The following is a 70,567-nucleotide window of genomic DNA, read 5'->3' as shown; positions in this document are numbered from 1 at the left end:
ATGACACGGAGCCCCACATCCCTCAAGACTGCGGGGTGGACAAGACAGGGACTGTGACAGGCCTCAATGAAAATAGAGAATTTCAAAAAAGCTCCACTGGCCTTTCCTCGGTCCCTTCTCAGCCCCACCCAGGGGTGGGGGGCCTCTGCTGCCCCCTTCCTGCAGGTCCAGGCTTGTGTCGAGGGCAGAGCAGGTCAGCTCTCCCCACTTTAGAGCAATTCGATGCCTTTTCCTCTCACTTTGGACGCTGGCCAACCCCCTGCCCAGTCCGCGGGACTCCAGATTCTTGGGCCCCAGGAATGCAAAGCCTCCTCCCGAGGCCTGTCCCCTGCTGGGACTCCCAAGAGTCCCCAGCCTGCTGGCCCTGGCTCTGCACTGTCCACTGCCCACGTCCCCTGCACAGCCAGGGGCCAGGAGCAGCCTGGGCCCGGGTGCCCCAGCTCCAGGGTCTCCAGTCCCCCTGGACCCCTCACCTTCTTCCCTCTCCCCTGTGCCAGGCCCCACAGCAGGTCCTCCTGAGGGCCTGGAGCCCAGCTGCCCCCGACCACCCCAGCTGCTCCTGGGCTTCAGGGTGGGTAGCTGGGCCGCAGTCAGTCTAGAGAGAGAGTCCAGAGAGGAGGGTTTCTGAGCCCCCCGCTGGAGGCCCCCATGGTTCATCTCCCCCTCCCCAGTTCTCCATTCCAGGAGGCAGCAGCTGGAGTCCAGCCCATGGAGAAATGTGAAGGTCACGGGCAGAGTCCTTGGGCAGGAAACCCCTGGCGTGTGGGCCAGCAGATGGACAGGCCGTGAGGGGTGGAGGGAGCCCGCAGCTCTGGGGCATGTGGAGCTGAGTTGTGTGGTGAGGCTGCTGCCCTGTGGGTGCCCAGGTGTGGCCTGGCTGGGGGGCAGCAGGAGGCCTGGACCTGAGCCTTCAGCTTATGGCCAGAGGCAGCTGGGGGCACTCAGCAGGGCCAAGAGGTGAATCGTGAGGAGCGGGATCCCTTCCTCCAGGGCCTAATGCCCCCCACGGCCACCCCACACAGCAGAGAAACCTGATCTGAGCCACAGGACAAGGGACACAGGTGCCCAGACCTCTCCAAACTCTGACCATATCATGAGCCACAGAACTTCAATAATGTTCAAAGAATGGAATGTGTGTGTGTGAGGTGTGTGGTGTGTGTGTGTGAAGTGTGTGAAGTATGTGGTGGGTGTGAGGTGTATGTGTGGTGTGTGAGGTGTGTGTGGTGTGTGTTTGTGTGTGAGGTGTGTGGTGTTTGTGAGGTGTATGTGGTGTGTGTGATGTGTGTGTGAGGTGTGGTGTGTGTTAGGCATGTGAAGTGTGTGTGGTGTGTGGTGTGTGAGGTGTGTGGTGTGTGAGGTGTGTGAAGTGTGTGTGAGGTGTGTGCGGTGAGTGTGAGGTGTGTGTGAGGTGTGTGAGGTGTGTGGTGTGTGAGGTGTGTGGTGTGTGAGGTGTGTGGTGTGTGAGGTATGTGGTGTGTGAGGTGTGTGGTGTGTGAGGTGCGTGTGAGGTGTGTGGTGTGTGTGTGGTGTGTGAGGTGTGTGAGGTGTGTGTGGTGTGTGAGGTGTGTGTGAGGTGTGTGTGGTGTGTGAGGTGTGGGTGTGTGAGGTGCGTGTGAGGTGCGTGTGAGGTGTGAGGTGTGTGAGGTGTGGTGTGTGTGCGCAGTGGGGTGCTGCACATGTGTTGTCTGTGTGTATTCCGTGGCACTGAGTTGTGCTCTGCTGAATGTTGGGTTGTGTGTCGTGGTGTGTGCTGAGGGTGTCTGTCCCTTGGCAGAGCCCGGCCATCAGGATCAAGGTGAGCAGAGCTGGGCCACACTGCCCTCTGGTGGCGGGTGGCAGTATTGGTGGTGACTGATCCCGCCTGGCCCCCGGCCCCCAGGCTGACATACAAGTGAAGACCCCAGCGTCCACCACAGAATCACCACGTCAAGATGGCAGAGGGCTGGTGGGACTGGTGCCCAGTGGAGGACATGTTGGGAGCACCCTGCCCTCCCTGGCATCCTGGGAAAGCCTTCCACAGCCGTGCCACGCTCGGGGACCCCGGAGCCACCTCACCTGGGAAGGTCACAGGGCTGAAGACCAAGCCGTGGGCTCCGTGGCCGTGTTTGTAAAGAGTGCAGTTCTGCCGCTGCAGCCTCCAGTGCCCACCCAGGAGGCCGGGCGCACTCACTGCCGGCCGGTGGGTCTGGCCGAGGCCCTGGACAGATGCGGACCGCTCTCCACCCTCCCCACTCCCATCCCACTACTCAGAGCTTCCCAGCCTGAGATGGAGGGCGGCCCCGCCAGGTCACAGAGGGCCTCCTGGGCCTTTCTAGCTGGGAGCTTCCTCTTGGCCCTCAGGAGAGGCCGGCTCAGGGGAAGGGTCTTCACCAGGACCAGGCGGAGGCCCTTCTCTGGGCTGCTGGACCAGGTGCATTCTCATGAAGGGAACGCCTCTTTCCCGGTGTTTATTTTGGTCTCCCTGCACAGGCCCCCACACCGACAATGCCAGGACCGCCCACGTCAGGCTGGGGTCACAGTCCCCCACAGCACCTCAGCAGCTCCCCATTGGAATGGGCACCAGGAGGCTCCAAGCCAGCGTGACTTAGGGCACGTGTCTGAGTGGAGAAGGGGGGTGTGGCACAGAGACCAAGCAGGCGGGGCCCCTGCTCCCAGGCGGTCACAGCAGCTGAGTGCAGAGTGTGACTCGGTGGGAGGAACTCGGGAGGGAGGCCCAGGCACACCTGGCCTGTGTGGGCTTCCTGTCTTCTGGTGCCTGAGGACACAGGTGTGGGAAGACAGTCTCGGGCCAGAACAGCAGCTAAGTGTCACATCTGCAAGGCACGAGGGCAGGAGGAACTTTAGGAAGACGGGAAAAGGTGAGCCTGATGGAAGGAGCCTGTCTGCCCTCAGCCTCTGGGCCAGTGTGCAGGGGCCTGTGGCAAACTGCAGTGTGTCCCCAGAGCCACCCGTAAGGAGGGATCAGAGTGCAAGGTGAATGCCGCTACCCCAGGGCGGAAGAGAGGCATTTCAGTGCTGGGGATTGAACCCGGGGCTTGCACATTCAGGCAAGTGCTTTACCTCTGAGCTCACCCCCAGCCAAGAAAGCGTATTAGGTAGAAATGGGCAGGTCGCGGTGCGGCCACCAGAGCTGAAGAGCCAGAAATGAACCACATCTGGAGGCACCAGTGCCAGCAGGGCTGAGTCTGGGCTGTGCTTGCAGACCCACGGTTCTGGGGAAGGCCTTCTTGCCATTTCTGGGCTAAGCTCACTGGGAGACTGACTTCGTTACTCTCTAGTCACCTTGGGACGTCCCACGACCCACCACACTGAGCAAGTAGTGAGGCAGACTGAGGTGACTCACATGGTCAGGAGCATGCCAAGAACAAGTGTTGGAGCTCGGACTCAGGCCCAAGTGTTAAGTATCCTGAAGGTTGAGCTTTAACCACCACCTCGCATTGACCCATGCCAACTGCAGCCCAAACCACAACGCACTCCGTCACCTCCTTCGCCACCATGGCTGCCTCTGCCTCCACCATCCCCACTACCACCACCACCACCGTCAACACCACCATCATGGTCTCCACCTCCATCACCATCACTACCTCCATCAGTACCATCACCACCATCACCACCACCATCACCACCTTTACTATATCACCACCACCGTCACCATCGATGCTGAGAGCCATTAGCCAAGTAGGTATGACAATTTCCTTGCCAGCGTACCCATGTTGCTTAGAGGAAGGACTCGTGGTAAAATGGACTTGCCTTGGACATTTTGCAGTGACATTGCATGTAAGGTGACCTTGCTCAAGGACCAGGGCGGATCCGGGTTTAGGGTGGATCAGGGTTTAGGGCTCTCCTTGGGTTTAGGGCGGTTCCAGGTTTAAGGTGTACCCTGCTGGGAATAGGGCGTATCCTGCTGCCTCAGGCGTGCCCGCTCCTGGAGTTCCCATTGAGTTCTCCCGGGATTCAGAGAGTATTTGGGATTTTGCCCAGAACGTGGAACTTGGCCGAGAACGTGGATTTCCCCAGAACGTGTTTGTAGAGTGCCGGTGTGAGTTCAAAAATAAAGAATTGCTGTTTGAATCTACAAAGCTGTGAGTGGCTCGTGATTTTGTGCCCAGCCAGACTGCGGCACATCACCACTACCATCATCACCATCTCCACCTCCATCATCACCAGCCCACCACCTTCACTACATCACCATCACCACCATTATCACCACCACCAGGGCCCAGTGGAGTGGTAGGGAGGGGTGGGCTGGCCTGTGAGCACAGAGCCTCTGGGCTCACCTCCCAGGAGCCAGGGCTCCTCAGGAAGCTGACAGCAGGTTCCTTCAGGACCCAGCCAGGGGCACAGCCCCAGCTGGTCTAGCCCCAGCAGGGAGGCAGAAGCCATGCCCCACCTTAGCCCATATGGGCAACGGCCTCTGCCCTGGCTCTAAAGTGGCCCTTGGTGGGTCTCTCACCAGGTTGCAAGGTCTCTGAAGCCCGTGCCCCAGCACCTAGCTCAGGACAGGGGTCAGCAGGCCATGGAGAGTGTTGTAGATTCCTTTATTGGGTGCAGGTGTGTGTGTAGGGAGTGTCCAGGGCTTGGGGGACAAGCGGTGGTCAGCCTAGTCTGGGATCAGCTTGGGCCCCTCTAAGGGCGTGAGGCTGACGGTGTGGCAGGGTTTCTGCACATGGTGCCCAGGGGGCTTAACCTCAGGTGTGAATACAGGAGCCCACAAGGAGTGTCTAGCACTGATTCTGCTTTAGAGCGGAGTGCTCCAGGGGTCAGGTGAACCCGACCTTCTCAACTGCACATTCCTGCTGGGAAGGTCCTGCCCTGGGCAGCCTGGCCTGGAAGCCCCAGGGCCCTGTGTGCTGGATGCAGCTGGAGCTGAAGTCGGGCAGGGCCCAGCAGGTCTGAGGGCTCTGGCACCTGCTCCAGCTCCAGGCTCCCTGCGGTCCCACTTCCTGCTGGAGACAGCCTCACTCCATCCACGTTGACCAGGGACATGGTCGCTGCTATCCCCTGGCCAGACAGCAACGATAAAGCATCCAATGCATCCTGTGTTTCCACAAACTTAACATGAGCTACAGCAGGTGGTGAGTCTGGCCCTGGGGGCTGCCCTGGGCCCTGTACCCCCTTTGCACTCACACCACCCCTCACGGGTGGCCAGAGCAGTCACAGCAAGAGAAGCGTCAGCTTTAAAGCCTTCTCTGTGTGTGGTGCCGGAGGTTGAGCTCAGGGGCGTTCCACCACTGAGCCATGCCCCAGCCTTTATTTTGAAATGGGGCCTCATTAAGTTGCTGAGATCACAGGCGTGTGCTACCATACCCTGCTTCAGTGCCTTTTAATACTATCTTGAGAGTGGTCAGGAGGACCAGTCCACTCGCTACAGCCCAGGACTGCCGGCACTTGATGGGGGAGGTCACCACAGGAGTGACCACACCCACCTGGGACGACATGGTGGGCTCTGCACACCACCCTGCCCTGTTTGTTGCAAAATAAATGCAGGAACCATCATACTGTTTTTTTGCTGCTACAGCTTAAGCTAGCTGCCTGCAGAAATTACCTGGACTGTGATTTAATTAATCTATTGAGCTTTGAACTTACCTGGACTGTGATTTACCTGGACTATGTGTTACTTATATGCATTGTGAACTATCTGTTGATGCAGCAACTTGTGGTAGTACCGGGTATCTTTGCTGATGGTGTCATCTGTGGTACAGTTTTTCCAAGGGCTTCTTACTTGGAGCCATCAATTGGCTTGGTATCGTGGCATTTTGTATCCTCTCCTTCTGCTTGTAGCAGGTTATCCACAAGTATGGCTAAATAATGCTGGGCTGGTAGTCAAAGGCAGGTAAGATCCAATTACAATGGTACCAACCTAAGACAGAAGGCTGACGATTTGAGGTCAGACCATCCAATGATGGGTAAGGACCATATGTAGTATTGGACAACCTAAAACAGGCATGGTCCCTAAGCCACATACTTGTTATTTAAATTAAACAAAAGGGGGAGAAGTTAGGGTCCGAAAACAAGTCAAGATGGTGCCTGGCATTTTGCCAGAGGGAGTGGTTTGTGAAGTAATGCCAGGGAGCCATTAAGATAATGGAGATTCCTTAATGACTGACTGATCTGTCTAGATTATGTCAATTAAGTTAAGCTGTGTGTAATTAAGATGATGAGGATTCCTTATTGGTTGACTGCTGTATCTAGTTTATGTTAATTAAGTTAAGCTGTGTGTAATTAGTTGGGTATATATGCTTCTCTGTCCCGTAATAAAGTGGCTCCTGCTCCTGCTGTATCAACTTTCACAAGTTGCTCACCACCCCCGGGTTCGTTTGCCCAGCCAGACTGCGGCACCCATGTTTATAGCAGCACAATTCACCCTAGCCAAACCATAGAGCCAGCTTTGTGTCCATTAATGGCAAAGAAAAGGTGGTGTGTATATATGCACAATGGAGATTTATTCAGCCATAAAGAAAGATGAAGTCATGTCATTTGCAGAAAAATGGGTGGAACCCAGAAGGTTATTTTAGGTGAAACAAAAATGCACAAAGAACAAGAGGCCCAGGGTGAGGGCGGGTGATTATCTTGGTGTGTTTGCTTCTCCTGGCTGGGGCTGGACTCTGAGCTCCAGGCCAGAGCTCACGGGGGCGGGGGGGGGGGGGCAGGTCATTGGCACTTAGAGGAGGGGTCTGGCCACAACCTTGACCCTGACCCAGCGCAGTCCAAGGAAGGGTCAGGATGTGGTGAGGCTGTGTCCCCCTGCAGATTCCTGGCCATACCCTGCCCAGGCCTTGGGAGCTGAACTGTTGGGAACATACCCTTCCTGCTCTCCCCCAGGTGCTGGTCACAGGGCATCCACTTCTGCCTGGGACACAGGTCAGCCCCTAGCCTGGCCCATTGGTGCTCCAACCTCTGGTGCCGTTGGCTTCCTGAAACTTGGGCTCACTGCTCCCCGACAGTCACCAGTGTATGATGCCTTTCCCTCTCTGCCTTGATATCAGCCTTGCACTTCTGGATGTTTCCAGGGTGACGAGGCGAACTCGAGGGATAGCATTGTGGTGAGGTCCAAGCCAGTGTCCTCCACTCTCAGCAGCTGCTTTCTGCATCATCTTCTCAAGCAGTTTTTTTTTAAATACTTAGGGATCAGTTTAATTAGAACAGAAGTATATAAGCCAAGAGCATCAGGGAAAGGTATGTATGAGGAGGAAGTCTGAGAAGTCGGCCCGGCCCAGGGTTGTGATCATTCCCCCCTGGGGCCACACAGGAATGAGCAGAACGTGTCTACCAGAGAAAACTGTGCACGTTTTTTGCATCTGAGGCTTTTATTGAGAGCCAGTCCCATCGAGGTATCATGCTACATGACAGTCATAGTCCCTGGAACTCAGGATCCCGATGGTGGAGGTAGACGCGCATCAAGTGTGCCCACGTATGTGCAGAGCATTCCTGACAGGCTCAAAGGATGTGGCCATGGCTCCAGGTGTACAAGGCATGATCATCCACCATGGACATCAGAACTCTGAGGGCCATGTTCCCAGGGCTTGGCCAAGGGCAGTCACAGCTCCAGGTTCCCTTGAAGACATGCAAGGACTGAACAGCAAGACCTGCTCAGGACACACCTCCTCACACTCCACAGGCACTATTTAAACTCAGCAGAGCCCCATCAGGTGGGGGTTGTGTGGGTGGACTCGGAATGGATCAAGATCACAGGCAGTCTTACTGAACGGGTCTGGACTGTGGTGGGTTCATGTTCACTTATCCTGCCCTGTCTTCTCACCACCAGCTATCGGGGTGCTGAGGATTTACATATGCATCAGAGTATTAAGAGATAATACATGCACACAATACAGCATTGTGGGCCAGCTACTCAAAAGGTTGTGATCCCAGCTACTCAGAAGGTTGAGGCAGGAGGATCACAAATTTGAGGCCAGCCTAGGCAACTTAATGAGACACTGTCTCAAAATAAAGAAAAATATTTTAAGTAGCAGCTCAGTGGCAGAACACTTGCCTGCCATGTGTGAACCCCTTTGTTCAATATCCCCCCACCCTCCCACCCCACCCCCACAAGAAAAGCATTGTGGGAGCTACAGACTTGAATTTCCTACAGGTATTACCTGTTTTAAAAAGAAAATTGAAAAAGGAATAAGTTGCAAATTATTCTGGGTTTAAAAAGCCTGACTTTAAAAAAATTTGCAAATAGAAGCAAAAGTTGTGATCAAATTTTAAATTATCATGACAAAATTTTAGATATATGCGAAAGTAGGGTGAGTAATATACTGACCTCCCATATAATTATTATTCAGGTTAAACAATTATCACTCCATAGCCAATCTTGTTTCAATTAGATTCTTAAAAAATCCATTATCCATTTGTATCTTAAAAGATAATAACTTTTTAAAGTGAACAAATACTACCGTTATTTCATCTTCAACATAACCTTGAGAATACCTTATGTTTCAGTTAGCTTTTGTGTCACTGTCACTAGGAGATCTGACAGGAACACCTTAGAGGAAGAAAAGTCTATTTTGTCTCACTGTTTCAGAGGTTAGTTCTCTGACCAGCTGGCTCCTGGCTCTGGGCCCCCAGTGAGGCGGAACATGGAGGCAGAAGGGTGTGGCAGTCACCCCCTACGCATGCCCCAGGGACCTGCCTCCCCCAGGGCTTCCCACCTACCTACAGTTACTGCCTAATTCATCCATCCAGTGGGTTACCTGCCTGATTGGGTCACAACTCTCGCCATCTGATGATTTCTTGCTGAAAACTTTTGCATTGTCTCATACTCAAGCTGTTGGGGGATATCTCATATCTAAACCATAACATTCGGCCCTGGCCCCCCAAAACTCATGCCAACTTCACAACACAAAGCACATTCAGTCTATTTCCAAGAGTCCCCACGACCTGAACAGCCCCACCATTACCCAAAAGTCCAAGTCCTAACCCTCTTTTGAGATTCAAGGCAAACTTTTCCCCTGCAAATCCATACTTCATCCAGTCGACGCACCAGGGCAGTTATCAGGAGCCCTGCACTTTGGGGAACACCCCTTGCTGGTGGACAAAGAAGTAGCCTCCGGGAGGCAGCCTGCTGGAGGCCCGAAGATGTGTGTCAGCTGATAACCAGAAGAGCTGGTGTTACCGGCCAGTTTCTGACAATTGAAGCAGGAGGAAGTTAGTTTTTGCGGCTGTTTGTGGAGTGGGCTCAGTGACAGACCTGCTGACGGTCTGCCTTTCACAGCCATTGACCCCGCACCTGGGGTTTCCTTGGAAACCACGAAGAGGCACTTGGCAGATGAGAAGGGGGAGGCTTTCCCAAGCAATCCCCCAGCCCGCACCCAGCCAGGGTCTGCTCAGGGCTGGGCGGGTGCCTTCTGGCCCCCCTGACTCCGCAGGCTGCCCAGCCTTGTGAGGGCAGAGGGGTGGGTGCAGAGCTAGGGCCTGGGGAGGGGGGCTGAGGCTCCTGACAGAGACAGCGGAGGGTGTTGGGTGGGTGGGTGGGGTTCCCTGTGGGATTGTAAGGGTCCGGTGAACGTCGGAGGAAGAGACCACCAGGAGACCATCTCATGCAATAGCAGAAGGGGTTTATTGAAGATCCAGCTAGCTGGGGCTCCATGCTCACTCAACAAGGGAGAGCGGCCAAGAGCCCCGAGCAGGGGTTAAGCAGTGCTTAAGTACACTTTTTGGGGAGGGCGGGAGCTTTGCATACATCACAGTCTCCTTTAACAAATCACCATACACCGCGGGAAAATCAAACACCAATTCTTAGACATGATTAGTACATTCATTGGCGAGAACGGGTCGGGCGGGGGTGATAGGTCAGTCATAAAGCGGGGTGCACATTCAAACTGATTGGTTCAGGCCCTGAGATGCCCACGTGCTAAGCTGCACAGGGTCCCAGGTTGTTAGACAACTAGGTGGTCAGGGGAGATTATCTAATGGGCAGTCCCAGGAATTGTCCTAACAGCTACAGGAATTTCAGGCTTTGGGTGCAGCATAGGAGCTTAACAGTGCCTGGTCCTTTACATTTTAACTCAGGCTTTGCAGCTTAGAAACTTTACCCTTTCAGGATGAGATTGGGGGAAGTTTGGGGAAGCCAGCTCCTCTAAGGTCTCTTGTGGGAAGTGGGTAAAACATTTCAACCGTAAAGCTAACCCTTGCTGGGAGTAGGCAGCAGGGCTGCAGATGGACGTGCAGCTCAGAGATGCTGACCGCCTCACCCGGCAGCTGCACCAGATGTGGAGTTGGCTCCTCAGAGGGCTGTCATGAGGACACGTGCCATGGTGGCCTTACTCCGCCAGGCGGACACTGCGTCTTCACATCACTGTGGTGGGCCTGTGGGGGTAAGCCTGGCCCTCCCCCAGGCTGGGGCCCACGATGATGGGCACTCCTGTTAGCCGTTTCCCGCTTGCTGAGCCCCCGGAGGCCTGCACACCTCTCCTGGCTGCCTCTGTGCACTGGGTGCACGTGAGGACAGAACCGAGTGGCTGCGGCTCTAACCTGGGCTTCCTTCCAGGCTCTGCTCGTTCTCGTTACTGGTTTCTTCTTCTTTTCTTTTCTTTTTAAAAAAGAGAGAGAATTTTTGAATATTTATTTATTTTTTAGTTCTCGGCGGACACACATCTTTGTTTGTATGTGGGGCTGAGGATCGAACCCGGGCCGCACGCATGCCAGGCGAGCGTGCTACCGCTTGAGCCACATCCCCAGCCCTAGATTTTAATTTAATTTCTCAAAAACTTCCTTGACTGTCTTTCCTACGGGGGGTTTCTCATTAAACATTAACAATTTACGTTCCACAGCTGAATCATTTAGAGCAAACAGATTCATTCTTTAGAAGTCGTTGCATTCGTTGGGAAAGTCACGTTTTTTCCTTCCTACTTAATGGTCATATGAGAAGTCGCAACTATACTTATTAAAGGAATACAGAAACAGACCAGCCCATTCCAGAAACAGACTGCGCTCCTCCAGGGGATGGACGCCTGGCGCCGTCCACCTCAGTAGGGCCTTGCCTTTGCCTGCGTCGGGGGGGGGGGGGGGGGGGGGGGGGCGCAGCAGGGAGCGGTGGCCCAGAACTTGCATCCTCCTGCTTCTGCCTCCCGAGTTGCCGGGATCACAGGCGCCCAGCAAGCTGACGCAGGTGCCAGAGTGAGACCCGATGAGTCAGCGAGGAAGGTGCTGCACACACGGCAGCCTGGAGCCCGCCAGGGCAGCGGTGGGGAGTCCGCTTCGGCAGCGCCAGCAAAGGCTTTCAGGCCCTAGCAACTGCGACGTGGCAGCCCTCAGGACCCCTCTGCTTCTGACCACCGAACCCATGGAACTGGCCAAAAGGGCAGGACACCCCCAGGATCCATGGAGGAGGGACCTGCTTGGGGAGGGTGGGCTCAGAACCAAGTGGGCAGGCTGCCACTCACAAGACCTTGGCAGCCCTCGCGTCACAGGGCAGAGGGCATGAATTCACGAGCCACATGAGATCGGAGGCTGGGATCGGAGGCTGGGAGCACAGGCGGAGGAGTCTGGGTTCTCAAGACTGCGACTGCAATGGGAATGTTCTCCTAAACCTTCTCTCCTAGCAGCAAGAGTGAGAGGGAAGCCGGACTCTGGCGAGGAGCCCGCCAGGACCAAGGCCCCTGTGTTGGTCCAGGAGTCATGTCACCCAGCTGCAGAGGCACTCTGAGCCAAGTACTTACCGAAAGGGGCCCAGAAGGCCAGTCTTTGGACAAATGGAAGAAGCCAGCAGAAATGCTTAAGAGGCACGAACATGGCGGAGCCAGGCCCCCTCCAGGCCCAGATGCTGGAGTTCTTGGTGTCAGGCACTCATTTATTTGTTTTTATTAGAGTGTTATAGTTATATGTAGTAGCTGGGTTTATTCCAACAAAATCCTACATGCACTGACACCGCCCCAGCCATTCCAGTTCCTGTTCCTTCTCCCTCCCTGCCCTTGTCCACTCCGCTGATCCCCCCTTTGCTTATCCATTTTCCAAGCTTTCATTGGTGCTTTCTACACACACATAAAGGTGAAATTCCCTGTGGTATTTTTATATCTGCACATAAGGTGGTTTTGTTACATTCCTTCCATATTTCCTCCCTTTCTCTATCTTCCTTCTTCTACTCCACTGATCTTCCCTATATCTTTATGATATCTAATCCCTTCCCCCATTGACTTCTTTCCCTTATCTTGCTTTAGTTTCCACATGAGAGATAACATCTGAGCCTTTATTTTCTTGGCTGTCTAGTTTCACTTAGCATGATGCTCTCTGGTTCCATTCATTTACCAGCAAATGCCACTCATTCTTCTTTATGGCTGAGTAATATTCCATTGTGTAGATATACCACATTTTATTGAGCCACTCATCTATCGATAGGCATCTGGGCTGTAAGTTGGCTACTGTGAATGGTGCTACTATAAATACTGATGTAGCTCATCCCTGTAGTGTGCTGATTTTAGTTCTTTGGATAAATACCAAGGAGTGGGACAGCTGGGTCCTATAGTCCTTTCAGATGTACTCCCCCCGCATCCTTCCAGCATTCATCATCATTTGTGCTCTTGATAATTGCCATTTGGGGTCAAGTATTGCAAAGACAAATGCATTTCTACGTTTAATGGAGTGAGAAGGCCCACAAAATACGACTGATAAGCAGTGGTCTGTGAGGACAGCCTAGAGAAGGGCGAGGAGCAGGGGGGCAGCTGGAGTCGGGAAGCAGAGGGATGGGGTGAGCAGAGCTCCTGGAGAGATGCAGAGCAGTGGGAGAGCGGCTCAGAGGACAGAGGCAGATGAGGCTGGCGCCTAAGGGCACAGGGCAGCCAGACTGAAGGCCAGTGCTTCACTAGCAACGCAGGGAGCCGGCTGACCGCGGAACAGCCCTCAGCACAGGAGACTGCCGCAATGCAAGGCTGCAGTGGTGCTGAGCTGATAGGGTGCTCGGCTCCCACCAGGGACTTCCACGGGTGGAGGCCACCTCTCCCTGCCCCAGTGCTGCTGGCCAAGCCTCAGGCACAGACTGTGCGGGCTGCCAGATGGGCTGGGAAACACACGTGTCTGTGCTTGGGAAGAAGACACAGGGACTGTGCAGGCAGCTGACAGTTTCTGCCGCATCTGTCTTCATGATGCTTACACAGAAACACTAACTGGTCACCAACAGAACCCAGAGAACAGCTGGAATATGGAGGTGCATGCCTAGTCACCAGGACTGGAATGGAGTGTGGAGGAGCAGGACCCGCAGACCCAGGAGAAGGGCAGCCGGACTCAGGGGCGGGGGCTGGCCCAGACTTGCCCACAGAGTCTTGCGGGGAGGACTGGCATGCTCCGAGCTTGTGGTCCACGTTACTCCACAGGGAACCGTGGAGAGGTCCTCCATTGCCCAACCAGCACGTCCGGGCCTTAGGCTGTGACGCCACCCCTGTGTCCTCCATTCACGATGGCCTGCCCTTGACCAGGGAGAGGACACAACCCTTTGGGGCCACCTAGAGAACCCTCTGCCTGCCTGTTGCTCCCTCTGGAAACTGGCTGTGCTGTGTCCAGCAGCTCCGAGTTAGGGAACATCCCTGACTGGGCTTCTCTTCTCCCTGCGGAGGCTCCAGGGAACCTGGCAAAACCCGGAGGACAGAGAAGGAATTCCAATGGCCACAGGGAACACAGGGGCCTTAGGAACCCCACTTTCGCTCTTCATTGTACCGAGAGGATGGAGACAGGAAGTTATTTCTGGGACTGCTCCTTGGTTTGGGGGCTGGGAATTGGAAAGCCAGAGATCAGAGCCGTCAACATCTTAGCCCTGCCTGAAATTCCCTCAGGGCAGAGGCTGACTTCATACTGACCGAGTCCCAGGACTCTGGGGGGTAGGCTCAGAAGGCCTGTCAAAAACACCCACGGTAGGCTCAGAAGGCCTGTCAAAAACACCCACGGTCCCAGACCCCAAGGACCCCAGAGCAGACTGGGATCCACGGAGAGTTTGGATCTGGGGAGGGCGCAGGGGCAGGGACAGGACTGCCAGGGAGGACAGGCTGATGGCATCCCCACACGAAGGACATGCTGTGAAGCCAGCCTGCAAGGCTCTGCTCAAGGTTGGCTCTGATGTCACCAGAGGCCAAGACGCACAGGAGACACCTCCCTGTGACACGGGTAAGTCAGCTGCGGATTGCAACACACGGCTTTCAGCTGACGTTTCCTCAGGAAGCTCGGCGATTATAATAAAAAGAATAAAAAGAAAGAGATAACAACCACATCCTGGCCCTCCCCTGCTGACACCCACAGGGCCTTCCCCTTTGGCTCCAGAGCCTGCACCTGGGCTCCACCTGGACAGCCCACCCAGCCCACACCACTCCCCAGTGCTGCAGGGCCTGCTCTCCCGACCTTCCTTGGGAAGCCTTCCCCCTCCAGACTCCCCTGGTGGCTGCCTCCAGATCCTGCTGAAATTCACCTCCCCAGCAGACTCACCCCCTCAGCCCCAGGGGTCCTGTCTACAGGCATAAGCCAAGAACCAGGCAGGCATCAGATTCCCACGGTGTGTGCACTCCATGACGGGCTCTGCTGGGCATCCTAGATCCTGTGTGGCTCTGGGAGTGCCTCCTCTTGGGTCCACGAAGCCCTGAGTTCACGCAGCTGGCTGGGCCTCAGAATAAAGCAGAACCCCTTGCTCAGGGTCAACCTCGGGCAGAGGGGCAGTTCAGACCCTGCCTGCACCTGGTTGGGGTTCTGGGGGCAGGTCCGTCCTGCATGTGTGTGCCCAGAGCCCCACTCCGCAGGGCAGGCGGGAGCCACTGCTGAAGTCCTCTGCCCTGGCCGAGCTGGTCCCAGGGAGCTGGAGGAGAGATGAGAGGCAGTGCTGATGCAGGTGGGCTGTTCTCCTGGGGACTGCTGTTGGAATCCACAGGCAGCCATGTTTGTCGAGGCCTGACCCAAAGAGAACAGGAGAGGAGAGAGGCAGAGAGGAAGGCATTGTCTTAGTCAGCTTTCCTGCTGCTGTGACTAAAGGACCCGACCAGAACAACCACGGGGGAGAAAAGTTTAACTGGGGGCTCGTAGTTTAGAGGTCTCACTCCATAGACGGCAGACTCCATTCCTCGGGGCTCATGACAGAAGAGCGTGGCAGAGGGAAGCAGCTCACGATGATCAGGAGGCGCAGAGAGAGGTCTCCTCTTGCCAGGTACAAATACATACCCCAAAGCCACGCCCCAGGACCCACCTCCAGCCACACCCTGACACTTCAATTTCCACTGAGTGAATTCCCCCAAGAGGGTTAATTCACAGGTTGTGTTAAGGCTGTCACAACCCAACCTTCTCCTCTGAACCCTCTTGCGTTGTCTCACACGTGAGCTTTTAGGGGACCCCCACATCCAAACCACAGCAGGAATGGAGGAAGAAAAGAAAGCAAGCTGGGAAGTTGTGCAGAGGGGTTCTCCTGCTCATGCCACAGCATGCGCAAAGTGCTCATGAGCACAGATGACAAGTGGCTCACAAGAGTCGCTGCCAGAACCACAGCCTTGCACAAAGGCCGCCACAAAGCACTTCTGTGAGGACATCTGCCCAGAAACTTTCATCTTGGCTGATGCCACCTGTGTTGTTGGTCCTTGTGGACAAGGATGATTGCTTAAACATATCTTGCGCAATCCTTCCATTTTGCCTTTAAAACTTCCCCTTGCCTTGACCTCCCTGAAGACGCTCCAGATTTCCCGTGTCACCCACATTCCCATAGCAAAGCTCTGCCAGTCTCCAGTGCACATATGGATCTTTGAAGAACCGCGCTTGCAGGTTATTTTTGTTGACATCCCTGCTGTGCAGAGAGGATCCTCAAGCAAGAACAGCTTTGCAAGGAGCTGGTAACTGCTGGAACTGGGTGCAGTGCAGACCTCAAGCCTTCGGTGCCCTCTCTGCCTAGGGCTCGCCCCTCCCTGCCTCAGCGAGTCTTCTTTTGCCGTGGGGCCTCCTTTTTAGTAGGGGCTTCCGCTGAGTGATCTGGGGTCTGTCTCACCTAAGGCCCCCATAAATAAGGACCTCACATCCCTCTTGGGCCAACAGGACACTTTTTCACAGGCCCTTTCTGTTGCAAGCATCAGTGTCTCTCTCTCTTCTTGAGTATGTTCACAGAATTCACCTTCTGTCTCTGTGGTCTCCATGTCTTTCTGGTGTGCTCTCTTTTTGTTCTGTGTGCCAATTTAATGTCTCCTTTTATCTGCATGGCTAATCTAAGATTTTTATGAGCACTGTGATTCAGGCTTCACTCTGGTTTGGTAACATACGTTTGCAAATGATTTGGCTTTCATTCTTCTCCTGCGTGTTTCTACGATTCTTCCAAGAGCCAAAGTGAAGATTCTGAACAAAAAGCTTTTGGGGTGGTCCCCACCCCATCTGAGAGACTCTTTCTCCAGAAATAAGACTGTTGTGAGAAGTTGGCCACAGGCAGGAAGGACGAGACCAGGACTCCTGCCAACCTCAAGAGAATCTCCCTGTGGTGAGGAGCAAGGCTTCTCTGCTCTTGAGAGACCAGGGGACGAGATCAGATCCCTAAATTCTACCAGAGGCCAGGAGAATCCCCTCCGGGGACTCCTGCTGTCTCCGTCATGGCTGTTCACAATTGCATTCTCAACTGCAGCCACACACTTAAACAGTCTGAACGGGACATTCAAGCGTTGGCAAGTCTCACTTGCTGTCTCTGGGCTTTATCTTTTCTGCTTTGAATCTGGCTGACCCTTTTGCTAATATTAAGATACAATTTGGAAAGGCCCATTGAAAAGCTTTCCTGATGGCATTCCATCCAAGATAGGAGAGAGAAAAAGTTTTTTTGCTTTAGTTGTGGGCAAATTATGGCAGCTCCATGGTGACCGAGACCCCCAGGACTCATCTCTCTTAAATCATAGGCTCAGCTTCCCTGACTCAGGACGACTCAGACCCATGAAACAGTTGTGCCTTTACATTTTTTTTTTAACCATGCTATGCCCTGGTCAAAATCTTGAGCTCAGAGCCATAATAAAAGATACCTGTGGCCGTGCAAGAATTTCCTTGTCTACCATGTGGGCTAGGAAGAGCCATAAATTGCATATAATTTTAAAGAAGTGATTCTTAAAAATATTTGTATGCCTGAGTTAACTAGTTAAACAAACCTAAACCAACAACAAGAGAAACATTTCTTAATAAATTTAAGGTCAATTCTAAGGCCACTTTTCTAGCTAGTCCTAGATAAATGCAAACATCTGAAGAAGTTAGCTCTAATCTCACTTGAAAACAGGAAAGGATATGTTTGTTGGTTTGTGTTGTGTTTATTCCTTCTCGAGTCAGGGTCTCCTGTGCTGCCCAGAATGGTCTTCAGTTTTTGAGCTCAAGAGATCTTCCTACCTCAGCCTCCCAATACAGGAATTTAAAAGAGGCTTTAAAAAACCTACTTGCCATCCTTAGGTAGCTAGTCAGCCATGAATGGGTAGCAGGGAAAAGAGAAGGAAGAGCTACTAAGAACCTAGGCAGCCTCACTAGACATATGACCAACCTGGAAGATAGATAGGGGTTTGGAATGTCCACATCTCCCCTGAGCAGCCCGAAGCAGCTACAGAAGATGAAGCCTCCAGCTCCTCAGGGACCCTAAAAGGATTTGGGGATCACATTTCTCAGGAGGCACTGAGGCAGGAGGTAGGGCTGAGAGGATGGCGGAACGTCCCGAGGTGTGGGCTGGGTCAGAGCACAGTGTGCCAGCGTGCCTGCTGGCATCTCCTCTGGCGGTGTAGACTTCTGTGCTGGCTCAGGAGGACCACCCAGGTTGCCATAGCAACTCCACCACAGGCTCTGGGAAGGGTCCTCATCACAGAATTCCCAGCACAAGGTGTGTATCTTAATCAGGTGAAAAAATGTGACTGATGGGAACAAATGGGCTGTGTCTCCAGTCAGGTGCCTGGAAGGGATACGCGGCCACCCACTGGGCCCGGCTCTGCCCAGGGAGTGTACTTCTGCTTTCAATAAATCTACACTCTGACTGCTTTTTCTGTGTGTCTTGCTCAGTTCTTTGTTCAAGATGCCAAGATCCTCAGCACCACATAAAAAATAAAATAAAGATATTGTGTCCACCCATAACTAAAATAAATAAATAAATATTTAAAAAATAAAGATGCCAAGAAACTTCCACTTGAAACATTAGCATTTTCAACCATCTGCTATTTTCTTTGGCTAGTCTCTGGCCTAGAACAAGGGAATAGATACCAAATTAAATTAAATTACTTACATTTAAGAATATTGAGAATGTGACTTAAATAATAATTATGAATCTTTAGAATTTAGTTCAAACTCAGTCTTGATATTTTTAGTGCATAGGCTCACTTGCAAATTTTCAACTCTGTTGAACAATTGATGTTTTGGACAAACCATAAATATTGAATATAGATGTTAAGAATTACACACATCAAAATATAACATTTTTTAAACTTTATTTTATTTATTTTTATTTTTTTCATTTAGTTGGACAAAATGCCTTTATTTAACTTATTTATTTTTATGTGGTGAAGATTGAACCCAGTGCCTTCCACATGCTAGGTGAGCATTCTACCGCTGAGCCACAACCCTAGCCCCATAACATATCTGAATTGTGAAAATTCTAAGATTTCTAGTTCTGAATTAAGATTTCTTTGTAACAACAAAATGGATTTATGCTACATATTCAAGAATGCAATTAATCCAAGAATCATGGGCTTAATTTTTACAAAGAAAAAGGTAAGCCCTTCCATTTTTATTGTACTTTTGGCTTTCAGTCGACATTCGGTAACCATTCATTCTGTTTGGAAAAGCCTTTATTAATGAGCTTTTATAGCAAAACAAATTATGTTTTTCTACCTTACTTAGTACTTTAGTAGCTATCTTTATAGATCCCTCATGCACATAAAAAGCAGTGAACGTCATATCTTAAATGTCTCTAGAGATCAATATCCCAATTGGTTCACAGGCCAGAAAAAAAGTCCTATGATTTTAAAAGATATCCTTATTACCAACAAGTTCAAATTAACTTTATTTGTCAGAGATTTACTAAAGTCATGTGAATCAAAAGGCATTTGAACTAACTTAAAAAGTTTTCTGTTATGTGAAACTTATCTATGAGCTAATTTGGTACCATGCAAGCAAACTCCATAAGTATATAAATATAAATGTGCACATGAGAAATTTCAACACTTAGATTTATCATTTATCAGTTTTAAAAGCCAGATTGTCATAGATAAATGGATAGAGAAAATGTGGTCTATGTACACATTCGAGTTTTATTCAGGCCATAATGGAAAAATTGTGTCTTTTGCAGGAAAATGGATGGAACTAGAAAGCATTGTTATGTGAACTAAGTCAAACTCAGAAAGTCATATCCACATATGAGAGAAAACTAGAGAGGAAAAAAAAGGAGAAGCGGGAAGGATCTATGAAAATCAAAAGGAGACCAGGAGATTAGAGGAAGGGGACTGGGGAAGAGGGAGGGGGAAATGAGGAAGGTCATTGACCAAATTATATTGTTAAATTATATGCATGTACAAATATGTAACAATGAATTGCATTATTATGTATAATTACAATAAATCAATTAAAATTAAAAAATAAAAATAGCCATACTGTTATGTGATATAGGCTTAAGCAATCTTTAAGTCTTAAATTTTCATTCTAAGTTGAGATCAGGTAGAAAATTAACATCTTAGGGACTCAGACCAGCAAACTTTGAATAACTTTTTTTTTTTAAACCAGAGATAGAAAAAGCTCAGATAGATGAGAAAATCAAAAGCCTTTAATTACACAAAACAATATATAATTTAAGCATGTGGAATTAAAAAGTGAATTCACCAGAGGGGTGAGGGGAAGCATGAGCTCAAAATAAAGCAAGCACAGATAGACTCTGATAGAGGTTTATTTGATGAATCAAAGCAAGGACTGTCCTTGAGAGATGTTTCAGATAAATAAAATGAATTTAAAAAAATCCCCCAAACCCTAAGGGATGATGGGCTAGATCAAGGTGGGAGTAAACAGGTCCTATGTGCACTTCCAAGATGACCTGCTCCCCCTTCCTTCTAACCTAGGAATGTGATATGTTCTTCCGAAATGGGATTTCCTATCTTAGTAGGAAAATCTAATAACACATCTATCAGTTTCAGCTTGTTAATTGTCAAATCAGCAAACATAAAACAATTGCATTAAATCTGAATGGATTTTTAGGTATACAGGCCATGTTGTCATCTTTTTCCAAATTCAAACACAAACAAATAAAATGAGTCAACATAATTCCCAGGAAAACTTTGTACTCAGAATTTCACTTTGTTGATGATTACAAATAGCAAATGGCTATTCAAGTTCCAAATGGCTTATTTAAGACTCATATGATGGCATACCTCCTTGTACCACCTCTAAAGGTGCCAAGCCTTAAACAGCAGATATGAAATTCCTAGTGTGCACCTTAACGGGACAGCCTGGCTGTACTCAACAGTCCAGACCCAAGCCTTTTTTCTTACCAACAAAACATTCTTAGGTAGTTGAGGCTATGACAGAAAAGAATGGGGGGAAATGCTGAGATTTAAAATGTCTGTGGGCACATACTAAGATTTTCCTTGAAATTCCAACTGCAGGTTTGACTAGTGCATCAAGTCAAACTATGACCAAAATGCCCAATAAGAACAATTTACAAAGAGAAAAGTTTATTTTAGCTTATGGTTTCAGAGGCTTTGTCCATGGGTGGCTGGCTCTGGTGCTCTGGGCATGAGGTGAGGCAGAACATCAGGGTAGAAGGCATGGTGCAGGAAGGAAGCTCAGGGCATGCTAGCCAGGAATGAGAGAAGGAGAGGAGAAAAGGAGAGAAGGGAAGGAGGGAGGGGGGGAGAAAAAGAGAGGGAGGGAGAAAAAGAGAGGGAGGGAGGGAGGGAGAAAGAGAGAGGGAGGGAGTGTTGTGTATGTCATGGAAAAAATATAAACCCCAAAGTCATGCACCCAGTGACCTACTTCCTCCAGCCACACCATACCTGTATATTGTTACCACCCAGTTGATTCAGTGGATTAATCCACTGATCAGGTTATAGTCTTATAATTTAATCATTTCACTTCTGAACATTTTTGCATTGTCTCACACATGAGCTTTTGGGGGACACCTCATATCCAAACTATAATATTTTCCCAAGGCCCCCAAATTCTCATGCCCAGTCCCTCAGTGCAAAATACATATAGGCCAGTTTCAAGAGGCCCCACAGTCTTAACAGTCTGGCATTACCCAGAAGTTCAAATCTTATCTGAGGCTCAAAGCAAACTCTTGCCTATGATCCTCCATAAACATCAAAAACAAGTTACATATATCTAATCTATAAAGGCATAGAGAACACATTTCTGTTCTAAAAGGGAGAAATAAGAGCATAGAAAGAAGAAAGAGGACCAAAACAAGACCAAAATTGAGCTGGGCAAACAAACCCTGCAGCTCCATGTACAACCTCTGGGGCACATGGCACCATGTTCTCTCCAAAGGGCTTTGTAGCTGTGCCTCTAAGACCTGGCTGGCTGCAGTCCACCCGCTTCTCTCTTGGTGAGTCTCTACTTGATTTTGGCAGATTTCCTCTGCAGGCATTCCAGTTACTGTCATGTCTTGCAGGTCTCCCCTGAAGTTTTGGCTTCCTCCTCACATCTTCATGCACGGCCCTTTCGGGGAATTTCTACAGGGATTCTGACCCTGCTACACTTTGCTTAGCCTTCAAAGCCACCTTTGAAATCTACATGGAAGCCTCCATGACTCCCAAACTCCAGCATTCTGCATTCCTGAAAAGCCTGGTTGATGCCAAGGTCTGCCACAATCATGGGCAGTATCCAAGACTCCAGAGACCACAGCTGCAGCAGCCTCCGAGAGCTGGGGTGGTTATGCATGGTGAAACAACCTGTGAAAGCATGGTGCCCCATGGCCTTTTCTCAAAAATTTATTTTTACACCCTTGAGACTGAGATGGGTGTGGTCTTGCCAATTCCAAACATGCCCTCAAACCATCTTTCCTATTTTCTCTCTATAAAGTACTTAGCATCTTTTAATGGCTGCAATCTTTTCAACAACCTCCACTGGCTCCATTTTATATGCATTTTTCTGGCCCTTGCAAGTGTTTCAAATCTCTCCCCTCTGATTTCTGCTCCTGATTATCACAGTTAACTTGGCTAAAAGTTGCAATGTCCATGCGACTGCCTGAATGTTGTGCTGCCTTAAAATTTCCTTCACCAGGTTATTTAGTGCATCACCTTTAAATTCAATTTCCTAAAAAGTCTCAGGACCTGGTCAAAACAGAAAATTTATTTGCCAGAATAAATTTCCACTAGTCCAATTTCCATGAGAGTTCTTCCTTCCCTCTGATGCTGCCTGAGCCCAGTCTTTATTGTCCACAGGCATTCTGGTCTTCTGAGTTCCCACAAAAATCACTCACTAAGCTCTGATTACAACATTCTAAGTCTCCTCTATCCTGCATTTCCAAATTTTCCAAACTTCTCCCACAAATCAGTTTCTAATGCTTCTGAACCACATGATCAGGTTAACCACAACAATAACCCCACTTGTGGATCAATTACTTTATTAGTTTTTTAGTTTTTTTTTGCCAAAATAACCTTTTTCTCCTTATTGGTTGATTATAAGCCAGTGGCCAGGAAAGGACAGGTGTGTGGGGTGAGGTCAGGGAGCTCAGCCAAGGCAGAGAAAGGGGGAGGTTGGGGGCAGGCCACTCCTTTGGCAGAAAACTCCACAAGCCAGCTCTCCCACCTCTCTGCATGAGGCTCAGACAAAATCCCAGGAACTCAAGGGAAACTGAGGCAGGTCTCGTCCTCTAATATGCCCATGAGTGGGATCTGGGGAAACAGTGTCCACTCACAACTCACTGCTGCTTAAGGAAGAGAGACAGGGGTGGGGGGTTGGGGCTGCTTCAGGCTTTGCCCACCTGACCAGAGCTATTCCTTGTGGGGAGGCACTCAGTGACTGAGGAGCAGGGGCTGCGAGAGAAGGCCTCAAGGTCTCCACCAAGAATTCCTTGACCCTGGAGAAGGGGTCTTTGGGTTGAGAAGTCAGGGGTCCTGAATGTGGGCAATAATAGGGGTCCTGAACTCCTTCACACTCCACAAACCAAAATAATTACTCAGAGACCAATCAGCTCTGTCATCAGGGCAAGAATTTTTACTTCCATGTGCAGAAGCAATCAAAACCAAAGCAGGCACGTGGAACAGACCATCTGGTCCGCCTTCATCCCTGATGCACAGGTGCAAGATTACTGCCCATAGGTAGGAGCTGACCGCAGCAGAACAGCAATTAAGAAGGTCCTTAACAGGCACTCACTGGTTGGCTACTTCACTGTTTGCTGTTGGGGTATTTAAAGAACCATATCTTCATCACCCACCTGCCTTGCTCCCATGGCCGGGGCCCAGGGTGGAGCCCCTGAGCCTGCAGTCAGTCTCTGGCGATCAGAACCCCCCTCCAACCCGTCTGCCCATACTCCTGCCAGCTACTTGGACTTTCCCTCCAGTGCCATGCTCCACATGCCCACCATGTCCCAGTTGAAGCTAAATACTGAATTTCCCCATGTGGAGAAGGGCGGGTCCTGGGTCAGGACGCTGAGCCAGAGGTGCCAGGTCAAGGCTCCCGCATCCGGGGAGGGTGGCTAGAGCTGAGCCCCTTTTTGGGGACCAATAATCTCAAGAGAGCATCTGCAGGTGAGGAGGCAAAGCCAGGGAGCCCTGAAGAGGATATCGAAGAAGGCAGAGCCCAGGCTGGCCTTCCAGACGTTCCACCCAGTGAACAGCCAGGAACACCAGGACAGAAGCCTGAGAAGTGACCTCGCGGGAAGGCTGAGGAGGATCCCGGAACCAACACGTTCCAGGCCATGCCCGGAGAGGTTAGGGGGCTGCGACTTCCGGTAGGAAGCTCCCCGAGTGGCACAGCTGCTTGCGCCAAAGTTCCCAAGGCAGCCTAGACTTCTGAGGCAAGGTTCCTGAAGAGGTGGCCGACTTCTGGGGGAAGGTTCACAGAGGGAGACCCGACTTCCGGGCGAAACGTTCCTGACCTGGTGTGGTTTCCAGCCGGAAGAGCCGAGTAGGGGCCCACTTAGGGGAGGAAAGTTCCAGAAGTTGGGCGGCGTGCGCAGTAAGGTTCCTGGGTGGGGCGGAGGCTTCCTCCTGGAAGGTTCCAGAGGTGGGCCAGACATCTGCTGCGGCTTCCAGGGGGGAGACGGCTTCGGCAGGGCCAATTAGCCCTGTGGAGTGTTCCAGAAGGGCAGCGTGCCTTCTGACTGGAGGGTGCCAGGCGCGGAGCGACAGGCCCGCGGCCCTCACGAGGGCTGAGCGGCCGCGCGCCTCTGGCCCCAGGCCGCCTGCCCTTAGACCACGGTGCTACCGACCCTCGTCCCCGACCCTGCCCCACCGGACCTTCTCCGGCTCTCGGGGCGGGAACCTCTTCCCCAGACCCTCCCCTCTGGGCACCCTCCTCCCTGGGCCCTTCGCCCCCCTCACACCCTGCCAGGGAGCCCTTCCCCTCATGACCTCCCTCCTCTCTGGGGTCCAGCCCCGTCCCACGCCCCTCTTCCCAGCAGACTCCCCCATGGGACTCCTCCTTCCTGGGCCCTCTGGGCTCCACACCCTCTTCCCAGAGCCCTTCCTCTCCAGACGTGCCCCCTCATGACACCTCACCTGGACCCTCCTCCCTCGTAGCACCCCTTGACCCATGGACCCTTCTCCCCCACTCCTCTCATCAGACCCCCTACCCCAGTAGGGGTTCTGGCCTTCAAGAACCCCTGTCTTGGTCCCCAGAATTCTCCTGCTGGCCCACACTGTCCGCTCCCAAGGTCGCGTCCTATCTCCTGTAGGACCCCCCCCCCCCGTCCTCTCCCGGACCCCATCCAGGCTCCTGGGTTCCTTCCGACCCTCCAGGCCTGGCGACCCTCCTCTCAGAGACCCCTGACATACCCAGGGCCCTGGACCCACACCGGGGTCCACACTCTAGTCCTGTGGACCTGTGGTCCCCTAGACCCCTTTGAGCAGATGCTCTCAGTGTTCCAATGTGTCACCTCAGAGACACTTTAGTCCGAGACCCTCCTTCAGGATTGAGCCCACCTTCTCATGGCTTCTCCCTCTCACCCCTTCTCTACTTAGTCTCACCCCTTTGTCCTTTAGTCCCTTCCCTTAGTGGGCAAAGGCCCCCTCCTCCTGGAGCCCCACCCACAGGACCTTCTGTTCCTGACCTTGGCCTCCTCTCCTGTGGCCCAAATCATCCTGGATCTCCAAAAGCCTGGACTTCTCAGTGGCCACCCTGATCTTTCCCCTTTCCCTTCCTGGCTCATGATTTGAGTCCACTGATGACTGTTCAAGTGGACACTGGACCAGGTTCCCCACCTGCCCTCGCCCACAAGCATGCCTCTGAGCCTGCTCTTCCCTCTGGGCCCTTCAGGCTGCTGAGGCTAGCTCTGAGTCTCTCCTGCTTTCACCACCAGCCTGTGCACAGCAGGCATGCCTTCCACTGGGCATGATCTGGGGCCACCTATTATTTGAAGTGTCCCCTTCAATTCCAAGCAGGAGGAAGTCCTAGTTCTCCTTTGGTGAGCAACTTCTGGCTTCCTGAAGCTGAAGTCAGAAAGTGGACTCAGGGTTCCACAGTCGCTTTCTGCTGTCACCAGCCTGCCTTTTGACCTCTGTAATCCTTTGGGCCTGGAAGCTGGCCCCAGCCACTCCTCTCCATTCTGAAGCCTCCTCTGCTTGGGCTCTGGCTGACTTTGGGGGTCCTTGTAAAGGAGTCAGATCTCAAGATTTCCCGTAGCGGGTCTCCTGGGAGTGCTGCCCCTCACTCCTGCTGGGTCGCGGTCTCCATCTGGCCTTCGCTTTTGAAGTCTGTTTGCCCTTGCAGACTCTGGCATGCTTGCTCAGCACTTGCCGGTCTGTGTGGGAAGGTCAGCCACCACTTGAATTATTGCTGTTTGAGACGCTGACTTGCCTTTCCTTTTCTCCCGCGGCCCCTCACGTTTTCCGGTAGTTTTCGGTGGTTTGTGTGTGATGTGTCTGAGATTGGGTTTCCTTGGACTTCCTCTGCTGTGGATCCGCTGGCCCTTTTTAAGTTTGTGGGGTGATGCTTTTCACTGCTATTGAGACATTTCGGTACCAGTGGTCCTTCAAACGCTTGCTCCCTCCATGTGTGTCTTCTTGTGCAAATCCAGTTGCGTGTGTGCTACACAGCTGACTCACATGGATGCAGCTCCTCTTTCAGCTGCTATGCACTTTGGCCTTTTTCTCTTTCTGGGCAGCGTGTGGACATTTTCCATAGGCCTGTATCACGTTTGTTGTTTCCTCTTGCTGAGTCCAGTTGGCTGTTAATGGCGTCCAGGTGAATTCTAAAATTTCAAATATTTTGCTTCTCTTGGTTTAGGAATATCCATTTGATTCTTCTGATAGGTTCCAGGTCTGTGGGGAGGAGGGCCTGTGAGGAAGGCGGGAGGGGGGAGACTCCTGTGGTGGTTGATGCTGGGGGCGTGGAGTGGAGCAGGGAGCTGGCTTCTCGCTGACTGGCTGTGGGTCTCTTCACTTTCAGGTCCAAGCTTCTGCCCTATATGATGCTCCCCTTGTTCCTGCTCCTCTTTGTGGGGCTCCCACGTGTGGAATCCAATTTTACCAACGTGACCAAAGTTGTTCCAGCTACTTGTAAGTATCATCTCTTCTGAGACATGGAGGGCATATGGATTCTCCTAGAGTTGCCCGGGGTCCCAGGAGGACGTGGCAGGAATTTGGCCATCTGAGCTAGCTGTGGTGTGCATTGTCAGTGTTGTTGGGGAGAATTGAGGGCCAATTGGGCTGTGTTCGTGTGCAGGGGAGAGAAAGGAGGAAGGATGGCTTCCCTCAAAGAGCAGCTGACCAGGAGACCTGAGGGGAAGCTTGGAGGTGACCCTGCCCATTAGGGACAGCAAGAGAGGACAGCAGTGTCCAAGGAAATCCAGGAACATGCTGGCTTCTTAGGGGAGCGTCCAGACTTCCTTGGAGAGGCAGGCCCCTCTGCAGAGCTCATGGTCCCCGCATGTCTTCCTGAGAAGAGGGAAAGCTCCTAGGTTGGCCTGGCTTCCTTCCTGGGAGCAGGTCTTGGCCAGACTGGGACTGCACTGAGACCAAGCTGTGCAGGCTCAGGCAAGTCTTTGGGAGAGAGGGCAGGGCCAGCTACTGCATGGGGGAAGACGAGATGGTAATGGGTGGAAGGATACGTTGGGGCAGGAGCCCAATGCTTGCTCTCCCTCCCTCAGGGACCTTCAATGTGCAGTGCCATGAATGTGTGGCTGAAAACACGTTTGATTGCCCGAATCTCAGGACGTGCTTATACGACCATAGACGCTGTATGACCGTAGCGGCACGTAAGTTTCCCTGTGCTCTTTTCACACCTGTGTTCCATCGTCTTATTTGAGCTGTTTCGGGAGTGGAGTCTGTATGGTTTTCTTTCTGCACCCTGACCTACTTCCTTCTCCTGGTATCTCCCCACCCTGAGGACTTATTCCCAGGTCCTGCCATGCCTCACGTAGGGCACTGTGCACCAGCTTGTGCAGTCATCTGTGGAGAGGGGGAGCAGAGTCCACACCTGCCGTGTCTTCAACGGTAGGAATGTTGCTGGACCTACAGGTCTCTTGCTTGGGTCTCCTTGCTCATGTATGTAGATACCTCAGTGTAGCCTGGTTGATCGTCATTTGAATTCTGGTCATGTGCTGGGTGTGGGACGGGTGGGGGAGTTGTCCAGCTGTCCAAGTCCGAGCAGCAGATGTGCTGACCCCTCAGGGCCACGCCGGTAACACTGTCACACACAGAATGTGTCAGGGCAAAGCTGGCCCCCCAACGTGCTCTTACTTCTTCCTTGCAGGCCTCTAGTGCTGTGAGGCAGGTGTGCGTCTCCCCAGGGCGTTACTGTGAAGACCCATGTGGCCTGAGGCTCAGGGACCCAGAGGCAGGCAGTCTGTGAGGTTGTGACAGACAGCTGGAGGTCTTGTCTGGGCCCTGTTCAGGACCCTTCCTCTAGTTGCTGTCTCCCCACCTGAGTTTGTTTCTGTAGCTTCAGGTGCCTTTCTGTTTCCCGAGCTGGGTGTAAAGACCTCCAGACTGCCCCTTCTTCACTGGACTGAGTGCCCTCACACTGTGGTGATCTGCTGAGAATCTGGCTTTGTCACCGTGGTGGGCCACTGGTGGGGACCTTGATGGGTTATGTGTTGTCATTTTTCAACTATTGTTGCAAGTGAGACTGGCTGATGCTTTCTGAGGATCTGCATCCCGGTGTGGCTGCATTAGAGCTGGCAAAGGGAGAAACCTGAATGACATTTGTAAGGGTGGAGTGAAGCAGGGACCAGTAGTCTGCGCAGGCATGGTGGCCTTCTACAGCACTTGACCTGGTTTGAGTCAACTTTCTGTCATTGTAGCCTATACCTCACATAATCATAAGGACGCAGGTTTGTTTGGGCTCACAGGTTTATAGGTTTCAGTCTATCACTGTTTGAGCCTGGGGCTGAGCCTCATGGAGCAGGTGGAGGACCAAAACTGCTCACGTCATTGCCAGGAAGTTCATTGTGTGCATGTGCACACAAACATACACACACACACACCATAAAACTAACCATCCACCACCACCACAACAACAATAAAACAAAAAACAAAAACCTAGGAGAAGGAGAAGCCTGTGGCCCCATCAGCCCTTAAAGGGCATGCCCTCTGTGACCTGAAGCACTCCCAGTAGGCCCGACTGCTGAAAGGTTCCCCAGCTTTCCCATTGCACCATGGTGGGGAACAATCCCTTAACACATGGACCTTTGGGAGCCACGTACATTCTAAACTAGAGCAACAGTGGACTGCATCCTCCTTTAGATCTATCCACCTTTCCCATCCACCTTCCCCTGTGCTGGGTCTTTTTTTTTTTTTAATGAGTTTTATTTTGACTCAGGCATTATTAACACAATTAGACATAGCAATGCATTGTTGCTTTTTAAAAATATCTTTATTTATTTATTTTTAAGTGGAGCTGAAGATTAAACCCAGTACCTCACATATGTGAGGCGAGCGCTCTACCACTGAGCCACAACCCCAGTCCCTGTGCTGGGTCTTTTAACCAGTAGCTTCATGGCTCTTGCAAGTACACCAGTGAAGCAGTTTACACATCTCTGCAGGAGACCTCTTGGTATGGGCCTGATAGGGAGGACAGAGGTGTATGGCTTTTGTTATTTTCCTGAGAAGTCTGACTTTCCCACCTGCCTCAGTGGCAGGTGGCTTGGCTCTGGATGGTTTCTCTGATCTTCAGTCGTTTCTCACTTCCTGCTGTCATCTTGGGAACTGTGACAGCTCTGTTTGACATCTGTCCCCATGCTTGTTTAGGGGTTACCCTTATCTAAGTGAACCCGATGGACACTAGGACACAGAATCCTGTGTGAGAGGTTGGTGAGATCTGGGAGTGCATTCTCTCTTCAGGTTATTTGTTGATTTCAGGGGCTTTGTAAGACCAAAAGCAAAAATCACTATATGGGAAAATTTGATTGTCAGAGACTGAGCCTCCACCCACACCATACTTTGGAAGGACACGTAGGTGAATGGAACAGAAGAGAGAACCCAGAAACAGTCCCATACAAATATGCTCAACAGATTTTTGACAAAGGTGCAGAATTCATCAGAAGGGGAATAGTGGCCTCATCACCTGTAGGTTAAAGGCACCTTGACCTAAAATCTTACACTAAACGTAACCCCAAATGAACCATGGGCATCGGTGTAAAAGGCTAAACTCTAAAACATTCAGAGAGAAAATCTTCAGTATCTAGGGTAAGGCAGAGTTTGTAAACTTGATACCAAAGTGTGATCTTTGAAAAGCCACCACCGGGACATTGGCCCTAAACCAATTAGTGTTTTATCATATTATTCACTTTTAAACAGTGCATTATAGTACACATAGTAGTGCAATTTATTTTCACATATTTGTACATGCATAAAATGTAGGGATTTCATCAGTTGCATTCCCCAGAACACTCCTTTACTCTTCTCACTCTCTACTGATCCATTTTTTTCTACTCTCCTGTTCAACCTTCGATTTTTATGAGATCCTTTCTCATATTTTTTTTTTCTTTTTTCTATCTATCTTCCACAAATGAGAGAAAACATAGGATCCTTGACTTTCTGAGTTTGGCTTATTTTGCATAATGCTCTCAAGTTCCATCCATTTTCCTGCAAAATTTTTCTTTATGGCTGAATATATCTCCCTTGTGTGTATATATATACCACATTCATCATTCATTCATTGGTGGACACCTAGGCTGGTTCCATAGTTTGGCTGTTGTGTGAATTGTGCTGCTATAAACACAGGCTTGCATGTATCACTATAGTATGCTGACTTTAATGCTTCAGAACAAATATCAAGGAGCGATATAGCTGTGTTGTGTGGTGCTTTCATTCCTAGACTTTTTAAAGACCTCTGTACTGATTTCCATAGTAGTTGTACTTTTCACCACACTATCACTTATTGTTGTTTGTATTCTTGATGACTGCCATTCTGACTGGAGTGAGAGGAAGTCTCAGTGTAGTTTTGATTTGCATGCCCCTATTTGCTAGAGATGTTGAGAATTTTTTCATGTTTATTGGCCTTTTGTATTTCTTCTTTGGAGAAGTGTCTGTTTAATTCATTTTCCCACTCATTGATTGGGCTGTTTTTCTCTTGTGAGGTTTTTTGAGTTCTTTACATATTCTAGATATTAACTCTCTGTCAGAAGAGGAGTCAGCCAAGGTTTCTCCTATTCTGTAGATTCTTTCTTCATGCTCTAGTTGCCTTTGCTGTGCAAAAGCTTTCGAATTTGATACCATCCCATTTATTAATCCTGGGTATTCCTTCTAGCTTTAGGAGTCCTATTGAGGAAGTCCAAGCCTGCATCCACCTATACAGGTGTGTTGATCTTATGTTCTCTTCTAGGAGTTGCGTGGTTTGGGGTCTGATTCCTAGGTCTGTGATCCATTTTGAGTTGACTTCTGTGCAGGGTGAGCAATAGGGATCCATTCTCATTCTTCTACATATGTATGACCAGTTTTATCAGCACCATTTGAGAAAAGTCTCCAATCTGTTTTAGGCACCTTTGTGAAGGGTCAGATGATGATATCTGTGTGGGTTTGTCTGTGTCTTCTGTTCTGTTGTTCTGTGTGTCTGTTTTTATGCCAGTACCATGCTGTTTTTGTTACTATAGCTCTTTAGTATAATTTGAAGTCAGATATTTGATGCCTCTAGCCTGGATCTTATTGCTCAGAATTGCTTTGGCTACTCTGAGTCTTTTATTCTTCTAAAGGAATTTTATGACTTTTCACCCCTAGTTCTGTGAAGAAAGTCATTATATTTTGAAGGGAATTGCACTGAATGTGTAGAATGTTTTCAATAATATGGCCACTTTAACAATATTACTGCTGCCTATTCATGAACACTCAAGTCTTTCCATCTTCTAAAGTTTTACTCAGTTTCTTTCTTCAGTGTTCCATATTTTTTTTTGAGAGAGAGAGAGAGAATTTTTGAATATTGTTTTTTAGTTTTCAGTGGACACAATGTCTTTATTTTATTTTTATGTGGTTCTGAGGATCGAACCCAGCGCCCTGTGCATGCCAGGCGAGCGCCCTACCGCTTAAGCCACATCCCCAGCCCAGTGTTCCATATTTTTATTGTAGAGGTCTTTCACCTCTTTAGTTAGGTTATTCCTAGGTATTTTATTTTTTGTGACTACTGCTGATGGAATTGTTTTCTTGGTCTGTCTCAGTAGGTTCATTATTGGATTATAGAAAAGTCATTGATTTTTTAACTTATGCTCTCTGTTTTAAAGTAAATATTTTTATTAATTTTTGTTCAGATTCTTTTTAGTTATATAAAACATTGGGATACATAATCACAAACACCTGGAATATAATTTGCTCTAATTCAGTCCTCAGCACTTCCTTCCTCCACCTCCCTCCTCCCTCCTCCTCCCTCCTGCTCCCCTGATTTTTGTATGCTGATATTGTATTGTGCTCCTTTGCTGAATTGATCAGCTCTAAATGTCTTCAGGTGGAGATTTTTGGGTCTTCCAAATATAGGATCATGTCATCAGCAAACAGAGGTAATTTGACTTCTTCTTTTCCTATTTGTATCCCTTTAATTTCTTTCTCTTGCCTGATTGCTCTGGCTGAAGTTTCAAGGACTATGTTGCATAGGATGGTGAGAGTGGACATCCTTGTCTTGTTCCTGATTTTATAGGAAATGCTTTCAGTTATTCTCCATTCAGTGTTCTGTTGGCTTTAGGTTTTCCTTATATAGGTTTTGTGAAAACAACAAGATTTCTTCTATCCGTGGTCTCATCAGTTCTTCTTTAACATATACACATGTTAAGTTTTCTTTGAGAGCATCATGTGATTTTTGTCCTTAATTCTATTTAGATGATTAATTACACATATTGATTTGCATATGAGGGACCAAACTTTCATTGCTGGGACGAAACCAACTTGATCATGGTCATTTTTTTTCTTTTGTTAATTAGAGCTTTATGACTATACATAGTAGTTGAATTCATCCTGACAAACTCATACATGCATGAAAATTGATTTCAATTCATTAGCCCCTGTTTTCCTTCCCATCCTTCCCTGCTTCTTCCTCTGCTCTACTAGATTCCTTTTGCTTGTCTATTAATTTGTATTTAATTGGTTCTTTCTGTAATCTTATTATTTCCTCCCCCTTTTAAAATTTTACTCTAACTTCCACATATGAGAGAAAACATCAACCTTTGAGTTTCTGAGCTTGGCTAATTTCATTTAACAGTCTCCATTTCCACCCATAAATGGAGACTGTTAAATGAAATTAGCCAAGCTCAGAAAAATTCATTCTTTTTAACAGCTAAGTAGAACTCCATGGAGACTGTTAAATGAAATTAGCCAAGCTCAAAAAATTTTATTCTTTTTAACAGCTGAGTAGAACTCCATTATGTGTGTGTATACATGCATGTGCACACACACACAATTTCTTATTCCATTGCTCTATTGACGAGCGTCACAAATTTAGCTGTTGTGAATTGTGCTGCTATAAACATTGATGTGGCTGTGTCACTGTAGTATGTCGGTTTTAGATCTTTCTGAGAGAATACCCAGGAGGGGAATAGCTGGGTCCTATGGTGGTTCCATCCCTAGGTTTTGGAGGGATCTCCAAACTGCTTTGCAGAGTGTTTGCATTAGTCCGTAGTCCCACCAACAATGGGCAAGTGTTCCTTTCTCTCACCACGTAGCCAGTATTTATTGTTGTTTGTATTTTTGATCCTTGCCATTCTGCTTGGAGTGAGATGGAATCTTAATGTAGTTTTGATTTGCATTTCCCTGATTGCTAGACATGTTGACATATTTTCATGTGTTTATTGATTTCTGTTTAGTTCTTTTGCCCATTTATTGATTGGGTTATTTGCTTTTTTAGTGCTAAGGTTTTTTAGTTCTTTGTATATTCTGTATATTAATCCCCTATCAGAGGAGTAGCTGGCCAAGATTTTCTCCCATTCTATAGGCTCTCTCTTCATGCTCTTGTTTCCTTAGCTGTGCAAAAGATTTTTAGTTTAAGGCTATTCCACTTATTGATTGTTGATTTTACTTCTTGTGCTTTTGGGGGTCTTAAGAAGTCTGTGCCACCACTGATATGATGGCATGTTGACCCTGTGTTTTCTTCTAGCAGTTGTAAGATTTCTGATATAATTCCCAAGTCTTTGACCCATTTCAATTTGAGTTTTGTGCAGGGTGAAAGAGGTTTAACTTCATTTTCCTGTGTTTAGCTCTCCAGTTATCCCAGCACCTTTTGTTAAAAGGCTATCTTTTCTCCAAGATATGTTTTTGGTACCTTTGTCAAATATCAGATGGGTATAGATTTGTACTACAGTTCTGTAATACAATTTCAGATCAAGAATTGTGATGCCTCCTGCTTCACTTTTCTTGCTTAGTATTGCTTTGGCCATTCTGGGTCTCTTATTCTTCCAAACAAATTTAAGAGTTGTTTTTTTCTAATTCTGAAAAAAGAATGTATTTTGTCAGAAATTGCATTGAATCTGTGTATTGCTTTTGGTAGTATGGCCATTTTGATAATACTAATTCTGCCTATCCAAGAACATGGGATGTCATTCCATTTTCTAAGGTCATTTTCAATTTTTTTCTTTGGTGTTCTGTAATGTTGATTACAGAGCTCTTTTACCTCCTCTGTTGAGTTTTTTTTTTGAGATAGCTGTGAATTGGATAGTTTTCCTGATTTCTTCCTTGATTGAATCATTGTTGGAGTATAGGAAAGCTATTGATTTATGGGTGTTGATCTTCTCTCTTGTTACTTTGCTAAATTCATTTGTAAGCTCTAGAAGTTTTCTCTTGGATTTTTTTTTTTTTTTGGATCTTCTACATATAGGATCATATCATCAGCAAACAAGAGAGTTTGATTTCTTCTTTTCCTATTTGAATCTCATTAATTTTCCTTTTCTTGCCTGATTGCTCTGGCTAATATTTAAGGACTGTATTGAATAGGAGTGGTAAGAGTGTACAGCCCTGCCTTATTCCTGAATCTAGTAGAAATGCTTTTAGTTTTTCTCCATTTAGTATGATATTGGGTTTGTCATAAATGGCCTTTACAATGTTGAGGTAAGTTCCTCTGATCTCTAGCTTCTCCAGCATTTTTAACACGAGTGAGTATTGAATCCATTCATATCACAGGCCTTTTTTGCATCTATAGAGATGATCATGCAATTTTTGTTCTTAATTCTGTTTGATGAATCACATTACTGTTTCGCCTATGATGAATCAACTTTGCATTCCTGGAATGAAACCCACATCATCATGGTGTATTAGTTTCTTCATGCTAATATTTTATTTAGGGTTTTTGCATCTAAGTTCATCAGGGATATTGGTCTATAGTTTTTTTCCTTGATGTGTCTTTGTCTGGTTTTGGTAACAGGGTTATCCAACCTTGATAAAACGTATTTGGGAATGTTCCCTCTCTTTCTTTTTCCTGAAATAATTTGAGAAAGACATGTTAGTTCTTCTATAAAGATCTGGTAAAACTCAGCTGAGAAACTATCAGATCCAGGCTATCAGATCCTTTTGGAAGGTTTCTAATTGCTATTTCAATCTCATTACTTAATATTGTTTTATCTAGCATTTATGTATCTTCCTGGCAGGTCATATGTGTCTAAAAATATGTCCATGTCTTCCAGATTTTCCAGTTTATTGAAGTGTAAATTTTCAAAATAGAATCTGATAACCCTCTGGATTTCAAAGGGTTCTCAAATACCTCCCTTTTCATCTCTCATCTTGATTTGCTTCTTAACTTTTCTTTTGGTTAATTTGGTTAAGGGTTTGCCAATTTTATCATTTCAAAGAACTAACTCTTCATTACATTGATCCTGTGTATTTTTTTGGTTATTCTCAATTTCATTGATATTTTTTCTGATGATCTTAATTTTTACCTATCTTCTACTGGTTTAGGGGTTAGTTTGCTCTTCTTTTTCTAAGCTGGGGCATAAGCTTATTTATTTGGGGTCTCTCTGATTTTTTAATGTAGACATTCATTGCTATAAATTTGCCTCTTAGAACTGCTTTCATATTGTCACAGAAATTTTGATATGTTGTGCCTTTGTTCTCATTTATTTCTAAGAATTTCTTGATTTCTATTATCATTTCTTCTTTGGTACACTCTTCATTTAAGAGAGTATTGTTCAATTTCCATGAGTTTAACAACGTGGTTTCTATTTTTCTTCCTGTTGATTTTCAGTTTCATTCCATTATGATCTGATAGCATACATGGGTATATCATTTTTTTATATTTGCTAAGATTTGATTTGTGGCTTAGAATATGATCTGTTTTGGAAAAAGTTCCATGCAGAGCTGAGAAGGTAAATTCAGCTGTTTCAGGGTGGAATATTCTGTAGATGTCCATTAGGTCCATTTGATTCATAGTACTATTTAGGTTGAAGATATCTTTGCTGACTTTTTGTTTTGATGGCCTGTCTGTTGATAATGAGTATATTTAAATCCCCAGTATTATTGTTTTGGGGCTCTATGTGGAATTTAATATCATGAAGTATATTTTCCATGTATCTGGGTGCATTGACATTTGGGTAGTAAATGTTTACTCTGGTAATATCTTCTTGTTGGATTGTTCCCTTTACTAGGATGTAATGTCCTTTGTCTCTTCTGATTAATATTTTTTTGGTACTGGGAATTGAATCCAGGGGCCCTTAACCACTGAGCCATATCCATAACTTTTTAAAAAATATTTTGTCTTGAGACAGGGTCTTGCTGAGTTGCTTAGGGCCTCACTAAGATGCTGAGGCTGGCTTTGAACTTGCAGTCCTCCTGCCTCAGTCTTCCAAGTCTCTGGGATTACAGGCATGTGCCACCATGCCATGCTTCTTCTAATTAATTTTTGCTTGAAATCTACTTTTTAAGATATTAGAATAGGTATTCCTGCTTGATTCATTGGACCAGATGCCTGGAATATTTTTTGCCATCCTTTTACCTTCTGCATGTAGGTGTCTCATTTGGGTCTCTTATAAATAGCATATATAGCTGAATTTTTTTTTTGATCCATTGTGCTATTCTGTGTCTTTTATTGGGGAGTTGAGGCCACTGGCATTCAGTGTTAGTATGGATATATGTTTGTGGTTTCCTGCCATTTTTTTTTGCTATATTTTTATCGTGTCTTACTTCTTAATGGATCATTATTCTATTGATCTTCCCCTGTTTGTGGGATTTGGGGATTGTTTTTTCATTCCTCTGTGTGAAATTTATCTTTGAGTATTCTTTGTAGTGATGGTTTGGTGTTCATGAATTCTTTTAGTTTATTTTTGTTGTGGAATGTTTTTTTAAAATTTCCCCCTTGAATTTGAAACTGAGTTTTGCTGGGTATACTAACCTTGGATGACAGTTGTTTTCATTTAGGATTTGGAATATCTCATTCCAGGCTCTCCTTAATATTAGGATCTAAGTAGAGAAATCAGAAGTGAGTCTTGTTGGTTTGCCTCTAAATGTGACCTGTTGTTTTTCCCTTGGAGCCTTTAATATTCTTTCCTTGTTTTCTATGTTAGGCATTTTTATTATGATATGTCTCAGCAAGCTTCTCATTGGGTAGGTCGCTTTGGGGTCCTGTAAGCCTTGTATGTAGATGTCTATCTCATTTCTGTTTTCTGTAACTATCTCCTTGAAAATGTTCTTTATGCCTTTAGTTTGTATCTCCATGTTCTTTTCTATCCCAGTGATTCTCAGATTTGTTCTTTTAAGGTTATCCCAGACTCTTGTATTCTGATCATGCTCTATAATTTTTTCTCCTTTGCTGCTTTCTGAGTATTCCAGATCATCTAGCCTGTCTTCAGTGCCTGAAGTTCTGTCTTCAAGAGCAGAGGTTCTATTTTTTATATCATCTAGTCTGTTATGGATACTTTCAAGTGAGTTTGTCATTTGATTGATCTTGTCTTTAATTTCTAGGAGTTCTGCTTGGTTTCTTTCAGTTTTTCTATTTATTAAAACAGTCTTTCATCTCCTGTAATCACTCTCTTAATTTCTTCCTTAGATGTTCTTTGTTCATCAGTTTTTTTATAATCTTTCTCTGGGTTTTTGTCTACCTCACTCTCAGTGGATTCCTTTGTTGAGGGATCGTGGATTTTGGGGGGAGATATTTTTGCCTGTTTTTTCATGTTTTCAGAGGTATTGGTCTTGCACGTCAATTGAAGTGGTTTCTTCTACTTTATTTTTTAGGGCACAGTTTTCAGTTGCTAAAGTGTCCTAGGGTGATCTGGATTAAGATCTCCTCATAGGTATAGTGTCCACAGCCTTTGTGTTATTTTACTCTTTTTCTGTCGTAGCAATGGATATCCATAGGTGGGACCTGAGAGCCCACCCTAAGCTGTTTCCACTTGGGGCTCATTTGTAAGTTGCGTTTTTGTCTCTTCTGTTCTTTGTATTAAAGTATTGCTGAAGATTGAATGTCATTAATTTGTGTGTGGAGCAAGGGCACTGTCTTTGGGTTGAGTTTAGTGCAGCAGCAGAGTTTTTTTAAAATTTTTATTTATTTATTTATTTTTTAGTCATACATGACAGTAGAATGCATTTTGATATACAATACATACATGGAATATACATACATCAATCATATTGTCTATTCTATTCTGCCAGCAGCAGAGTTTCTACCCTGTGAATTTGTAGTGTCCCTGCAGGTTTCCAGTACCTCACAGATTAGGGGAAAACAAATAATAGCAACAATCAATGCAAATAATATACAGAATTAAATTAAATACTTGGTTCCTGCTATGACATCTACAATGTTAATTGACACAGACACACACACACACACACACACACACAAAAAAAAAAAAACCCTCAGAAATGTAGGGTCAGCAGTTGCCATTAATAAAAACAATAAGTAACCATTCATTATATCTGGCATTAAATCAAACAGTAGGTGTCAAGTATGGCATCCACAGCAGTAATAATTGCAACGATATTAATGGTTGGGGCAGATGGTATATAAACCAATTAGTTCTAAAAGATGATAAGAATACAGTTAATTAAGAGAAAAGAAAATTTTATGGGAAGTTAGAAAAGAGTTTATAGTTTCAAAAAGTGAACAGAGAAAATGCAAAAGAGGTGTAGGTATGATAGTTCTTAAAGGAGAAGGAGGAAAAAATAGAAGTAAAAAAATGAAACGAAGAGTGAAAGAGAGAACAATAGAATTTGGCTGTTAGCAGAAGAAAAGAGAAACGAGAGAAACAGACAAATTAAAATCAATACAAAACAGTACCAAAATATACTAATCAAAACCCCCAATCCTCAAAAGACAAAGCAAGGAAAAATAACTACATTTAAAAAATGCTACAAATGAGCGAAAAAGAAACAAATATGTATAGTGTACATGTCCATGAATCAAATCAGCACAAAACACACACACATACACAAAAGGGAAAAAGATTCATAATGAAAAATTAAGGAATTTCTTCAGCATAGTCAGTGAGCATATATGTTCACTGTGTCCAACTGTCTTTCTTTCCTTCTTCTTGAGCTGTCTACTAAGCACGAGAATTAAGGGCCAAGGGTTGTTAAACCCTTCCTCTTTTTGTGTTGCTAGCCAAGTGGCCAGTTGAAGTTAAAAATTCTCAGCTTCCCTTCTCACCAGTATGAGGTAGGATGGGGTGGGAAGTACTGTCAGCTGGAGTTTTGTCTGCGCAGACCAGGTGATGCACTCCCAAGGCAGAGCTGCTGCAGAGTTCTGTGAGTGGATTCCCTTAGGTGGGGCTCAGGTCTAATCAGGCCTGGGGGGCAGTTTGTTGGGTGGTGATTGATCTTGAGAGATTAGATCAGCACACTTCTAAGGGCTGCAGTTGCTGATGTCTGCTGGGAATCTGGATCCCAGGAGTCTCCCCAGGATTCTGCTTGTGGAGTAGAGGAGCAAATCTTTTACCCTCTCTGCTGCCTAAGAACAGCCATTCCAGGCTTTCCAGGCATAGTTCCAGAGCATGTTCACATCCATCCATTTGAATTTCCCATCTGCTTCAGCTGGTTCTAGAGCCACCAGACTCAAAATGGGAAGCAGGCCAGGATCCCCTTTGGTTTTCTGACTTGAATCTCTCTGGATAAAATATTCTTTGTGCCTGTTGTGCTCTTGTTCTGCTAAGTGCAGCCTAGGTCATGCAACAGGTACTTGTTAGGACCCTGTAGTTAGCTGTCTTGCCTCAGTTAGTCCTGTGGCAGCAGCTGCAAGATGGTGCCTGCCTCAGCTCTCCAGGGCCTGTTGGAAACACAGGGTGCTTTTCATGCACCAGTGGATGATGCAGCCTCTGGATCAGCCAAGGACAGACTACTTTTCTGATCTCAGGATTTTCCGTACTAAATCTGTCCATTGTGTTTCTGGCATTCTCACTCCCTCTGTGCTGATCCAGCGCTGCTGTTGCAACTAGGTTGGCTTCAGTGTATTCTCTCTTCTTTGTTTAATGTATCCAGATTGGTGAGCCTTCAAGACACTCTGACTATCCATTATTGAGTTTTAGTGAAATCCCTCTTTCACCTGACTCATAGAGAAGCAGTATTCCTGCTTGCCGCCCCCGACCTGCATGGGCAGCTGAACTTAAGGTTGCTCATGTGAATTTCCTGGGACACCAAATAAAACACAGACACACGCTTTACCTTTAAATCAAGCTTCAGGAACGGCTCCTCCGCTCTCGACCTCAAGCTCCCCAAATGGGAGAGTGAGGAAAGTCACAAGAGGTTGGCAAGAGAGAGGGCACGTTCGGAAGTGAGCTTTTATTGGGGGGGACCCTCATTCTTAGAAAGTTCCATCTAAAAAAGGTCAGGAGGGGCAGGGTCACAAGGACAGATGAGTGTAATTTGACCCAAGGGGCTGCAGGATGGCACACCTACACCTGAAGACACATCCTCTACCTCCAAGATGGGGACAGTGTCCAGGTCACTAAGAAAGTAGATGGACAGAGCCTCTCCACTCATGGGAAGGAGAATGTGAATCATTCAGTGAGACATCTTCCCACATATTCCCCCTTTTTTCTTTGAAAAAGTAGATGATTGGTCACTTTTTTGAGTCCCTGAATCCTTGTTTTGAAGGCTCACCATCCTATAATTACAATACAAGAGAGAATAATACAAGAATATACCATGCAGAATGCTTAAGAATGTTTCCAGGGTTAAAGCCATTCAGTTCTCTCAGTATTTGATCAGCTAAAGAAGTTGGATCCGAAAAATCAGTCTTACTTTTTTGTATAACTTGAATATGATGATGGAGCTCCAAAAGATCCAAGCTGTTGTTATTATTTTGCCAAATACCCAACAAATGGTTTTTAATCTTCTCCCAATCCCGTTGGGAAGCATTGTATTTGGCAGCAGTAATACACACATACTTATAGCTAGCGTGACTTTTAAGTCTTTCCTTGAATTTCAAAGCAGAAAGTTCATTACCAATATTTATGACAGTAGCCTCTAAGGCATTTAGCTTAGTCTCAATCCTTTCATCAATATTTATTTGATTATGAAGAGCATTGGAAGTATTCTGAGCCAAATTATTAAGAAAATTTGCATGTTGAATATTTTGAGATATGGCCACTGAAGCTGTGACTGTTGAAGCAATAAAAGAAACCAAGGCAACATTTGCCACTATTGAGTCCAAGAGCACGTTTAGGTCTCGCTAGCTGGGCATGTATTTGTTTTAAGACTTGAAAACCAGTTATCAGTGTACCATGGTTCTGAAATATTAGTTGGTAATAAGACAAAAGAGTTACTTTTACTTTATTGTATCTGGTGGTACAGTTAGTTAAATTACATTTACTACATGTTACAAGATAGCTATCATCTTTCCATTTAACTTTTACATTTCTAGTAATTAAAACATAAGGAGATTGAACTCAGGCTCATAAGCCATAGCAAGAACCTTCCTTACAGTTCTTGCCTACAGAGTCTGGTAAAGGTTTGTCAGTAAAATGTAGGCATTCTGAGGCAGCAGTTAAGTGCCAAACATCTTTCTGAATGCCACCTTCGCAGAAGGTCAAGATGTTGCTAACAAATCCTCCAGGATTCATGAAATTACTCTTGTGCAACTGCCTTTTGTCAATTTTAATAGACTAGTCCAAAATATACCCACTATTTCTAGACACCTTATGTTGTACTGGAAAATTATTTATACAATCCATCACTTAGGAAAGGTGCCAATTTCTATCGCAGAATGGTTAGGACAAGAGGTATTCGTGGACGTTCTGCTGAGATGACTGGTTTGTTATGAGAAAGTCCCATTTTAATAACTGATCTGATATAAGGTTTTGAGTCTCCATTAACAGTACCATTAATTGGTCTAGGTCTCCGAACTGCTGTCTTTTCCTCAAGTGACACTTTTAGACAATCAGCATATTTATCATGGGACCAACACAAAGGTAATTAGGCACTATAGCCAGAATAATTAAATCTAGTCACATGACTGGGAGTAATATGAGTGTCTGTAAATCCTCCCATCATGTATGTGTCATTAGTAAATACTGGGATGGATTCTCCAGACGACACTGTTGGGTGTACTAGAGGTGGATCTGGAAAATATAGTCCAATAAGTTTCTCCCTGATTCTCTTTTACCTGACAGCTCAACAGAGCTATTATAGCAGCAAGCATCATCATTGGAGATTAACTTTTCCTTGCTGTTGAATCATTCATGTAGCCTGCAGTTGTCAATTTCTTCAGGTCCTTCCATGAGATAAGCTTCCTCATTCAGTTTCTTGGGGTCATCACTCTTCTCTTCTTCCAAGGTTTCTTCTTTTTGAGGGAAGGCTTCTTTGGGTCAATCTTCAGGCGTTTGAATCTTGGTTCTACGTCCTCCATGCCTGATGGCGTGTTTAGGTACCCGAATAGGATGAAAAGCACCTTCTGGAAAAATACAAGCATGACCTCTACCCCACGTAGTCACTGGATATGGTCCTTTCCATTGACCAGTCTGTAAGTCCTTCCACCAAACTCAGCCTAAAGGGCCTGTTGCTGTAGAAGACATGTCGCTTAGTTGCAGTGTGACCTTCTGAGTCACAATATGGAAAATTTAAAACAAACAGCATGATTGAGATTATTTTGGGGAGTCATAGTCCTATCTCCCCCTTTTAGTTTTTGTAATTGTAGCTTAATAGATAAATGAGCTTGTTCTACAATGGCTTGACTTTGAGGGTTGTAAGGAATACCTGTTTTATGGTCAGTATAAACTCTTGGCAAAATTGTTGAAAGGAAGAGCTTACATAAGCCGGTGCCTTATCAGTTTTAATCTGTAAAGGACATCCTTATACTACAAAGGCAGCTAAACAATGAGAAATAACATATTGAATATTTTCTTTTGCACGGGCTGTAGCAAAGCTAAATCTAGAGTAAGTATCTACAATTATATGTACGTAACATTGTTTACCAAATTAATGAATGTGAGTTACATCCATATGCCATAATTGATTTGGTTTGATCCACAGGGATTTACCCCAGATGGTAAAGATGGAGTGTGTATAACACACTGGGGGTAGTGACGTACAATTTGATAAGCTTGTTCTCTGGTAATATTAAGTTTTTTATGTAAGCTAGAAGCATTTTGATGATGTAAAGAATGCGAAGCTTGTGCACAGTCATACAAAGATATTTGCTGACAAACAGCAACCAATTTATCAATCTTATCATTACTTCATGTTAGGAGCCCTGGAAGATTAGTGTGGGCCCATATATGACCTATAAAACATGGGTGCTTTCACATTTATACCGTTCTTTGTAGGGTATGAACAAATTGAATAACTCTTGTGATTATGTATATCCATTAATTGAAGTTTCAATATTTTTCTTAATCCCTACTGCATATAAGCTGTCAGAATAAATATTATAGGGCTCATTTGCAAAATGACTTAAAGCACAAATGAGAGCTTATGGTTCTGCTCGTTGGGCAGAAGCATATGAGGTTTGTATTACCTCTATATGAACATGCCTATAAAAACCTGCTTTAGGGCTGGGGATGTGGCTCAAGTGGTAACACGCTTGCCTGGCATGCGCAGGGTGCTGGGTTCGATCCTCAGCACCACATAAAAATAAAATAAAGATGTTGTGTCAGGCTGGGGTTGTGGCTCAGAGGTACAGTGCTTGCCTAGCACATGCAAGCCCTGGGTTCGATTCTCAGCACCACATAAAAAAATAAAATAAATAAAATAAAAAGTCTTGTGTTCAACTACAACTAAAAAATAAAATTAAAAAAGATGTGTCCACTAAAAACTGAAAAATAAATATTAAAAAATTCTCTCTCTCTCTCTCCTCTCTCCTCTCTCTCTCTCACCTCTCTTTCTCTCTCAAAAAAATGTTTTTTGGAAAATAAACAAACAAACCTGCTTTACCTGAACTTGAGCCATCAGTGAATTCTATTAGTGCACCATTTATTGGTTGTGCACATATAATCCTTGGGAAAATAAATGGTGTTATTAATATAAATTGAATAATTTTATCATGAGGATAATGATTCTCTGACCAGAAAAATCAGCAAAAGCTACTTGCCATAAATTAGAAGTTTGAAAGAGCTAGTCATTTTGTTGAGCAAAAAAATGGAATGATTATAATATTAGGTTCTGATCCAAATAGCTGTAAAACTCTTGTTCTGCCCTTTATCACTAATTGAGCAACAAAATCATGAAAAGGAGTTAGTGACTTTTGAGGAGAGTGAGTTAAATGAATTCACTCAATGACTCCCAGTGTTTGCCATATTGCTGCTGTAGGAGCATGAGCAGTTGGAAATATCAACAAATATATAGGCTCTTGAGAATTAGTAAGCTGAGCATTTTTAATAGCAATTTCAACTTTCCTTAAAGCTGTTCTTGCCCCTGCTTTGAACTGATGAGAAGAACTTGGAGAAGGATCTCCATGTAATATCTGGAAGAAAGTTAGCTTTAAAGATGGCTTCAGCCAATTAATATCTCTTAATAATTTTTGAAAATAATTAAGATTGTTTAGCTCCTTGACTCTTATTTGTAAGTTTTGAGGATGGATTGTATGTCCTTCAATCATATAACCTAGATATTGAAAAGGAGATGTCCTTTGCACCTTCTGAGGTGCAATGCACAAATCCATTGCTGTGAGTGAAGTCTCTAAAAGGGCAAAAAAATTTTAAAAGTACCTCTGAATTAGCATGAGCTAAAAGTATGTCATCCATAAAAATGAATAATATATGCATCAGGGAATTTTTCCCTCACAGGCATGATAGCCTGTGCCACAAAATTCTGACATAGGGTAGGACTGTTACACATTCCCTGAGGCAGCACTTTCCAGCAATATCTTTTAACTAGTTCTTTAAAATTAATTGCTGGGACACTAAAGGCAAACTTTTTACAGTCATCTGGGTGCAAAGGTATAGAGAAAAAACAGTCTTTTAGATCTACTACTATCAAATTATAATCTAAAGGAATAGCTGTAGGAGAAGGAAGCCCAGATTGTGTTGCTCCCATGGGCTCTATAACACGGTTAATAGCTCTGAGATCTTGTAATAATCTCCAATTACTAGATTTTTTCTTAATTACAAAGATGGGTGTGTTCCAAAGGCTGAGCGTAGGCTCTAAATGACCAGCTTGAAGCTGTTCTTCAACTAACATATGAGCTATTTTAAGTTTTCCCATGTTAAGGGCCATTGACTAACTCATTAATTTTCTATGCTGTTTTTTTTTTGTGTGTGTGGGGGGGGTCGGAAAAAAGGTCAGGGCCCCTACCAAAAATTTTGGCTGAGTGCATTAATTAATCTCTGTCAAGGAGATTGGATCATAAGTAAGTATTTGTCCTTTAAGTTTCTCTCTGTTTCCCTAGGAGTAGATCCTTGAGTAAGTTCCTCAAATGACCTGATAGAATTTGAAGTTAGTAATAATAATCCCAAGCTGCTTAGAATACCTGTACCTCATAGGTTCACTGGTAATGTGTCCAAAACATGAGGCTTAAAGATTCCAGTGTTACCATCTCTGTCTTCCCAGTGAAAATAGATACTGGGCACTCTGGGCAGGTTGAGAGATCTGCCCTATGCCTTCTAAATTGGCTGGTGCAGTATGTAAAGGCCAGTTTTGGGGCCAAAATCGGCGAGATAAACAGATTTATCTGCCCCAGTATCTGTGATTCCTCGAAATTTTTTAAGATTGATTTTAAGTTCCAGTAGGGGGTGCTCCTTCCAGATTAATTGAGCCCAATATACTTAGTCCGGGGGACCTGGAAGTTGAGGTTGTAAGTGGGCTGTCCGCGGAACAACAGGGTAAAAGTACTAAATGTCTTTAGTAGAGAGCCGGATAGCATATTCTGATTCTACAGTGACTGTTAGCTCATCTCTAAAATCTGGATCAACAACTCCTGGTATTACTTGGATTCCCTCTTTAAAACTAACTTGTGCCAAAATTAGGCCTATAGTACCTGGGGGTAATGGCCCACGGATTCCAGTAGGAACTTGCTGTGGTATCATTTGAGGTGTTAAATCTGTTACCATGGCTGGCCGTACTGTCTGGGTGGAGCTGACTGGTAATAATGACCATCCGCCATGGTGGGTTGTGATGATGTCAAAGCCTGCGACTCTAGCTCTTCCTCTCCACCGATTATTTGGTGGTCCTGGGGTAGGCCTATATTCCATTTTTTGGCCCTGAAGAAGGCGGAAGTGAAGTCAGAAATGGAAGCAGGTCACTGTCATATCTGTTCCCATTCCCCCTTGCCATGAAGCTTTTTGTTCTGTAATGCCACTGGCGTGAACCAGGAAAGGTTTCTGCTCTGTTGTGAGCCAAATGCCCAGTCCTACCACGATTAAAACACTGCCCATGGGAATGGCGTCTCTGGGATTAGAGCTGAAGTACCTGCTTTAAAGTCAAGGTGAGTGTAAAACCTTGTAATTGTGTGGGACCAACATCTGCACAAAGGCGAATGAATTCTGAGACAGTCCCTTTTTTTTTTCAATGAGGTGGGAGGATGTCTTGACAAACTTTATTGGCATTTTAAAATGCTAGCTGTGTAACTATGAATTCGGAAGCATTTGAATCTCTGATTGACCTGTTAGCTGCCTTGTATAGGCACGCTACAAAATTGGAGAATTGTTCTTCCAGGCTTTGTTTTATCTGATTGAAAGCTAAACTCGTTTGATCTCGGGAAGAAATTTAAAGCCAAGCCTTTTTGGCACATGCAGTGATCTGATCACAAATGGCTAAATCATAATTTAACTGTCTCTCTAGGTCCGTTATCATTTCTAAGGGAGCTTCAAGATTTTGTCTCTTGTTTCTTTGAGCCTGTTTGGTACAATAATCAGTCCAGTGGGACCACCAGAGGAGATAATCACCCCCAGAAAGGCAAGCATTTGCCATTGAAATTCAATCTTTTAGGAGTAAAGGCTCCTGGCATAACGAATTGAGTAGGCTTTGTAAAAATGACGAGTTAGGGCCACAGGTACCGCAAGCATTTTTGAGTTTTTTTAGAGTCTTAAAGGGAACTACAGCATGCACGTGGACATGCGGTTTTGTTTGTTAATCTGTTCAAAGACTGGAAAAAGCTGAAAACCTGTAATGTCTTTCCCCACTTCCTGTGCTCTTCTAAGGCCACATTGTAGTGGCGTAAGCATGGCAACCACCAGGTCAGAGTAATGATAGAACCTCGTTCTCCTGGAGGAGAGCGTCTGAATTTGGATGGCGGAAGCCGGCCCAGCTAAATGTAATTTAGCAAAGCCCTCCCCAGGTCGTCCTTACCTGTAGACTGAGTCCCCTCAGACTGTGACTCTTTTCTTCGTCTGTATATTCCTGTCTGTCTTGGTTCTCTCCATTTTGAATTTGCCTCCCAGAAATCCGATGGGGGGAAAATTGTGCTCTATATGTGTAATAAGAATTCCAATGCATTCTGCTGTCGTGTATTTTAAAAAAATAAAATCAGTTTAAAAAATTCGATCTGGGCTAGTCTCTTCTCTGGAACACGCCCCTTGGCACTCCTCTAAAGCTGCTGACTCTTGTCTGGCTCAGCGGAGACTGAGCTTTTGATTTTAGATCTTGCCCTGATGCAGCTTGTCTGCGACTGGAGAGTTGGAGGCTAAGCGAAATTTGACTCTGTCCTCAATCCCGGTAGGAAAAGACAGCACCACTTCAAAGCAGCCTTGGGCTGTTTCTCCTGCTCCAGACTCATAACTTCTCTCTGAAGCCATTTCAACAAGTCTTGGGGACCACTGGTCCTGATCTAGGTCATCAAAGAGACACATTACTAATGCAGTCCACCTTTTGAACACTCTCTATCGTACTTTTATTCAGTTGGCAGAGAGACACCCTTTATATAGTTTTCTACCTAGTTTCTCCCAAGTACATAAATCCGGTACTACTTGTTGACCGTTTTCAGGAACTGGACTAGCTGGGTCCTTTTGATTTGCTTTCCTCTCCCATTGGTTATTGTCTCCAGAATTGTTAAATACATTTCTTTATCTGAAGTCATGGAACTGCCCATGATAATTCTTTAATGTCCTTGGCTCTGAAACTGTCTGCTTCCTCTGTGACCCTTCAAAAATTCAAGGTAAATTAAATTTCTATAGCGCACTCTCTCTCAGTCATCCTGGAAATTCACCACCAAGCGGTCCCTCATTCTGGTGCCATCTTCTGCCCCCGACCTGCATGGGCAGCTGAACTTAAGGTTGCTCATGTGAATTTCCTGGGACACCAAATAAAACACACATACTTTACCTTTAAATCAAGCTTCAGGAAGGCTCCTCCGCTCTCTACCTCAAGCTCCCCAAATGGTAGAGTGAGGAAAGTCAGGAGAGGCTGGCAAGAGAGAGAGGGCTCGTTTGGAAGTGAGCTTTTATTGGGGGGACACTCATTCTTAGAAAGTTCCATCCAAAAAGGTCAGGAGGGGCAGGGTCACAATGACAGGTGAGTGTAATTCCACCCAAGGGGCTGCAGGACGGCACTCCTACACATGAAGACACATCCTCTACCTCTAAGATGGGGACATGTCCAGGTCACTACAAAAGTAGATGGACAGAGCCTCTCCACCCACTGGAAGGAGAATGCCAGTCATTCAGTGAGACAGCTTCCCACGCCCACTGCTTGAATCTTAGCCCAGGAGCAACAAGGAATAGCCTCCTCTAGCCTGACATCTTTTATTTCAGATCATGGTGATTTTTAATGCAGATTGGAAATATTTTAAAGAGGATTTTTCTATCTAGGTTGATTGGGATATTTTTCTTTAGTTTTAGTGTTCTTATCTGATTTTTCACCTGGGGATTCTTGAAGGAGGTCTCAGGTGAAGCTTGGATTAGGTAGCTGTGGCTGGCCAAGGTGACAACATTAGTTGTGGGACACCAATGGAATGTGGCATTATGTCCATGCTGCGAGGAGTTTGGTTTTAAGAGCCTATCACCATTTGCATGTGACTGCAGAAGCTTGAAACAGACTTGGGGTATGGGGAAAGAGCTTGTCCTAGAGGGGTCGTACCAACTACAGGAAATCAGAGAAAGGACAGATAAACAGGCTGTCCTGCTAATAGTTGAGAGGTTGTTGAAAGGTTGTTTACCATCTAGGGTGTTGGGTTCATTATCTTTATTCACCAAAGAATTGAAGAACAGGACACAGAGATAGCAAGCAAGCAGTAGGTTTATTGCAAAAGTGATGGTAACAGAGAGAGGAGGGCTCCGGAGCCCCGGGGTACAGTGGGGGAGTTTTGACTTGTTCTTTTTATGGTCTCTGGAATATCCTCTTCTTTTTGTGGAGGAGGGTTACTAGGGATTGAACTCAGGGGCATTTGACCACTGAGCCACATCCCCAGCCCTATTTTATATTTGATTTAGAGACATGGTCTCATTGGGTTGCTAAACACCTTGCTTTTGCTGAGGCTGGCTTTGAATTCACAATCCTCCTGCCTCAGCTTCCTGAGCCACTGGGATTACAGGTGTGCACCACTGCTCCCAGCTTCTCCCTCTTCTTATCCCCTATCCAAGCTCTCCTCATTATTATTTATTGGTTCCCCCATGTCCATATGTCTGTTTTAGTTTTTCTATTGGATCTGCTGCTTAAGCGCACAAGTATAGAAGTGTCTGTCTGGGTCCCCCACTTTCATCATTTGGGAAGTTGACCTCCTGGGAAGACACTCTGCATGCTCCTTTAGGCTGGTCCTGCCCCTGACTTTCTCACTCACCATCTTGCCCTGGCTGCCTGTGCCTTTCTACATCTCCCTCAAGGTCGCCAGGATATAACTATAAAATGACTTCTGGCTCTACTTAATTTCTAAGAGCTCTAGAACACTTAAGACAAAAAATGAGCAGAATGTTTCATTTGTATATCTACATGACAAAGTGCCAAGATGCCATATGGAGGGCTAGGGTAGACACAAAGATGACAGCATGGACAGAAAAATATCTTTAGAGGAAGTTGTTTTCAACCCTCTTGTGGACTAGAAATTCTCTTTGTCACAAATTCTAGGCAATGGAATGTTGGAACATTTGGGAATGTATGGAGCTAGTCATGTTGAATATTCTGTGTTTACAGTCAGAACATGAAAAACCAATGATTTCCATCACCACTTTTTTTTTTTTCCAGGTGTGAGCCCTCGTTTATTACTTGTTTACAAGAACTGTACTTGGAATTGCACATTTGTATATGCTGCTGAACAACCTCCGGAAACTCCAAGAAGAGTGTTCCCTAATCAATTCTATTTTGCTAATTGTTGTAATGGTATGTCTTGCAACTCTGGAGGACCTACCAACGTAGAAAGAGACTTTTTACCTCCACAGATAATTGAGGAGGACTTTGTAGAGGAGTCTGCATATTTGGGGAAACCAAAATTTTTCCTGAGCTTTGCTTCCATCATCGTCAGTAATACACTGACTTGAGATGGCCTCTTGGAGGTCCATTCATCTTCCCCTATTGCTCAGAATGCTGCTGTTCTCTCTTGGAGACGCTGATGTGTCAGGCCTCCCATTGGCCCCTTCATGCCTTGTTGTAAGAGCAAAATAAAGGAAAATGCTGTTGGTTGGAAACGTGCCGGAATGCTGGTTTCCCTGCATGTCCTCAGGTTCTGCAGTGAGGCTGCTGCTCTTTTCTGCCTCCCTGCAAATTCAGAATTCCTCTGTGGTTTCATCAGGTGAGCTGCTTTTGTTCCTGTAGGCACTTCTTATGCTCCGTAACTTTAGTGAGATGTAATCACACCATGCAACCCACCAATTCTGTGTAGAATTGAGGAATGTTTTGTACATTCACAGATTTACCAGTCATCACCACAGTCCAGTTTGGAACACTTATGTGACCTCAAAAATAAACACTGAAGCTGGGTGCAGTGGCACTCACCTGTAATCCCAGTAATTCGGAAGGCTGAGGCAGGAGGATTGCAAGTTAAAAGCCAGCCTTAGCAACGGGGAGGCACTTTAACAACTCACTGAGACCCTGTCTCTAAATAAAATACAAAATAGGACTGGGGATATGCCTCAGTGGTCGAGTGCTCCTGAGTTCAATCCCTGGTTTCTCCTCCCCCGCCAAAAAATAAATAAACCCAAGACCCCATTACCCACCCAGGCCACCACTGCTGCCTGTTTTCTCTCTATGGGTTTCCAATCCTGACATGTGCTAGTAATGGAGTTATACGATGTGTAATTTTTTTGTCACTGACCTCTTCTCCTTAGCATAATGCTTTCAGGGTTCACCCATGTAGATGTGTTAGTTGTTTATTTTTATGCCCAAATCATGTTTAATTGGATGACTGCCACACATATTTTGTGAATTCCTTCATCAGCTGATGGACACTGGAGTTTTCGCACCTCTGAAAAGTGTAATGCTGCCATTAACAGCTGTGGTAGCTTTCTGGTGTGACTCACCTTCAGGTTTCTGGATAGGCCTTGTTGCCTTTTTGAATGTAGCCTTTATGTTGGGCGTGAAGTGTCATCTCCTGGTTTCAATTTGCATTTCTCACATCACTAATGATATTGAGCATCTTTTCAGGTGCTTACTGTTCATTGCCTGTCCTCAGGAGAGGAATTCTGTGTAAACCCTTTGCCATTTAACCACGTGATTCTCTTACACCTGCATTGTAGGAGTAGTTTCTCCATCCATCATAGTGATCCCTCACCAGGTATGTAATTTGCAAAGACTGCACCATTGTAGGTTGTCTTTTCAACTTACTGAATGTCCTCTGAAGCCCATATGCTTTCAAATTTTGTGAAGTGTATGTCATCTATTTTTTCTGTTGCTGCTCATATTCTTTGCCAAATGCAAGGTCATGAAGGATCACCTCTGTTTCCTTTTAAGGCCTTTGCAGTGCCCACTCATAGTTAGGGTTTTGGTCCATCATGAGTTAATTTTCACATATGCCTGAAGTAAGGTTCCCATGGCATTCTTTTTCATGTAGTTTTACAGTTGTTCTAATGGTATTTGTTGAAATCCTATTCTATTCCCATTGCCCCAATGTATGGTCTCGACACCTTTGTTCAAAATTCATTGTCTGGAGACAAACAGTGGTTCCCTCTGACTTCTGGTTCTGTCTGCACACCAGTCTCACAGCATCTTGATTATCATTGCCTTGTATGAAGTTTTAAAATCAGGAAATATGAGTCTTCCTGCTTTGTTCTTTTTCAAGATTATGTTGGCAGTTAGGGGTCCCTTGAAATTCCATCTGCATTCTAGAACCAGCTTGCTGATTTCTAAAAAAACCTCCTGAGGTTCAGACAGGGGTTGTGTTGAAACTTCAGAAAGACTGAAGCACTTTCCAGGAGGGGATACTGAGCCTTCTGACCTGTGAACACAGATGTTGAAAGCTTCAATTTGCTTTAACAAGGAGAGCAAATTCCATAGTTCGCGTGGAGCAAGTTTTGAACTTCCTTTGGTAAATTATTCCTTAATATTTGAGTCTCCTTGGTACTCTCATCAAAGGGAAGTGTGTTCTTGGTTTATTTGAGACCCCTCACTGCAGGCATAGAGGAGTATAAATGTCTGGGGATGTACCCTGAAATCTTGCTGAGCACCTTCTTCAGATAGGCCCCTTCTCACTGTTTTCACAGCATACTCTGTGTACAGGACCAGATGGTCTGTGAATAGAGACAGTGTTACTTCTTTTTGCTTCTGAATGACTGTTGTTGCTTTTTCTTGCCTGCTTGCCCTGGCTGGAAGCCCTGGTGCACTGTGGAATAACAGAGATGGGAGCAGGTGCCCATGCTCCTGATCCTGGGAGGAAGGAAGCCAGTCCTTCACCACAAAGGGTGAGGTTGGCTATGGACTTTGAGGTGCTTTATCTGGTTGAAGAAGTTCCCATCTATTTGTAGCATGAGATGGCCTTAGATTCATCCCATTCTGTATCTGCTTCTATTGAGATGGTCATGTGATTTTTGGTTTTTCATCTCCTGATAGCATAGATTATAATAATTGAATATTTGGTGTTAAACCAACTGTTTATTCCTGAGGTAAATCCCGCTTGTCCCTGGCATGTAATTCCTTTGATATATTGGATTCCATTTGCTGGAGTGGTCTTGTCTTTTATGGGAGGAAGCCAACAGAGAAGGCCAGACCTTGTAGTGTGGCAGGTAGCACAGCAGGGAAAAGGCACGGGGCCAGGGGAGGACCTCCCCATCCTGGCCTGCTGTGGAGACAGAGCCTCCTGGAGGAAAGTCTTCTAGCTGCTGCCCTTGAGGAGGAGCATGCATTCCCCACACTCTTCTCCAGTCAGTCTGTCACTGTCCTCCACAGCGTGACAGCACCTGTGCCCTGCCTCCTGGTTGCTGCCTTGGTTTATCAAGTATCCTTCTTTGCCATTGACATGCCCCCTCTCATCCACGCTTGGGCTGCCCTCCTCACTTGGTACTGCCTTCTTTCCTAGCATGGCTGCAGACACCACAGCCTACCTGGCAGCGTTCCACCCTCCTTCAGTCTGTGATACTGCATGGCCTGTCTGGCCTTTGCAGCCCCCAGCAGAGTTAAAGAGAAAGCTGCAGTTGAGGGTCACCTGCAGCAAAATCACTGGTAGGGGCTGGATAAAATGGTTAAAATGCCAGATTTCCAGGATCCCCACTCTGGTCTTCTGTTGTATCTCCTCTGGGTTGAGCCTGGTCTTGTGCATTTTTACCAACTCCCCATTCAGTATTCTTCCCCCACAGCTTCAGTAGCACTGAGGTGAAAGGTGGCCCACAACAGTGCAGTTAAGGGCTGAGCATCTGTTAAATGCTTCCCGGCAGGGAGCCATGCACCTCCACTGGTGGAGGATAGGGGAAGGGGAAGGAGCTACTGGGAGGAGTTGCCAGGGCAGTGCTAGACCTGGTGGAGCCTGGAGCAACAAAGGTTCAGAGGAGTGAAGGTGCCCTCTGTCCCTGCACAGGCCCCACCACCTCTTGAGGCAGCCAGATCTAGTGGGGAGGGGTGCAGGCCACAGGCAGCAGCTGGTATCTGTCTGAACTGACAGCTGTTTGTGGTAGTGTGGAATCACACATTTGCTGCTTCCAGAGACACTGAGGGTTACCCAAGTCACCATCTGGGAGACGGGCTAAGCCAAGTTCATGGTCCAGTGAGTCAGAGGTTGGAGAGGCACAAGGTGCTCTCCATGGGTCCAGAGTTCTTGCAGAGTGATCTAAGGATGGCATGAATCAGCAGCAACCAAAAGTACATGACCCTGCAGCCCAGGGACATAATGTGAGTCCAGTCACATGGGTGTACTCACACAGGGAACTGGAGCCATCAAGGCAGAGGCAGGTTCACAAAGAGCCATGGCCCTCTTCTATGGTTGTCCTGCTCACTGTTGGGTGGCTCTGACCACAGAACCTGCTGAAGACATCCCCCAGGTCCATGTGGGTCAGGGGCTTGACAAAAACTACTGAATCCTGGCCCTCCCCTGCTGACACCCACAGGGCCTTCCCCTTTGGCTCCAGAGCCTGCACCTGGGCTCCACCTGGACAGCCCACCCAGCCCACACCACTCCCCAGTGCTGCAGGGCCTGCTCTCCCGACCTTCCTTGGGAAGCCTTCCCCCTCCAGACTCCCCTGGTGGCTGCCTCCAGATCCTGCTGAAATTCACCTCCCCAGCAGACTCACCCCCTCAGCCCCAGGGGTCCTGTCTACAGGGATAAGCCAAAAACCAGGCAGGCATCAGATTCCCATGGTGTGTGCACTCCATGACGGGCTCTGCTGGGCATCCTAGATCCTGTGTGGCTCTGGGAGTGCCTCCTCTTGGGTCCACGAAGCCCTGAGTTCACGCAGCTGGCTGGGCCTCAGAATAAAGCAGAACCCCTTGCTCAGGGTCAACCTCGGGCAGAGGGGCAGTTCAGACCCTGCCTGCACCTGGTTGGGGTTCTGGGGGCAGGTCCGTCCTGCATGTGTGTGCCCAGAGCCCCACTCCGCAGGGCAGGCGGGAGCCACTGCTGAAGTCCTCTGCCCTGGCCGAGCTGGTCCCAGGGAGCTGGAGGAGAGATGAGAGGCAGTGCTGATGCAGGTGGGCTGTTCTCCTGGGGACTGCTGTTGGAATCCACAGGCAGCCATGTTTGTCGAGGCCTGACCCAAAGAGAACAGGAGAGGAGAGAGGCAGAGAGGAAGGCATTGTCTTAGTCAGCTTTCCTGCTGCTGTGACTAAAGGACCCGACCAGAACAACCACGGGGGAGAAAAGTTTAACTGGGGGCTCGTAGTTTAGAGGTCTCACTCCATAGACGGCAGACTCCATTCCTCGGGGCTCATGACAGAAGAGCGTGGCAGAGGGAAGCAGCTCACGATGATCAGGAGGCGCAGAGAGAGGTCTCCTCTTGCCAGGTACAAATACATACCCCAAAGCCACGCCCCAGGACCCACCTCCAGCCACACCCTGACACTTCAATTTCCACTGAGTGAATTCCCCCAAGAGGGTTAATTCACAGGTTGTGTTAAGGCTGTCACAACCCAACCTTCTCCTCTGAACCCTCTTGCGTTGTCTCACACGTGAGCTTTTAGGGGACCCCCACATCCAAACCACAGCAGGAATGGAGGAAGAAAAGAAAGCAAGCTGGGAAGTTGTGCAGAGGGGTTCTCCTGCTCATGCCACAGCATGCGCAAAGTGCTCATGAGCACAGATGACAAGTGGCTCACAAGAGTCGCTGCCAGAACCACAGCCTTGCACAAAGGCCGCCACAAAGCACTTCTGTGAGGACATCTGCCCAGAAACTTTCATCTTGGCTGATGCCACCTGTGTTGTTGGTCCTTGTGGACAAGGATGATTGCTTAAACATATCTTGCGCAATCCTTCCATTTTGCCTTTAAAACTTCCCCTTGCCTTGACCTCCCTGAAGACGCTCCAGATTTCCCGTGTCACCCACATTCCCATAGCAAAGCTCTGCCAGTCTCCAGTGCACATATGGATCTTTGAAGAACCGCGCTTGCAGGTTATTTTTGTTGACATCCCTGCTGTGCAGAGAGGATCCTCAAGCAAGAACAGCTTTGCAAGGAGCTGGTAACTGCTGGAACTGGGTGCAGTGCAGACCTCAAGCCTTCGGTGCCCTCTCTGCCTAGGGCTCGCCCCTCCCTGCCTCAGCGAGTCTTCTTTTGCCGTGGGGCCTCCTTTTTAGTAGGGGCTTCCGCTGAGTGATCTGGGGTCTGTCTCACCTAAGGCCCCCATAAATAAGGACCTCACATCCCTCTTGGGCCAACAGGACACTTTTTCACAGGCCCTTTCTGTTGCAAGCATCAGTGTCTCTCTCTCTCCTTGAGTATGTTCACAGAATTCACCTTCTGTCTCTGTGGTCTCCATGTCTTTCTGGTGTGCTCTCTTTTTGTTCTGTGTGCCAATTTAATGTCTCCTTTTATCTGCATGGCTAATCTAAGATTTTTATGAGCACTGTGATTCAGGCTTCACTCTGGTTTGGTAACATACGTTTGCAAATGATTTGGCTTTCATTCTTCTCCTGCGTGTTTCTACGATTCTTCCAAGAGCCAAAGTGAAGATTCTGAACAAAAAGCTTTTGGGGTGGTCCCCACCCCATCTGAGAGACTCTTTCTCCAGAAATAAGACTGTTGTGAGAAGTTGGCCACAGGCAGGAAGGACGAGACCAGGACTCCTGCCAACCTCAAGAGAATCTCCCTGTGGTGAGGAGCAAGGCTTCTCTGCTCTTGAGAGACCAGGGGACGAGATCAGATCCCTAAATTCTACCAGAGGCCAGGAGAATCCCCTCCGGGGACTCCTGCTGTCTCCGTCATGGCTGTTCACAATTGCATTCTCAACTGCAGCCACACACTTAAACAGTCTGAACGGGACATTCAAGCGTTGGCAAGTCTCACTTGCTGTCTCTGGGCTTTATCTTTTCTGCTTTGAATCTGGCTGACCCTTTTGCTAATATTAAGATACAATTTGGAAAGGCCCATTGAAAAGCTTTCCTGATGGCATTCCATCCAAGATAGGAGAGAGAAAAAGTTTTTTTGCTTTAGTTGTGGGCAAATTATGGCAGCTCCATGGTGACCGAGACCCCCAGGACTCATCTCTCTTACAATCATAGGCTCAGCTTCCCTAACTCAGGACGACTCAGACCCATGAGTGCCTTTAAATTTTTTTTTTTTAACCATGCTATGCCCTGGTCAAAATCTTGAGTTCAGAGCCATAATAAAAGATACCTGTGGCTGTGCAAGAATTTCCTTGTCTACCATGTGAGCTAGGAAGAGCCACAAATTGCATATAATATTTTAAAACCTTTTAAATTTGTACTTAGTGTTCTTGGTGTAACCAGTGAGTTTGTTTTTCTCAGTTTAATGGTATGACCACAATTTTCATATAAGAGGTAGGGAAACTCCTTTTGTCTCTATAGTCATGCATATTTATGATTACTATGAATATATATTTCATTTTATAAAGAGCTTTATTTAAATGGCTTAAAGAAAAATGTTCATTAGGGCCTGGGGACATAGCTCAGTTGGTAGAGTGCCTGCCTCACATTCACAAGGCCCTAGGTTCAATCCCCCAGCACCAAAATAAATAAATAAATTAATTAATAATAATAATAATAATTAATCATTGAAACCAGGTAATTTATCTGAAAATACATGTTAATTCATGCAAATGCCTTTGTTCTCTGTTCTAAGTAAATCTTTGATTAAAACTTAGTTTTAAATTTGTTGGCAAAATGAAAATGGAGATGTCTTCAGCATTGGTAGCGTGTTTCCCCTGGCAGGCAGGGGTGTATTTCTTTCTGTAGATCACAAAAGTCCCAAGTTCCACCCAGAGGGAATGCACAGACTACAGCACAGTGCCAGGTCCTTTTCTTCCTATGTGGCAAACACAGCGATTTGACTCTAATGAAACAGAAATCAAGGTGAAGTGACAGCTGTGCTTACTGTCCCACCGCAGCATCCTGTCTCCCACTCCCAAGGAACTGGTGGACTCATCAGAGCCTTTGGACATCGGAGTGATTGTGATGATGCAGTGGAGGGCCTCCTGGTGCCTACAAGCAGGGGGATAGAAAGGACAGGCAGCGCGCCCACTGTGCAGGTGGATTTCCTCCTGTGTATAAGTATGTTCCTTTTCTTCACCACCAGGCCCCCTCTGTCTTGAGCCTTTCCTAAAGATTAGAGGTGGGCACAGGGGCCAGCTCCCCTCAGTTTCCTTCATCACCCTGTTTTTTAGAGTCCTTCCTATCTCACTGCAAGCTCAGACCCCACCCTCACCTAAGGTGTGTTTTCAAAGCTAATAGAGGTATAACTGCTAAAAATAAATAAAGCAGGGAATGTGAGTGGGAAAATGAACATTTCATGCAATTTCAAGTTGTATGGTTATGTTAAAACATTGGAGTCCTTCCTAAATAAGTTAAAATACTGAGACATCAATTGCTAAGTATAAATTCAAGTTGACATTAGTTTCTTAAATTCTGTGGAAAAGATGTTATATATTTGGTACTACAAATAAATACATATGGTCCTCAAAAAGAAATTCCTCTTTGAGAAAGCACATGTTTGTAGAAGGTACCAAATATGTATTCTTCAATCATTAGTCTGTGGGAAACATATCCAGATTGGTTTCTTCCTCTGTTTTTACTTGAAGCTATAATTACTGAAATTTAAAATTTCTAATTAATATGTATAATTCTACAAACAAAGAATATAAGAAGAGATTTAAGATGCATGCTTCACAAGAAAAACTGTAAGATAAACATACAAATATGTCTTTTCTTGGAAAAAAGTAATCTTCACCTAATTCAGAGGTTTTCATATGAGTTGTTTTCAAAATGTGAACTTAAGGAGGAAATAGAAACAGTGCAGCAGGGAACTAGTATGTAGCACACAGATATGCAAAGCTCCAAGAATGAGAATGTATTTGGGGAAGGGAAAATTGAAAAAAAGAGTTGTGTTTATACGAAAAAGTTTTTGTTTTAGTCAAGTTTTTTTGCCACTGTGAACAAAAGATCTAACAAGAACAGTTTTAGAGGAGGAAAAGTTTATTTGGTGCTAACAGTTTCAGAGGTCTCAGTCCATGCACAGCTAGCTCCATTGCTGTGGGCTGAAGGTGAGTCAGAATATCATGACAGAAGAGTGTGGTGGAGGAAAGTAGCCCAGGACATGGCACCAGGAAGCAGAGCACCACTCACCAGGGACAAAAGGTATACTCCAAAGGCACTTCCCCAAAGGCCCACCTCCTCCAGAAACACTCCCCTGCCTTCGTCACCACCCAGTCAATCCCATCAGGGAATTAATGCATGGATTAGGTTAAGGATCTCATAGCCAATCATTCCACCTCAAGACCTTCTTGCCTTGTCTCACACAGGAGTTTTGGGGGGACACCTCACATCTAAACCATGACACATTTTATGTGGTAAAAATCACATTTTTCTCCTAAAGTAGAATGTGTGTACTGTCCAGAATGGAGAGAAGGAAATATAGGATAAAACTCAAGGTTGCAGTGTGTCACAGAGGCTCTGTTCAGGTCATAGGATGTGAAGGATACGTCTTGGGAAAGAAAGCTTCAGTGTGATCCAGTTGGCTATAATTAGAAAACGTGTTGGTGAGTTTTTCTAAGAATTCAACATGAATATAGGGACCGTGTCAGTGAGACACTGTGGGCATGCTTCCATCCACACCTGAGAAGCCAAGAAAAGGAAAAAAGAGCTGCTGTTTCAGTGCAGTGACCTGGAGAGAGCACTGGATCGCAGCAGGGTGTGTCAGAGATGCAAGGAGCTCAGAGACAAGGGTGGATCATATCAAGAGGGAACACAGCTCTCAGCACCTACTGTCCCAGTAGAGACCAAGCCTGAACCAAGAGGAATTTCACACAGCAGAAGGTCCCTAGCCCCTATTCATGACAGTGACACCAGGACTGTGTGCCCAGCAATCCCTGAGTTTGGTTTAAGGAGCAGCCAAGGAATCCATACTCTTGCATAATCTTGGAAAAAGGGCCTAATCCACATTGTTCCCTCCCTGACCTTCCTCCTGCTACAAACCACAGCCTATCAGTGTAGTCAGGTGACCCCATCCATTGTCCTGTGGCCCTGGGAAGCATTCCAATGGCCCTGGCCCAAGGTCCTATTGCCCTGGGAAGGATTCAGGTGGTCCTGCCCACCCTATGTGGACCTGAGAAGTATTCAGTGGCTTTGCCCACCCTCTTGTGGGTTTATAGCATTCAGCTGCCCCTGTACTCATCCTGTGGCCCTAAGTACTAGCCCCGCAGCCTACTCTTCCTATTGTGATCCCAGAAGCTGACCTGGGGTTAGTAAAGGAATTGTGTGTGCTGCTCCATGGCCATACTTTTGATGACCTCCCCAAATGGGCCAATTCCTTAAAAGGAAAATTTTGCCCACATCTTACAAGAAGCCTATTACCTACACAGATTGTATCTATTACAGTGATTGAATCAATAATTAATAACTTTCCAGTACAAACAGCACTGGGCTCAGATGAACCCACTATGAGTTCTTCCCACCCTCATACAGAGAAATCCTATGGAAATTCCACAGTCTCTTCCAGAACACTGAGGCAGAGGGTGCACTTCCTTGTGCATTCTGTGAAGCCAGCATTTCCCCAAGACCAGAACCAGAGATGTCACAAGGAAAGAATCAGAGAACAGTTTTTCTCATGAACATAGATGCACAAATACCAACAAATGGAGTCCAACAATGTAGAAAATGAAATATGTGCCATGACTGGGTGGGTATATATCAGGCATGGAAAGCTGGTTCAGAGTCGCAAATCAATTGACACAATTCACAAGTGAAAGAGGAAACTTCGCATGATCATATCAATAGAGGCAAAACAGGAATTGGCCGCAATGCAACATTCACTCATGATAAAAACTCTCAGCAAGGAAAAGGACAGGAGGTCTTCCTCGCGGGGTTAAAGAACACTAGGAGAATCCTAACCAGCACTGGGGTAATGGCAACACAGGGGGAGACTTCCTGCTAAGATCAGAGACAAAGCAAGGAAGGCCTTTCCCACCACTCCTGCGCAGCACAGCTAATGTGACAAGAAAAGCAAAGAAGAACTTAGATTGGGAGGAAAGACAAGCAGATGCTGCTCGCAGGTTATGTGATCATCCACACAGAGCATTTGAAAGAGTTAACAAAATACTGAAAATTAAAGGCAGTTATCCCAAAGCCCATAGTTTTTCTGGGTATCAGCAATTGACAAATGGAATTAAAAACACAATATTATATGCATTGGGGATCATAAAAATGAAATGCCTGGGCCTAAAAACAGAGTAGGCACAAGGTCTTATGAAGAAAACGAGCTCTGGTGAAGAGTCAAGCAGGCCTGGAGCGAGTGGAGAGGTGCTCCATGCTCAGGAAAGGAAGACGCCCGGGGGCTACCACGATGTCAGTCCTTCCCAACTTCATCTGTAGGCTCGAAGCAATCTCAGTCCAAACCTATGAGCGTTGTTTTGTGGATATCAACTAACTGATTCCAAAGTTAATAATAATAAGAAAAGCCCAGAATGGCCAGCACCGTAGGGAAAGAGAAGAACATCTGAGAACCCACACACTTGTCATCAAGACGTACTGTTAAGCTGTAATAACGAAGGCAGCATGGTGCTTGAGAAAACCAGACTGAGTCAACGAGTGGAGGAGGACGCTCTCCCACAGACTCAGGCCTGGATGGAGAGTCGGTCCTTGACAAAGCAGCAGAGACAACGCAGTGTGCACCTCAGTGTGCTGGATGGAGTGGGCATCCTCACACCACAAAGATACAGGGACCAAGACAGAGAACTTGCACCCCTCAGAAAACTTTATTCCACCTGTCGATCCAAATGTAAATGGCAAACAGGAAGCTCCTTGAACATGTCCCAGGGGAGAACCTGATGACTTTAAGTCTGGTGATGACTTCAGGCCAGTAGCAAAGGCAGGCGCCACGAAGGAAAGGGTGGAGAGGCAGCACCCGCCTCGAGGAAGAAGCTGCTGCTCTGCACAGGACCCGAGAGCGAAGGAGAGGACATGTTAGCCACAGGTACCTCCCACGAAGGGCTGTCTAAAACAGCATGCAAAGAGTTCTCAGAACTCAGCCACAAGAAAAGGTCACGTCACAAAGTGGGCGAAAGATCTGAACGGACGTCTCATAAAAGATAGTGTACTGATGGAAAATACACATAAGAAGCTCAGCTTCACGTGTCATTACAGAATAGCAAATTCGCACAAAAAGATGACATTACACAGCTCAGAGAATGGCAAAATCCAAAAAAGTGACACCACCAAATGCTGGCAAAGCTGTGGAGCGTGGGGAGCTTTCATTCATTGCTGGTGAGAATGCAAAATGTCAAAGCACTTTGGAAGACAGAATCATTTACCCTCTTACCATACAGCCCAGCAATTTTGCCCTTTGGTGTTTATGCATGTGAGTTGAAAGCAAAATTCCCAAAAAACCTGCTGGTGACTCTATTCATAATTAGCAAAACTTGTAAGAAGTGGAGATGTTCTATAGTAGGTGAATGGAGAAAGGGCAGCATATGCAGAAAATGGAATATTACTTAGTGCACAAAAGAGATGGACCGCTGTGTGTGGTGGCTCATGCCTATAATTCCAGCACATTGGAAAGCTGAGGCAGGAGGATCCTGAGTTCAAAGCCAGCCTTAGCAACAGGGAGGCACTGAGCAACTCAGTGAGACCCTGTCTCTAAATAAAATACAGAATAGGACTGGGGATGTGGCTCAGTGGTCGAGTGCCCCTGAGTTCAATCCCAAGTACCCCCACCCCAAGAAAAATGGACTGCCAGGAAGACATGGAGGAACCTTAAATTTGAATTACTAAGTGAAGTAAGCTAAGCCAGAAAGGCAGCAAACTGTGTGGTTGCAACTCTATAACATTCTGGAAGGAAACCCTGGGGGTAGGGGGAGTAGAATGGTCAGTGGTTACCAAGGATCAGTGGAGAAGAGGGGTGACCAAGCAGGACACAGAGGGTGTGAAGACAAAGAATGCTTCCCCAAGATGCCCAGGTGGGCACTGCCAGTCTACATTTGTCAACCAACAGGATGTATACCACGCCCAAATGTGAACAAACGGAGGCTTTCGAGTGACAGTGATGTCTCTCAGGGTGACCAAGTGTGATAGCAGATCTCTGGGGTGCAGAGTGTCTTATCATGTGCAGGGGCAAGGGCTCTATGGGTCTCCTCTGTACTTTATGTTTGAGTTTTTGGTGACATAAAATTGCTCTGAAAAACCAGTTCTCCTGTTACAGGCTCCAACAGCACCGGAAGTGCTTCTACCTGCAGGCGCACTTCCTTAGGTCTGACTGCATGATGAGAATATCCCTGGAACAGTGGTCCACCTCAAGCTTTTGAGTATAGCCCTTGCTGCTCTGCCACAGAGGCTTACTTTAAAAGGGACATGTTTTCTTCTCCCTCTCCCAAATTAGCAAGTGAATTTCAACACTCCCCCCCATCTGTCAAGGCATACCTGGAATGTAGCCCTTGAATCTCTTTTAAAACCCTCTGTTTCCCCCAGGGACAGGAGTCCCCCGTGTTTCTTTTTTGCAATAAAACTTCTTTCCTTTTTTTCCAAACGGTGTCCTCATTATTGGCACTGGAGACAAGGATCGAGTGTTTGGTAATAACCCTGCAGTATGAACTCCAAGGGACAGAGATGGTGTACATTATACCCACATCGTACCCAGTACTGTACTTATGCTCTGGCACATGGAATGCTTATTATTTCCTAAATCAGTGACAGCATGAATGAACAGGGTTTCTGAGTGATCTAGTTCTCTCTGTCATCTTATTCCTGTGGGAACTCTTGTGGCTGCACTAGGCATTCCTTACCACTGGAGCAAAAGCAGCACTTGGCATTCTAAGAGCTCTAGAGATGTGGAGAGAGGGAAACCTCAGGTAAAGGTGCTGTGCTGCCCCATTGAACCAGTGTGGACCCCATACAGTGTCTGGTCTGGAGACATTCTGCTCCAGGAATGAAATAATTCCCAGAGAAGGAAAAAGACAGGTATGAGCCTATGTGGCACTAGCAAGCATTGTGAGTACATTGTTGGGATGCCCTCAGTATTCTTCCTGTGTCTCAAAAAAAAAAAAAAAATAGCTAAAAGTTTCCATTTCTTTCACAATAAAATATTTTTAGACTTGACAAGAAAGAATCATAATGCTTTTATATGCTCTGCAGTTCTGAGGTTATTTTCATTACAGTCAATTTAAAAAAAAATAAGGTCTATTAAAAGAATTCAAGGACTCCTAATCTATTCATTAGATAAAGGATCCATCCATCTTGCTCCTTCAACCTGCAGAAGGAAGGGACAGGCCTCTGCTCCCACCTACTTTTAGCACCCAGTCAAGTCTCTAGCCCACTAGGAAGCCTTGCAGAGATGGGGACCGGGCATCAGGCCATCTCCTTCCTCAAACTTTGGTTGGGGACCCAGCTATGAGTGCCCCAGATCTCTCAGGCAGGTCCAGGGACAATTTGTTCCATGACGTGATCCTTGGCCACAGAGGGCCCCTGGGTGAGATAAAAAGGACTGGGCTGAACGGGGGTGGAGGGAGCATCATAATGGCTTTGAGGTCAAAGGCAGGTGTGTGGCTGGCAGGGTCCTGGCTGTGCCTGTGCAAGATGAGAGCCCTGGGCACCAGTGCAGCTCTGGGTGCCAAGGCAGTGCTGCCCTTTGAAGCCATACCCCAGTGTGCAGGCAACAAGTGGCTGAGGGTGCTACAGATCTGGAAGGAGCGAGGCCAGGAGAACATGCACCTGCAGATGCACCGGGCTTTCCAGGAGCTGGGACCCATTTTCAGGTAAAGCCCTGCCAAGCCCCTCGCTGAGGATGCCCAGCACCTCCTTCTCTGGGGCTGCCCAGGCACTCGCCAGGCACACGGTGCTCCTGCTCCCTAGAAACATGGGTGGTCTTCGTCCTCCACAAGGCAGGAGGGGGCATGTGGGTTACGTCCTGAGACTTTGCCAGTGGAGACAAGGACTCCTCCTGTGCACAAGGAAAGCTTGCCTCAGAGGAAGCTGAGAGGGGAAGAGGGCTCAGGCAGAAGGCTCGGGGACTTCCTGTGGGGCAGGCTCCAGCCAGGAGAAGGGTGAGGTCTGACTGGTCTCCAGAGGGGCACCAGGAGAGGACGTGGGATCCAGCAGGGCTTTGTGCACGTTCCAAGGTATGACGTGGGAAGAACACAGATAGTATCTGTGATGCTGCCTGAAGATGCTGAGAAGCTGCATCAGATGGAGAGCCTGCAGCCATGGCGGAAGCCCCTGGAACCCTGGATGGTCTACAGAGAGCACCGTGGACAGAAGCCCCTGGGCGTATTCTTGCTGTGAGGCACCAATGGGTTGGGTTGGGAAGTGGAATTGACACTGGGCAGCCTGGAGAGGAGACCAGACCAGCAGACCACAGGACACATGTCCTGGGCTCTCTGGGTGGGTGGACAGTGTCAGTAGTAAGCATGGGTGGGTTCCTGTGATGGATGTCCTGGGCAGGGGAGCAGGCAGTGGGGGAGAAAGGCACATGGGGTCTGCACAGGCTAGACAAGGAACACTGAGCCCCTCCCTGAAGGGAGCACCCTCGGCTTTAGGCCTTGGTCCATGTCCCCTCCTGCTGCTGGGTGGCTCTCCTTCCTGTGGGTCAGAAAACCAGCCCAGAGATGTGAAATCCCAGGACCAAAGCCGTGGGCAGCATGGGCCAGAATCTGAAGTCCACCAGGGCTGTCCCACCACCAAGGGGCCCTTGCATCCTGGGTCAAGTCAGCCTTCACTTTGGGGAGACAGTGATGGGGAGGAGGTTGGGGATGTGCATGGTGGAGGTCCAAGGCAGCTTCCAGCTCAGCAGCAAGGCCCTGAGCTTCCACTCAGCAGCAAGGGGGTGGCTCCTTACTGGGCACAGGGAAGCGGGGAGAAGATGGTGCTTAGGGTGGGTCACCTGCAAAGAGGTTGCCATAAAGAGCAGGAAGTGCTGAGAAGAACCACAGGCTGAAGAGTCCCACACTCCGTGTCAGGAAGTGGATTTTCTGGGGAAGAGCAGGGCATATGCACGTGAGTCTCCTGGGCCGGGCCCTCCAAGGAGGGCATCTGGTGCAGAGGCCAGATGTGAAGGGTGGGTCTGGGGGAAGGGAGAGCCAGTGCCCCTGAAGGAAGTGGTGAACGTGTGTGTGTGTGTGTGTGTGTGTGTGCGCGCGTGCACACGCACATTAGGGTTATATGCAGCACTGTGCATACTCTTGGACATGAGTGTCTTCACACATGTGTTTGAGGTCCGTGTGGGCACACGTGTTGGCGTGGCACGTACCCATGTTTCTCATCATCAGGAATGGGAGGCACTGCCCTAGGAAGAGAAAGGCGTGTGTGCCTGATTGTGGCTCAGGCTGCAAAGCCCTGCCCACCACTGGCACCAGAAGCTCCCGGGGCCCCATATGCTTGGGATGTGGTGGGAGATTCAGTTTGGACTCTGCACTACAGAAGACAAGGACACTTCAGGGAGCAAGCAGGTGCCACTCTCCAAGCTCCATGGGGAAGGACATGGAGGAGAGGAGTCAGCCTGGCCTCTCCCACCTGAGGCATGGTGTGGGCCAGGCAGGCAAACTTGACCTCAGGTCACCCCCCACCCTGGCAGAAAGCCTGGCCACCCAGGCAGGGCCCACGTGGACGCAGGGTGTGCCTGGCAGCTCCCAGGAATTAGCCCACAGGCCTCCCAGCACTCCAGGGCTACCTGCCCTCATCCCCATTTCAGACTTCCGTGGCCATCGCCCAGCACAGAAAGGTCACTCTGAGAGAATAAGGTGAGGCCAGGACATGCAGCTGCCTAGCCCTCGGCCCGCCTTCACCCTTGGAACCACCGAGTCCCTTTGGGTTCCAGGAAGATGGCAGACAGGTTGGGGACCTGTGGAATGCTTGGGGATGCCTCTCAAGCCCTTGCCTGCCCTACAGGAATGGAGCTGAATGGAGATTCAACCGGCTGCGGCTGAATCCAGTCGTGTTGTCAGGAAAGGCCGTGCAGAAGTTCATCCCCATGGTGGACGAGGTGGCAAGAGACTTCTCCGAGGCCCTGAAGAAGAAGGTGCTGCAGAATTCCCGGGGGAGCCTGACCCTGGATGCCCAGACCAGCATCTTCCACTATACCATCGAAGGTGTGGGGCTGGGGGAGCTCCTGGCCTCGAGGGTTCTGAGGTGGCCAGGGAGGGGTGGAGTGCTGCAGGACGCAGCTGAGGCCCAGGCCTGCCCTTGTTCAGGGCTGCCATCCTCTCTGCAGCCAGCAACTTCGCTCTTTTTGGAGAGCGGCTGGGCCTCTTTGGCCCACACCAGAACGCTGGCAGCCTGAAGTTCATTCATGCGTTGGAGGCCATGTTCCAGTCCACTGCTCAACTCATGTTCCTGCCCAAGAGCCTGTCCCGCTGGATGAGCTCCCAGGTGTGGCAGGAACACTTTCAGGCCTGGGACTACATCTCTGAGTATGGTAAGGGCTGGACCAGGCAGGGCCGTGGGTCGGGGCACGACAGTCATCCAGGTTTCCTTTTACCACCACCCAGAGCCACACGGAGTCCACACAAAAGGGCCACGCCTTCCTCGTGGTCCTTGCAGAGTTGGTGGTGTGGCCAGGCTTAAGACAACACTGAGGAGCAGGGAGAGGAGGCGCTGGATTGGTGGGTGGATTGACAGTGAAGCCGGCCTTCCCAGCACTAAGGCCTGAGGCCTCTCCTCTCCCCACAGCCAACAACTGCATCCAGAAGGTGCATCAGGAACTTGCACGCAGCTTCCCTCAGGACTACAGTGGCATTGTGGCTGACCTGATCTTCCAAGGGGACTTGTCACTAGATGCCATCAAGGCCAATACTATTGAACTCACAGCAGGGAGTGTGGACACGGTCAGGGCACCAGTATACCTGGCATTGAGAGAGGATCACTTTGATTCCCCAGAAATTTCCTTTGATGCTGAATTGCCCACAGCCCCTAATTGAGACCCTCCTTCTCTGAAGCTATATTGCTGTTAACTGCAGACAGTTCTCAGTGGGCTCCTGGGGGAGAAGTCTGGAATAAGTATTGAGGAACAGTGCAGATGACAGGAGGAATTTGGGGAATTGATCTACGGCTGGGAATTCAGCTATACTAGGTGAAGCACAAGACATCAGGGCTCCCGTTAGAAAGGAGCATGTGAATCAGCCCTTTATCCAAGGCTAGATCAATCAGCCACAAGAACATTTGCTCCAAGTGGCTTCCCATGTACCCTGCAGAGCACCAGGGTAGAGAATGGAATGAAGCCCTGGGGCCTAAGGAGACTGCTTAATTTATTTCTGAGCTCAGGACACTGTAGAGGTACCTTGGAAGGAGCCATTTTGGAGATTTGGAGCCTCAGATCTCAAACTGAGGCTGCAGATGTGTTTGGAGTACCAGGAATGATCCAGGAGGAGGACCTGGCTGGGGTCTGCAGGCCTGTTCAGGGTGGGACAGTGAGGCTTGTCAGAGGGGTCTGAACACAGCCTGGCAGACGGCCATTGCAAGCAGATGGACAAGGGCTGCAGAGCACCTGTGACTCCCGAGACGGTCACCCCTCAGGGCCATGGAGCAGGGTGTGAGAGCCAATCAGACCCTGAGGAGGCAGCAGGAGGTGGCCTGGGTGGGGCCCGAGAGGTCGTTCCCTCAGGGCTCAGGGCAGGAGTCAGGGGGACATGGGGGTCTTGAGTTGTGGGGTGCCAGGGCTCTGTGCTGCTTGGGGCATGCCCTCCCCCTCCAGGGGAGGGTGTTCTCATGGAGGGGTGCCCTGGGGCTGGGGTGCATGGCCAGTGCCGTGGTCTGAGCCTTGTCCCCATGGCTCCTGCAGACAGCCTTCCCCTTGGTGATGACGCTCTTTGAGCTGGCTCGGAACCCCAGTGTGCAGGAGGCCCTACGCCAGGAGAGCCTGGCAGCAGAGGCCAGCATCTCTGCAAACCCCCAGAAGGCCCCCTCAGAGCTGCCCCTGCTGCGGGCTGCCCTCAAGGAGACCTTGCGGTAGGTGCTGGCTGGCCCTCCCCACCTGCCCTGGCCCCTCTGCTCACTGGAGGTGGGAGGCAGGCAGGAGCAGCTTTGCCTCAGAACCCAGAGCTCCTCAGCTCCTCCTGCTCTGCCTGAGCGAGGGGTGCTCCTCTCCTCTGGGATTGCACTCCCAAGTCCCATGCACGACTGGCCATGTCCTCCTGGGCCTGGCTGCTCAGGCTGCTGGGGGCTCACTGGGCCTAGCAGGTGCAAGAAAGCACATCCTGTGACCAGGGCTGCTGCACCCTCGGGGGTCCTGGGTGGGCAGCAGACAGAGGGAAGAGGAGGGAGCTGTCCCCCTGAGTCCCTGCCTGTTGGTGTCCTACCCCCAGGCTCTACCCAGTAGGAAGCATTTTGGAGCGAACCACAAGCTCAGATCTGGTGCTTCAGAACTACCACATCCCAGCTGGGGTGAGTGAGCCCCGAAGGCCACCCAGCAGATGGCCCCTTCCCACATCCCCTCGCGAGGCAGCTGACACCTCCCCGCGCACCCGTCTGCAGACCTTGGTCCACATGTATCTGTACCCAATGGGCCGAAACCCCGTGCTGTTCCCTAATCCTGAGCGCTACATCCCCCAACGCTGGCTGGACAGCCAACTGCATTTCCACCATCTGGCCTTTGGCTTCGGGGTTCGCCAGTGTCTGGGCCGGCGCTTGGCAGAGGTGGAGATGCTGCTTCTGCTGCACCACGTGAGTGGGCCTGGGAGGAGCTCAGCAGAAGGGTGTCAGTGGTGCGTGGGGGTGAGCGGAACCAGGAGGGGCCAGCGGGTCTTGGTGCAGGGTGAGCAGCCCCCAACCCTCATCACTCAAGTGTGCGCGTGATGGGGCGGGGTCTTCCCTGAGGGCGGGTCCTGCGCCCACTACCCTGCCAGCCTGGGTGCGCTGGCTCCTGCTCCCTGCAGCGTGGTGGCTGCACTGAGAAGCTGGTCAGGAGGCTGGGCAGGACCTGGGCCTGCTGCCCAGGCCACAGGGAAGTCCTGTCTCTGTCCTAGGTGCTGAAATCCTTCCAGGTGGAGACACTAGTCCAAGAGGATGTGAAGCTGGTGTACCACTTCGTTTTAAGACCCGCCTCCTGTCCCCTCCTCACTTTTCGGCCTGTCAAGTAGTCACATCTGCGCACTGAGGGTGCCAGCCCCACCACCAGCCTCCCTCTGCCCTGACCCCAGCCCACCTCTCTTCTGTCCCAAGGGCTCTGCTTCCTGGGCCCCAACATGGTCCAGCCAGCCCCTAGCCCAGTGGACTGGCCCAATCCCCAGGGCAGGACAGGGCTTGCAGAGCTGTGCAGCAAAGCCAGGATGCACTGAGGTAGATCTTGGTGGCAAGTCCAGGCTTTGTTGCCAGCCTCACCAAGCAGTCTGCTGGGACATGTTCCGCAGCCCGCTTGGCAGCAGCTCCTGCTTCTCCTGGCCATCTAGCGGCCCTTGAATCATCCCTCTGAGTATTGTCCATGCTTATGTTTTGCATCTATATGGCACATTCTAGAATTATGTCTGAAATTACACACACACACACACACAGCCAGAGTGAGAGAATGGGGAAAGAGAGAGAAAGCAAGCACAAAGGAGCAATTTCACATTTCTACATTTCTACATCTTGAGACGGAAGTCATGTTTCTGCATTATGTTACTGGAGCATACACAGTGTAAGTTAGGGAAGAACATAAACATGAGTGAGGACTGTATGTAACTCACATGAATGGATGGTGATGGAGATCAGATGTGCAGACAGGCGTTCTTGCTGGTGACCTGGATAGGGTGAGAGAATGTCCCTCATGGTAAGGTGTCCTTTCTCTGGAGGCGA

General features: G+C 47.5%; 2 protein-coding genes across 2 annotated transcripts; both read left to right on the top strand.

Annotated features, from left to right (window-relative positions):
- Positions 1–26,506: 26,506 nt before the first annotated feature.
- On the top strand, positions 26,507–50,269 carry Gml (glycosylphosphatidylinositol anchored molecule like). The gene is made up of 3 exons (XM_076835791.1): positions 26,507–26,597; positions 27,188–27,295; positions 49,977–50,269. The coding sequence occupies exons 1-3, from the start codon at positions 26,507–26,509 to the stop codon at positions 50,267–50,269; spliced, it is 492 nt and encodes a 163-aa protein (XP_076691906.1).
- Positions 50,270–64,321: 14,052 nt separating this feature from the next.
- On the top strand, positions 64,322–69,873 carry LOC143382095 (cytochrome P450 11B3, mitochondrial-like). Its single transcript, XM_076835976.2, has 9 exons — positions 64,322–64,560; positions 64,924–65,082; positions 66,689–66,888; positions 67,011–67,214; positions 67,469–67,623; positions 68,577–68,743; positions 69,100–69,178; positions 69,269–69,457; positions 69,760–69,873. The coding sequence occupies exons 1-9, from the start codon at positions 64,322–64,324 to the stop codon at positions 69,871–69,873; spliced, it is 1,506 nt and encodes a 501-aa protein (XP_076692091.2).
- Positions 69,874–70,567: the final 694 nt, after the last annotated feature.

This window comes from Callospermophilus lateralis, chromosome 16 (assembly GCF_048772815.1).
Source record: "Callospermophilus lateralis isolate mCalLat2 chromosome 16, mCalLat2.hap1, whole genome shotgun sequence".
In the NCBI taxonomy this organism is placed as follows: domain Eukaryota; kingdom Metazoa; phylum Chordata; class Mammalia; order Rodentia; family Sciuridae; genus Callospermophilus; species Callospermophilus lateralis.
Note: the sequence above shows the minus strand (reverse complement) of the source record. Positions and strands in the feature narration are given on the sequence as shown.

What these genes read in the sequence shown, in the direction of transcription:
- Gml (XM_076835791.1), top strand. Translation starts at nt 26,507, where the DNA reads ATGATGCTCCCCTTGTTCCTGCTCCTCTTTGTGGGGCTCCCACGTGTG. An exon ending in CAAAGTTGTTCCAGCTACTT is followed by an intron (nt 26,598 to 27,187) that starts GTAAGTATCATC and finishes TCCCTCCCTCAG; the next exon opens with GGACCTTCAATGTGCAGTGC. An exon ending in CTGTATGACCGTAGCGGCAC is followed by an intron (nt 27,296 to 49,976) that starts GTAAGTTTCCCT and finishes TTTTTTTTCCAG; the next exon opens with GTGTGAGCCCTCGTTTATTA.
- LOC143382095 (XM_076835976.2), top strand. Translation starts at nt 64,322, where the DNA reads ATGGCTTTGAGGTCAAAGGCAGGTGTGTGGCTGGCAGGGTCCTGGCTG. An exon ending in GAGCTGGGACCCATTTTCAG is followed by an intron (nt 64,561 to 64,923) that starts GTAAAGCCCTGC and finishes GCACGTTCCAAG; the next exon opens with GTATGACGTGGGAAGAACAC. An exon ending in GCCCTCAAGGAGACCTTGCG is followed by an intron (nt 68,744 to 69,099) that starts GTAGGTGCTGGC and finishes TCCTACCCCCAG; the next exon opens with GCTCTACCCAGTAGGAAGCA.